Source organism: Hydra vulgaris, chromosome 08 (genome assembly GCF_038396675.1).
Source record: "Hydra vulgaris chromosome 08, alternate assembly HydraT2T_AEP".
In the NCBI taxonomy this organism is placed as follows: domain Eukaryota; kingdom Metazoa; phylum Cnidaria; class Hydrozoa; order Anthoathecata; family Hydridae; genus Hydra; species Hydra vulgaris.
Genome location: NC_088927.1, coordinates 16777838 through 16849926, shown reverse-complemented (window position 1 = coordinate 16849926; position 72089 = coordinate 16777838). Strand labels below are relative to the sequence as shown.

Sequence of the window (72089 nt, the reverse complement as noted above, 5' to 3'; positions counted from 1 at the left end):
CAAAATTTTTGAAATAAATTAACGTTGGAGTTTTAATGTTTGTATGAACAGGAGACTGGGTGCGAAAATTTGTTTATGGTAAGGTTTATTGACAACATGTTTGAAACTTCGCCTAAAGTGGATTTTTTTTTTTATGTTTGAAACTTCATTTAAAGTGGATTTCTTAAAAGCATATTTGAAAATTCTATTAAAATAAATTTATTGAAAACATAACTCAAACTTTGACTAAAGTGGGTTTATTTAAAACATGTTTAAAACTCGCTCAAAGTAAATTTTTTTTAAACATGTATGAAATTTAGCCTAAAAGTGGATTTATTTTAAAGATGTTTGAAACTTCGCCTAAAGTGGATTTATTGAAAACTTTTTTGAAACTTCGTCTAAAGTTTATTTATTAAAAACATGTTTGAAACTCGTCTAAAGTAGATATTTTAAAAACATGTTTGCGACTTAGTATAAAGCGGATTTGCTTAAAAAGATGTTTGAAACTTCGCCTAAAGTGTATTTATTTAAAAGTGTTTGAAACTTTGCTTAAAGTGGATTTATATAAAACATGTGCGAAAGTTTGCTTAAATGGATTTATTAAAAACATGTGAGAATTCGCCTTATTTAAATTTTTTTTAAACATATATGAAACTTAGCTAAAAGTGGATTTATTTAAGAGATTTTTTTTAATTTTATGTTTTTAAAAATTCATTCATTCATCAAATTTGTTTTAATTTTACATGTTTAAAAATTTGTTTAAAGTGGATTTTATTTAAATTATTTTAAAAAATTTGCTTAAGGTAGACTCCTTTAAAACATGATTAAAACTTAGCTTAAAGTGGATTTATTTAAGAGATGTTTGAAACTTCTCTTAAAGTGGATTTATTTAAATATATGTATGAAAACTTTACTTAAATTGGATTTATTGAAATCACGCTTGAAGACTCTTCTTAAAGTAATTTTATTTAAAACATGATTGAATGTAAACTTAAAGTGCATTTACCTAAAACATGTTTAAAAGTTCGCTTAAAAAGGATCATTTTAAAACATGTTTAAAATTTTACTAAAAGTGTATAAGAAAATCAGTGTAAAAAAAAAAGTTTTAGGTTTGTTTAAAATAAGTTGAAAAGTCTTTTTAATAACTCTTTACAGAAAAATGTTTTTTTAATAAAAAATTGATTCTTTTAGCTTTTAATAATCGAATTTGTTATAAGTATTCTACTATTAAATATGTTAAATGTTAAAAAAGTTTTTCCAAAAAATAAGCATCGACGTTCCGTATTTTCTTCATAACGAAAAAGCAAATATAGTACAAACTTCTACATTAATCTTCAAGGTAAATCAAATTTTCTTAAGCTTAATAAAAAGAACATTTTATGCGTTTAAAATCTAATTGTATAAAAAGTTATATTTTCATCAGAGTTGTGTTTTTCTTTTATTAATAAATAAAGTACAAACTTTTATGTCGAAACGGATTTTATTATCTAAGCTTTACATAATAAAAATCGTTTAGATGTAAAAGTTTGTATTTTATTTTCAATTAAAGAAATACCAAACCCTTTTTTTTTAATTTACTTCGTCACTATATATTTTACGTACATTTAACTTTAATATATTTATATGTATTCATTTATAAATAAGATAAGAACTTTGAAAGCTGAGAGATATTAGTATGAAACTTAAAACTTATCGATGAATATAAGTCTAGTTGAGAATAGTACAAAAAATATTTTATTAACTTATTTACTTACTTGTTCGTTACGTTTGGGGTAGAGATGAAATACAAGGGGTTTTTGTTTCCAGCCTCTAATCATCGCATTTTTTTGTAAAGCATCATTATTTGACATAAGAATAAACATACACATGTTTAGAGTTTGTTCCACGTCTGGAAATCTCAAACACCAAAAAATGCTGGATCCGTTACTGCCTTTTATTTAGATACGATTAATAACAATGTTACAATAATTTTTTACGTGATATAAAAATGTTTTTTTTTACCTCTGATGCTTACTAAAACTGATGTTCTTTTTCAGTTGTTTTTGAACTTAACAACAAATCCATTTGGTATAAAGTCGATGTAAAGTAATTTACCACGATAATGTAAAGAATCAAACATTAAATTAAACATAAAAGATAAAATCCATATTAAGAACAATACAGAACAACACCTAAATGTTTTACAAATTAAAGTATCAAAATTCACTTGGGGTTCTGCCTGATAATAAAGTCGCATAAAAGTAGAGTTATCTCAATTATGCGACCGTGGCGCAGTGATTAGAGCGCTTGCTTTATAAGCAGGAGATCTAGGTTCGAAACGAGCTCTGGACATATTTACGCATCACGGTAAGGAAGGAGGCGTGAACTTCATGGTTAAATGCACTTCCGCAGTGCTCTGTGACAAGACCGTTCCCAGACAACACCGAATGGTCGCTCATTATTGGCCCAATAAAGTTTTCCAACGGCTATATTGGGCCTAGGGTTTCTCAAACGGGATCCCGTTTTCCCGGGATCCCGGGTATAAAAGTGGCAGCGGGATTTCCCGGGAAATCACTGTTATATCCCGGAACATAATTTTACATATGATAACTGTTTGAACTAATTCGACCAAAAATAAGAAATATTGCATTTAGTTGCATTTTTATGTGTTCTTATCTTATATTAAAACCTAGCACAACAAGAAATGTTATTGAAACTATCTTAAACTATCTAATTCAAGGAATGTTTTCTTTTTTCCCGTTATTATAAAATATGAGTAAAATATAAAAAAGATTTCTAGTGACGAAAACAGTAAGTTTGATTTTTAAACTTCTAAGTTATTGAAAAGTTAAACTTTTTCTGTATTGAAATATTTAATAATTTTTGTATTTAAAAAACGGCAAACAAATACATATAAAGTGATACGTAAGATATCATACATATGTAAGAAATATTTATAACTTTATCTTTAGTTGTTTTACGATTCAATTTAGTTATACCATGTCAATTGTAAATGGATCGAAAGCATGGCAGTATTTTTGTAAAAAAAAATCTGGCGAATCTGCAATTTGCAAAAAGTGCAATGTAAAGATAATGTGCAAAGGATTTTCGACAAGTGGGCTCCTTCGTCATTTAAAAAATGCACATAAAGATTTGGATTTAAATATGAAGCGTCAACATGAAGATACTGGTTCGGAAATTAAAATATTGCAAAAGAAAATCGCATTATTTGTTAAACAGCAGGCAATCGAGCAAATTTTGTCAAAGCTAGCAACGGTGGATTGCTTCTTAATAAATGCCATAACAAAAAGTGAATTTATTAGAAATCATTTTCTGAAAAAGGCATGCTATTACCAAAAAATCCATCTTATGTTATGAGTATGATAAAAAAACAATATGATTTAGCTAAACAAACTGTGGTTTTAGAGATAACAAAAAAAATATCTAGCGGGTCGCTATTTTCTTTATCCTTAGACGAATATACGTCTTTAAAAAATCGACGTTATTTAAATGTAAATTTACACTTACTAACAAAGTTTTGGAAACTGGGATTGACTCCGATAGCTGGATCACTTCCTGCAGAAAAAATTGTTGATCTGGTTGAAAATAAACTGTCAGATTTCAATTTATCAATTAAAAAACACATCATAGCTAGTGTCACTGACGGATCCGTAATGAAAATGGCATCATCATAGTTGGACGACTAAGAGGTATTGAACATCAGCTGTGTTATGCCCACGGGCTTTATTTGGCAGTATGTGATGTTCTTTGCAAAAAGTCAGACTCTTCAGCAAAAAATATATAGAATCACAGTTGGAAGATTCCGATGAAAGTTTGAGTAATTACGATAAGTTTGGTGATGTATTTGACTGTAATGATGAGTCATGCAGCTCAACAGGCGTTACGTTTATTGATGATTTACAAAATAGCGTAAATATAGCCTTAACAATTCAGAAGGATCGAAAAGTGGTTCGAATGTTCCGTAAATCATCTCTTAAAAGTTGGAATAGAAAGACTTGGTATAAATAATGCTACTCTACTTGACGCGGAAGGTGTAATGATTCATCTTGGATGACTTGGTGGAGAAAAAAATTTGATAGCTCATAAACTGCTTTAATCTGTGCAGCAGAGAATTAAAGAATGCAGAAATGCCAATTTAATTGGACTACTAAAATTTTCAAACAACCCAATTAGTTATAATCAGGAATTAAATATCAACTCCAAACTTACTCTTACAAACATGCATTAAAAGCAACAGCAAAAAAAAATTTATGCCAGGTTGTACATAGAGGATGCTAGCACTAGTTCATCAAATAATGAAATAGTTGAAATGAGTCGTGATAATGAAAGCATGCTTTCTGACCCGTCAATATCTCAACCTGTTGCTCCAAATTTATTAGACAAAAGTATTTTGACACTTGAACAAAAATTGGATGCGACTATTTGTAATGCCAAACAAGTAGAAAAAGCAGCTCTAGAAGACATTAGCAATTTAAAAAACCTCACAAACGAAATCAAACTTTTTGAGTCAACTGGAAAACGTAGCGAAAGTTTAGAAAGAGTATATTCCACATTGATGACCATCAAGCCGACATAAATTGAATCAGAAAGAGCTTTTTCTGCCGCGGGTCTATTTATGGGAAAAATTCGTTCACAATTAAGTGACATATCAATTGATTGCTTATAATTTTTAAAACAATGTTTTATTTTATATAGTAATATAGATTAACGTGCTAAGTCAGTCAAAACCCACTTGTTTTTTTATTAAAAATAATGCCGGGAAATCCCGGGATAAATAAGTTACACACCGGGAATCCTGGGATGCCAAATTTACGGGAAATGAGAAACCAAATTGGGCCATCAAAAGCCATCCCTTCGCAAGGTTTGCGGAGCCTTGGCGTTTGCTTGCTTGCTCTCGCAGCCGATATCGGAGCGTGTAGAGAACGATTTTTTGAATTTAATATGAAAAGGTAGATGTTTTTCATGACACATTAGTTTTACCTTTGCAAAAGGCACTTTATGAAAATATAAAGACTTGGAAGCAAGTTTGAAGTTTTTGAAGTCATCTTTGTACATTTGTATGACTTTCAACTCTACTCCAGAAGTTTTTTCAATAGATGACAGTAACTTGAATAAGGTAGGAGGACTGTAAATCTCAAAATGTCTGAACTATGTACCAGGTTCACTATACTTCTGTTCAATGAGTGGTATTCTGCCTTCATTTTGAAAATTTTTTATTGCCATAGACACAATTGAGTTCTTATTATGGGGAACACATGAATCAGACCACAAAATAATTTTATTAATTGATATATTAGGGCAGTCATAAATAATTAACTTTAATAGTTTATGCAGACAACTTGCAAGTTCATTTGCACCTCTACCAGCCATAGATTCATTCCAAAGTGCACAATAAGTTTTGTTATTCAATGAAATTATAACAATTTAATTTTCTTTTGTTTTTTAATATTGCAAAAAAATATTTCAATATTAAAAAACAAATGGAATGCTTTACTTTTTATTTACAAAAAACAAATGTTTAAAAGTAAACAAGTGAATGAATATACGTATTAATCTAAAGTCACGTGAGCAAATAGAACGCTACTATTGGTCTACGCGAAGTACAACAAATGTAACTCGAGCGTTTCGTATGAAAAGTTCATTTACGACAAATGACCTACTGAAATATATTGGAAAAAATTTTAATTGAGTTATCGGATAATTTTTTTAAAAATAAGTCCACAAAAAATACATAGTTCGCATATATAAGTCATTTTTTTCAAAAATGTCGAATACGACACTTGTATTCCGGGCTGACGATATGCAGACTACATTGGGAAGTGATTGAGCCTATCTTTACATAGACGGGCCAATATATTTGCCAATATTGGCCAATATATTCGCGCCTGCGCAATTCAAATGCCAAATAACCGAAAATGATAATTTGTAACTACAACGACATCGATTTCTAGCTAAATTTTTTTTTTATCTTCTAAAGTAAGTAGATTTAAGTTAGTGTTTAATTATAAAGCACAGCTCATATATTCACGTTATATAAATGTCACTTTAGAGTTTCGTTTTGACTTTAGATCTGTTTATTTAGTCCCATAGGCTCTAATGGCATAAATAAACAGATCTAAAGTAAAAAAAAAACAACAATAAACTAGAGCTCTAGTCTGTTTATTCAGGGTTCCCACCAGTCCTAGAAAGTTCTGGAATTTGAATGTAATCCTAGAAAGTCCTGGAAAGTCCTGGATTTTTCTAACTATTCTGTAAAATCCTGGAAAAGTCCTTTAAAATGGCATAATATTTCTAAATTTATTGTTTTTTTTAAGTAAAAACATAAATATTTATATACATATAAATTATATGTTATATTATATTATAATATATTTAATTAATTTAATTAATATTATATTATAATATACATGTATATATGCATATAAATATAATTATATTTATAATTATATACATATAATATACATATAAAAAAGTTTTTTATATGTATATTATATGTGTATATAGTCATTATATGTATCATTGCTAATATTTTGTGTTATTTTGAGCTATCGAAAAAAAAATCCTAGAAAGTCCTGGAATTTACAACTTTTTTTTTGTAAATCCTTGAAAAGTCCTAAAAATATTAAAGCAAACGTCCTGGAAAAATAGAAAAATAGTCCTGGAAAGTCTTGGAATTTCAAATATTTTTTTCGGTGGGAACCCTGTTACTGTTTTATTTTTTATTTTTTTAATGTATATCTCTTTCATAAGTTTATAAGAAAATCTAAATACAGATCTGTATAAACTGTAAAAGATATAGATCTAGATGTATATTTTTATTTTATAATCATACGTCTGGCACTTCCCTATTGTTTTTATATTATTATATTGACCTTTATTGTTTTAATTTGCTAGAACTGCCAATTCAGTTGCCATAATATGATCAGATTATATAAATTTGTATCGATCTATATTACTAGAATGCATACTGTGCCTTCATACTGGTCAAAGAGAAAAAAAATTATGAAGTCAGTAAATAAAATTATGACTGCTATTGATAAAGAATATGACAGCTGTAATACTAAACCTTTCAACCAACATTTTGAGATATCTATTTTCAATGACAATGGGAATACAGAAACTGGGCATGGGGAAAAAAGTAATTGTGTTGATTCAAAATCTTCTAAAAATCAAAATGTGTTAGATTATGACAAGGAATCTGAATTAAACAATAGTTTAAATGTAATAGTTGAAGAAAGTTATAAAATGTTCAAACTTTATCGAATGATAACGAAATCAATTATGGATATGAATGGGAAAGGTATATGCAGCAGGATGAAATTGAAGGTTGTGATGCTGAATCATTATCAGAGAATGATTCTGTTGAAAGTGAAACTGAGGATCAAGATGAAATTAAAAATAATGAAAAATGTTTAGCATTTGAATTAAAAATGTGGGCATCATCTTTTTCTATTTCTATGGTTGTCATTTCTTCTCTTTTGTCTATACTGAGAATATCTCACCCATCACTTCCAAAAGATCCAAGAACTTTACTGAAGACACCTTGTGTAAGCAATGTCAGAGAAGTTGAAGGTGGTTCTTATTTTCACTTTAGTATTGTAAAGTCATTGCAGCGTCTAAGCCATTTAACAAATTTATTCAGAAATGTTTTCTCGGAAGTTTCTGAGCTTTCTCTGTAGACTAATCAAGATGGAATACCTTTGCAAGTCCACTACACAGCAAACTTGGCCAATACTAGCAAAAGTATCAAAGCAATTAAATAGTATCCTTTTTTGATAGGTTTATTTTGTGGACAGAGTAAACCCCAGTACACATACATAAATATTTTAAAGATTTTGTTGACGAATTAGAGAAAGATCCTGTAAATTTGTATGCAGATGGTAAAACTTACTCTGCTAATATAAATCTGTCCTGTTTTATTTGCGACACCCCTGCAAAAGATATGTGAATAATATGTGAAGCAAATCAAAGGTCATAGTAGATATTATGGGTGTGATAGTGCACACAAAATGGGGAATGGCACAACAAGGTTATATTCCCAAATACTAATGCTCCACTTATAATTACCAAGATTTTAATTAGATTTAAAAAGATTTTGAACATCATATAGGATTTTCTCCTTTAAAAACTTTGTCTATTAGCATGGTGACAGTTTCCACTTGACTACATGCACTTAGTCTGCCTTCGAGTAATGAGGAGGATTTTTATGTTTTACTGAGAAGCCCTGTTGGAGAAGGAATAAGATTAGGGCAAGCATCCATTAATGGCATTTCAAAAAGGCTAATTGAATTTAGAGCTTTTATTCCCCAAGAGTTTTCCAAAAAATGTTGACCTTTAAGTGACATTGAAAGATGGAAAGCAGTTGAATTTAGACAATTTTTATTACATAGTGGATTTGTTGCGCTTAAAAGACATCTGTCAAATACCTTGTATAAAAATTTTCTTTTGTTTTTTGTAGGGATTCACTGTTTAGCTAGTCCAGATCTGTGTGCAAGTCATGCAGATTATGCAGCAACTCTCCTATGTGCTATTGTTGAAAATGCTATGGAAATTTATGGTAGAGGATTTATTAGCTACAATGGCCTGTATGTACATGGCCTCATAATGTACATGGCCTGATACATATAGCAGAAGATGTAAAAAAATTTGGATCACTTGATAACTACATTGCATTTCCATTGGAAAACTTCCTGGGACATTTGATACGCAAACCACAATTACCTCATCATCAGGTTATTAGACGTAGATTAGGAAAAAAAAGGATCATAAGTAAGAAATTCAAAAAAATCTATGGAAGAAGGTATTCCCAGAAACCTACATGACCAAGGCCCTGTTATATTTAGAGAACATTCTAACTGTTTACAGTTTAAAGAAATTTTCGTAAATGGTTTCTTTTACTCTACATCAGACGGAAACAATTGCGTAAAATTAAATAATGAGTTTGATTCAAAATATTTTAAAGTTGGATAGTGATGAAAAACATAGTTTTGTTTATAAACTTTTTTTAACTATTGAGCCCTTTTTCAATTATCCAGCCAATTCTTTGGAAAATTTTGATATTGTGAAGGCATCTAATTTGTCTAGATATTATAAAACTGCAAGAGTGGATGGAATTCAAAAGAAATATGTGATGTTACCATACAAGACTAAATTTATTCTGATTTCTCTAAGTAGCTTGTATCAAATTATAACTATAAATAATATCTTAAAACGACTGTGCTTTCATTTTTTATTTCACTATATCTCATACAGGTCCTATTTTTATGTTTTGGTGTTTTTTAGATGTTATGTAATTGCTTTTTTTACCATATCAAATAATGAATTTGAATTAAAAGGCAGATCTTTTAATTTTTCTGTCTTTTAATTATACTGTAAGTTTATAAAAATTTTTTAGCATAAGCCAGTAAAATAATTCTAATAGAAACCGAGCTAAAAAGTAAACTTGACCGGAAGGTGGATTTGCATTTACCAATTTTGTTAACTTTATATGTGATCTCAAAAGATGTACGGGTACTTGGGTATTTTGATCCTATATATAATATGCCTTTTTACCAGCAAAGCCCTTACAAGTGAGCAAGAATATATTGAGTTTTGGCATATTTTTGGTTATATATACCTCTTTACGTTTTTTCTTACAGCATATCATGTTTCATCTACTAGAATTTCAGGAGGGAGTGGCAGTAGTTCCACAATGTTGGTTATTGCAGGAATCCGCTAGCTGTTGGCCTCAGGGAATAGGTGCTACACAATTGGCAAAAATAGGAAAAACACCAATATTAAATCATAAAGACTGGCCTATCTATCCATATTTGCTCATATTGAAAAGTGGAGGTAAGTAAATTGGTATTAATTGTATAATTATAAGGTGCCATGTATTCTTACATTTTTTAATGGATATGCCAAAAAAGCGAACACATTGGGTAGCATTCTTTTTTACCTCTTTTTTACCATGATTAAAAAAAAATGAATTCTAAAATTTACTTGTCACAGATTATGAAAAGATGAAAAGGGCGGAAGTTAAGTCCTTGGATAACACTGAAATTTCTTCAAGTTGTTCTGAACAAGTAAATGAGCCAGAAAAGAAGAAAGAATGCCTAAACAGCAATGGTATGATATATTGTTGCTATGATATATTGTTGCTCTAATTAACAATTACTTGTAGTGTGCAATTGCGATATTATTATTTTGTGTTTTACTTCACTCGGCTATTTAAAGACAATTTATTTATTTTACAAAAGTAATATAAACATTAGGTATATATGCTATAGGTAAGTAGGCCTGTAAATCGAGCCGAACGAGCCAAGCTTGCCAGGGCTTGGCTTGGCTCGTTTACATATTAAGAGTGTTCAGGCTCGGCTCGAGCTTGTTTCGAACATGAGTTTCTTTGTTCAAGCTCGGCTTGGATTAGTATTGTTTGGGCTCGGCTTGTTTTACATGTTGCTCGAGCTCGACTGATTTAAAACTCGAAATAATTATTGTAACTTGTTAGTTTAAAGCTTGTTTAGTGAAAAAAAATTGTTCATTAAAGGCTCGTCTGTAAATAATGCAAGTCCAAATCAACAAGCAACACAAACAATCCTACAGTCTATTAAACATGCAAATAATCAACATAATGAAATAAGATCCCACAAATCTAATAGTTCAAAATAAAAGTTAAAACTAATAGTTCAATGTTCAAACTTAATGTTCAAAGTTCAAACATTATGTAAACTCTCACAAACATAATAATTCCTATTAAACACTCCACTAATAGTTCAAATTACATTTTCACAAATATAAGTCTTGCTCTCATTGCATTGGATAAATAAATATATATATATATATATTCGAGCTTTAATCGAGCCTATATGAACGAGCCTATGATGTTCAAGCTCAGCTCGTTTAATAAACGAGCCTAATTTTTTGTTCAAGCCCGGCTCATTTACCATTCGAGCCGAACATAACGAGCTCTTGTCGAGCTGATCACCAAGTCGTTCATGAACATGAGCCAGGATTTACAGCCCTATAGGTAAGTATATATAATAAGGTTATTTTGTAAATTTTTAAATTCCCTTTAATTGGTTTCAACAATCAAGGGTAATTTTTTTCAGTGTATTATTTACACACCTGAAATAATTATTTTGTTTCTAATTTTCTAGGGATCCTGAATTTGGATTTGAAATACAATCCAGAAAATTGTTGAAGAGGAGTCGTCAGTGTTTTAGCTCAAGTTCAGAAGAAGAACTACAGCCATCAAAAACTGTGATGCATAAATCACTTCCTCTACCACCATGTCCACGTCTAAATGTACCTCTATCTCCTCAAGTGTTTGGTCAACGTTCTGCTTCCACAACTCGTAAGTTTTACTTTTATAAAACCATCTCAATTTTCCCTGACAAACCCAATCAGATACAATCATTATTCCTAATCTACGTTTAGGATCATCACTTCTTTTCTTGTCTTTTACAGTCACACCACACATTCATCTGATAATCTTCTTTTCTGTCCTTTCATAGCACTGAATATCATCAATCTTTGTTGCCCATGTATCACTTGTCATACATCATAACACTCTGTACCATGGCGTTCTAGAAATAAAGGCCTTGACATCGTGACTGGAGGCCGATTGTATAAGGCTAGATTTTTAAGGATTTGGATTATTTTTGCTTTACAATAGTAATACTCTGCAGCGATTGGCGTAAACACAAATTATGAGTGACTTTGTACAGTTTTTTTTTATCTAATTTGTATTTTTTAACTGAAAACTTAGATGAGCAATATATTAATCAATAAATTTAACAATCATGCCTCAAAAAAGTCTGAAAAAATGCCTTCAGTCAATCTTTACTCCACTATTCGTTTAATTTATTTTTTGACTTCTTTGTATTCACTAAGAGTACATTTTCTACAATTTCTCAAAACCAACAATCTTAAGTGAACCTTGTATACCACTACATCTCTTACGAACCTATTGTTTACAAACTGTACAAACAGTCGAGTTTGCTCAAACTCCCTTCCTACACACTTCACATTGCCACTTCCCAGTATTTTCTGCTTGCTCATTCTTGACTTTACAATGCATAACTTTAGTCTTATTCATGTTTATCCTCAACCGTTTTGCTTCCATTCCATCTTTCCAACAACTCTTTGTATTAGTTTTTCTAATCTGTCACTGCTATCAGACACAAATCAACTGCATAGAATAACTCCCACGGTAAACCAACTCTGAACTCTTTAGAGAGAGCTTCCAAGACAATAATAAAAACCAAGGGACTGAGTACTGAACCCTGATGCACACCAACCTTTACTTCAAAACTATCATTATCCTCATCTTTTGTTTTTATTGATGTTGAACTAACATAGCCATGATAACTGTCACCAGCCATTCTTCAACTCTTAAATAATTCAAAGCCCACCATACTACTTCTTTTGGTTCTATGTTTTAAAATACACACCATTAGCATTTAACATAAATATATTTGTTTTGTCTTTAGTTCCTGATATTGTAAAGCATGCCGTGGCTGAGGCTGTTCGACCATTTTTCCAAAGTGTGTTCAAGCAACTGGAGGAGCTGAAAGCTGAAATTAAAGAGCAGGGACAGAAACAAGCTCCCATTGGACAAACAATGACTGCAAATCTTCCAGAGGCTCTGACCTTTCCACTCCAAGAAATATATGATCTTCTGGAATTTAACCGAATTCTTATGGAAGATTCTGAGCAGAGATCAAAAACAGTCTGCTATTTTTTATTAATTTGCGATATTTTATATCTCCATTTTACTAAATTGTTTCATATTTTTTTATATAATGTCATATATTTTAAGAAATAAAAATTATATATTTTCTTGCTAAAAAGCGTTTATAGAATAACATATAAGTACACAGTTATTGTTTTTAATAAAAAAATTTGCTTGTCTTTTTGTGCGGCTAATGTTTCACAATAAGTTGACCATTAAACTGTTTAAATATTCAATTCTTATGCCTACCTGCCCCCCCCCCCTGTCATAAAGTTATACAAAATCCATGATCTACCTATCCCCTATATGTGTGACGTAATTTGCGAAGGAACCCTAATATTTATTGTAATATAAATGTTGTATGCTTTTTCAGACGGAACTTTTTGTCATTAAGCTAAATAATCCAAGAGTGGAAGTCCATTTATCAGAAACTTAGTAAATAAAAAGGAAAGCCCTAGGGCTTCCCTTTTAGTTATAAATGCTAAAAAATTTCAATCATGCATTTCAGTTGAAATGAATAATTAAAAAATTTTTAACTTTTACTTAATTGTGTTTGGTGGCAGGTTTTCCATTCCATTTGCAGATGATCTATCATAGCGTATATTTTTTTTTCTTAGATAAACTATTTGGCTCGCATTGGTGAGAGTAGCCTGGAAGACTCTATGAAAAAAATATTGAAAAGAATTTTGACAGCGCAACTGTCGATGTTATACAACTTTACAGGAAGAAAAGGAAAGCTAGAGTTTGGTGCCCTAGTTGAGGTGAAAGATATGGTAAGTCTAGAAATTTCATAGAATAGCCATTTGCCCGAAATACTTAGGACATTCCAAAAAATTTTATTATATATATATATATATTGATTTTAAATTTTTTTCTGTTGGTATATTTTTATAGTTAGCTATATTTTACTTAATTATTTAGACAAACAAAAGATTTTTTAATTTTTTGTCATTTGTCAAAGTTTTTATTTAATAAAACAAAAGCTCTAACCAAATTAAAAAATTTAATTTAAACTGAGAGGATACCTGTGTTTATGACAGGACACCTATGTTCTTGTAAAATGGTAGTGGATTGGAGTTTTATTAAGATTTTTTTGTTTTTTTATTTTCTGTTCACCTCTATTGATTCTTGGTATTTTTTATGCAGATGCAGTTAGAAAAAATTATCCCACAGCGACGATTAGTCAACTGGAAAAGATCCTGTCAAAATGGCTGTCAGGTTCAATTGACAGGTATGGCCTCAAAAAAAATCGTGATTTAAACAAACACAAATCACAAATATTTAAATATTAAGTTCTTCTGTTCTTTTTTTTCGTAAGCTCGTCCACTTTACTCGCTCGTTGTTAATTTTGTTTCTTAATGCTTTTTCTCGAATCTTAGTTTGGTTACAGAAGACCTTTATTTCATCATTCTCTAAAATGGAAAACACTTTAAATATATATATGCCATACATTTTATGTACTTTTAAAAGACAATAATTTTGTTTTAATTACTAGGCCATCCAAAGTTTTTATCTCTGATAAATTCTCCAAACATTTCTTCCAATTGTTCTTCTTGTTCTGTTAACCACTGAGTATACATTCTCTCTAAACGAAAAATGCAAAAGCTAATTAAAATCTTTTCAGAAATTTAAAAAGCTTTTATTTTTATTATTATATGTTATTTTACTATTGAGTAAATTTTAATATACCAAAACTGGCTAATGCAAAAAAGAATTACTGTTCTATTTAAAAATCAATTACAATTATAGATCAAACTGTGTTAGGTAATAAATAATTGTATTTTTTTGTTAGTTTAGACGGCTGTCGGATGCGGGGTGAAGAAAGTAGGGAAAAAAGGCCGGTAAAACTATTAAGACTTTTATTAAGTAAAGACAAATTTTTATACAGCTTTTTTGAGGCAAATTAAGACAGTTAGCAGGTTTGGGGTCGTCCATAAATTATGCCACGCTTTAGGAAGGGAAAAGGGGTTTGACGACTCGTAAGGAACTCGCTACTAAAGAGTTACGATGTTGTGAAGAGGTGGGGAGGAGGGGTAAAAAAACGGTCAGGAATTGCGCGACGTAATTTTTGGAAAACCCCTTTGCAAAAATGTCCAAAATTACCTTCTAATTTTTGAGCAGGAGATTTATTCAGTTCAACATTTGAATTTCGAATTTCTTTTGACAGATGCTGACTTTTTAAAGGTTTTTCTAGAAGTAAAGATTTTTAAATTTTAGATATAATCATTATAAGTTTTTAATCAAATAATAACAAATATAAGATTTAATAACATTACTAAAACAGTATATTCCTCTGAAATTAACACTATTTAATAAAGAAAAATCAAACATTACCATGTAAATGATCAGTTGCCTCATTTTCAAATTTGCATCCTTTTTCAGGATCACCTCCATTGGGATCTACTATTTAAAGTTAAATTTAGTTGCAGTTTATTTATTTAAAGTAATAGAAGTTCTATAAATGAATAAATAGAGATTTTAAAATAAATATAAATTCCCACCTGTTTGAATCAAATTTAAACTGGTTTTCATACGTTTGGGATTCTTGGGTCTGCTTCCTGCATCAATTAAAAATAAATTTTTGAAAATAATTGTAGAATATCATTAAGTAAATATTATTTAATGCAAAAGAAATTATTATTGAAAAATATAACTTAAGTCTAATTTAATAAATGAACTTACAAGTCGTTCAAGTGAAGTAAGTAATTATTTCTAAATCAACAAGACTGCGAAGTCTTGTTGATTTAGAGTCGCATGAAAGATTTTTAACCATTTATTCTTAAAATTTTTAATTTAGACTGTTATAATTTGCGCGCAAATAACCTATTTTTTTAATGTAAAAACATAAACTTACTTTTAAAGTATTATATATTAAATTCTATTATAAAGTATATAAATATCTTAAAACTATATCTTATATTTGTTTAGTTATACTAGTATAGAGTATATAGAGTATAGAGTATACTCTAATGTAGAGTATATAGAGTATACTCTAATGATACAAAAACTACTTTATACCTGCATCGATAACAACAACAAGTGTTTTCCTGTAGACAAAATTTGTTGGTGGGCGGCTGGTGCTTGATAAATATTTTCATTTATATTTTTGCTATGACCAGCATTTTTAAAAACTAAACTTTTTTCTAAATCACTAAGGTTTATTGCAGCCATAAGCGTGCTTAATCTATGTCTATTTGTTGTACCAGTTAATCTAGACTTATTTATAAGAGGCAGTTTATCACAAACATTAGTTAAGCTATGCCAGCCTGAACAATGCTTTTCTGAACTTTGACAACTAGGAAACACGTAAACATTTGATTCCAGAACTCCCACATTGCTTCTAACAACTGGATCGGATAAAATTTCCATAGCACGGATAGTATCTTCGGCAATTAAAACAGGGACAAGATGATTTGAACCTTTGCCACTTTGGTAAGTTATTTTCATGTTTGTTTCATTTATCTCTGTTAAATCTTCAGCACGTTGTTTATCTAACCATGCATCCTTTGCTGTTTCAAACCACTCGCGTAACAAAAGACGGGCAGGCTCACCGCCTCGTCTACCATTAAATAAAACAAGCCTTGTACATGCAGCATCACGCAGTTCAACGTAAGCGTGAAGATCCCATAAGACAAAGTTATCCTCTTTGTACTTTTTTATAATAGATATGGAATAATCACGTATCATTTGAACATCTGATTCAATTGGTAATTTTGATGGTTTCTTTAAACTAATGTTTCTGCGTTCATTTAAATCATATGTTGCATCCCCAAATATTTCTTCTTTACGAAGTTGTAGAAGTACTAAAAAATCAGATATTGATTTAGCTGAATCATCATTATCTTGAGCCAAAAAGTTTCCGATACATTTTTTTGCACTGCTAGAAATTAAATAATATAAGGCAGCTTTTAACCCTGATTTTTGATTTTCAGAATACGTATCTGTATATACTTCAATTGCAAGCTTCAAAGAACTAAAATTTTGTCGAAGAAACATATCGGCTGCATTGCAATAAATTGGTTTTACATCGTAATTTTTAAAATGCGAGTATAGATGGCTTAATCGTCTCATATCATTTCGAACAGAATTTTGAATGAAACTTTTCTGCTTTTTCATTTTAAGCAGCGTGTCTTTTTCTGTGATAACTTTAACAAACAAAAACACAACTTATTAAAAAATAAATATATTTTAATCTATATTATTAATTATATCTAGTTATTACTTCTTTGTTTTACAAAATCGCGTACTAATTTTATTTTGCTGTTTTTTAAAAGAGTAATCAAGTAACTTAAAAATATATAAGCATTTACTTTCTTTGATGAATCCAAATTTTCAGACTAATTTCAAATAAAACTTAAATAGAATTTAAAAATACCCAACACATATGAGTTAACTTTCTTTAAATAAAAAAAAATTGTTCCATACTATTTTGTTACTCATTTTAACCTTGTTATTGAAAAAAATTGTTTTGTTAATTATATATATATATTTTTTTATTAAATGCAAATTTTCCAGTAAGCACGGGTTCTAAAAAATACGTTTATTGAGCGTTCAAAAAACGTCTGAAACGTTCAACAGACTTTTAAAACATGTTTAAAAGAAATCTTTTTTACGTCCCGTGCTCACTGGGTATTGCTTCTAGTTAATAATAAAAGATAAGGAAGTAGTCAAAGTTTTAATATTGCAAACGTTTAAAGTTCTATAGTTTATGCTAATGTCATTTTATTTTGAAATAAAACTCCCTTTTTTTTTGAATCAAGTTGGGCTATGAATTCCAGTTAAAAAAAATGAAATCTTTTTTTAATTCCAGTTAAAAAGGAATACTTTTCTTTATTACAGTTTTGTTCCAAGAATGAAGTCTTATTTTTAAATAATAATTAAATTTTTTTAAACATTATTTTCGTGAATTCAAGTTTAAATATTTCCAAAAATATTGCTCATGAAAGAATATGATGGTTAAAATAGCTGTTTTACTAATATTACTTTTTTTTCATACCTGCCTACGTTCGTTGAGTGGATAGTTTTTTGCTTCTTGTTTTGGTTTTATTGCTTGTTTGCTTCTTCTATCTTTATTTAGGGTTTTTAAAATCTGAAAAAAAAAAGTTATTTTATTTTCATCTTTAAATGTTAAATCTATTGAAATTTTGATATTACTTGATACTCGACTTACCTTATCAATATCTTTTCTGACTTCTGGATTTTTGTCCCAGGCATTGCAAATCATTTTAAAAACCCAAGTTTCATCATTAAATGGGTAAAACTGGTTTAAGTCATTTATATTAGGTCGTTTATCTTGACTCAGAGCTATTAGGAGAGAATCATTGAGTATAGGTATTATTATTTAATTTCTATTAGGAGAGAATCATTGAGTATAGGTATTATTTTTACCCAAGGGCTTTCATATCCAGAAAGAACTTCGTAAGCTGGCATTGACCAGGAATAAATGTCTGACTTAAAAGATGGAGATTTAACTTCTTGTTTGCAGATTTCAGGTGCTGTATAAGCTAAAGTCATTCCTAATAAAAAAGGTTTATTTGTCAGGGTGGCATGAATAGTTTCTTGTATTAAAGATAGGTCATCAAAACCAGTTAATTTGACGCATAGTTTGTTTAAAGTTCCAGTGACCAAAAGATTAGATGGTTTAAAGTCTCTGTGTACAATTCCAAAATGATGTAAAGTTTTTAAACCTAAGGTAGCTTGTTTGATAATGTCTAATCTCTCGTTTAATACATAATGATCATTGTCATTAAAAATTTTTATCATTTGGGATACATTGTTTACACATTCATCTCCAACATTTACTCCGCAGAAGTCAAATATTAAAGCTGATGGTCGCAATGAGTATCCTCTAAACACTACGAGGTGAGGGCAAACTAGTTTGCGTAGTTTATCTGCAACCTGAAGTGTTTTCTTCTTAGATAAAGAATGTTTAAAGATTTTTACAGCCACCGGATCACCTTTTAGCTCATATTTACAAATAGATGCAGATGTCCCTTCACCTATTTTTGTACAAAAAATCAGTGGAATATCTATTGAAAAATCTTTTACTTTATTTTCTAGTTCTGACAATGATTTTAAAGAGAACGTAGCCATTACCTATAATTGAAATAATACTAATAAAATTTTTATCTCTTTAATTATTTTCCTAATCTCATACTAACTTCCTTATTACGAAATATATTTGGCAACTTTTATAATTATTTATTTCTTAAAATATAATAGAGTTAATTGACATATGAACTTTATTAGATGTTTAAACTCTGAATAAAACAACAAGTTCGCTTCAATACTCTAGTTTGAAAGCCAACATTTTTTTATATTTATTTATACTTATTTATATATTTTTAAAATAACTACAAGTTTAAACAATCAAGATATTTTTGTAAATTATCTGATCTGCATGATAATTAATAAAACCAAACGAATCTTTTTACATTCGCTTTCTAAAAAAGCTATTTATCCCAAAATTTGCCTAAAAATATTTATTGACAAAGTTAAAATCAAAAAAGATTTTGTTACTAAATTTTTAGGAGTGGTTCTCGATGAGAACTTTACATGAAAACCACATATTGACTATATTTGCTCAAAAATATCTAAAAGTAATGGAGTCTTATATAAATCCAGATTATATTTAAACAAAAAGAACCCTAACCCAACTTTATTACTCATTTTTTCACACTCACATAAATTATGCTAATTTAGCACCAAAAAAAATATTTTACAATGCCTTTATTGCCGTCAGAAGCAGTGGGGAAACTAACATATCGTAAAACCCGCAATGCGAGGGAGCCCTAAGCTGTAGGAGATCCAAAATTTTATATATTATTCATTATCCATTTTAAATTTTTGAGCACGCCCATGGAACTGTTAAATTTTTAATCTATTAAATTCAGAATGAATTTATTCATTGTATTGCTACACGTTTAAAGACAATGCTAACCAACTGTATTAACAATGACTTTTTTTATACATTGATACCACGCTAGAAAAAAAAGACTAACTAAATCAAGTACTTAGATATATTGAAATAACAAAAAATGAAAAAGATGAACCAACAATAATTGAAATTAGGGAAGTTTTTTTGGGTTTTGCAAAAGTGCACAACTACACAGCTCTTGGATTATATAAAGCAGGGATGTGGAGTCCCAAAAAGACTCCGGCTTTATATATCTACTTTTTCCAACTCTGTAGTGTCTAGAGGCTCTAAACATGTTTGCTGACTTATGATCTGCTATAAGAAAAAAATTCATGAGATTTAATGGTTTAAAACTTGTTGTTTTTAAGCCCGGAGTCGATGCTGCCATTATACCTAAGGACTCCAGGTTCACAAAATGATTGTTCCTCTAACCTGAAAGTCTTAATTTTTTTTCTATTAGTAGTTCATAAACTTATTTATATTTTTATAGCTACTGGATACCAAAAATAAAAATGAAGTAATCTTTTTGTGACTTTCATATCCGGAGTCCTTTTTGGGACTCCGCATCCCTGATTTAATGGTTCTTTATATTATAAAGAAATATTAAATCTGCTTGAAAAGAATATCAAGACATTAAACAAATGTAGAGGACAAGATAATAAAAAATTATTTACGCAGTTCTACAGACAAAGAACATTTGCATAACCTATCTATATTAGAAATCGAAGCAAAAACAGCCAACACCATGGAAATCAAATACGTGATTACAGATTTTGCCAATTTAAAATCAAGGAGCATTGATTTGCAATTTTAAATAAACTGCAATTTATTTGTTTAATTTCAGTTGTGTAACAGTTTTTACAATAAATAAATTTAGATAAAAATTATTACTTTTTTTTGTGGTGTAAATAGTATTTTGCGAGGGGGTCCAAAATTTGAAATTCCGCCACTGGTCAGAAGCATGCTATCCGCTTTATTAATTTTACGGTTTGTTTTACTCATTCCAAATTGTTATTTATGGAGATAAACTTATTTAATATTTACGAGCACAATGTTTATAACGTTTTATGCTTTACTTACATGTGGAAAAACAATTTAACTTTATCTATCTTTAAAATTTTATTTCTCTAAACCCAGTATACTTAGAAACAAAAATTGTGTATATGAACCAATTTGTAGAACAAAGTTTAACTATTTTTGCACTACATTTCGAGCACCATATAACTATTTTTGATATATCCAATACTTTTTTCCCGATCTTTAAAAACAAACTTAAAAGTTTTATTCTATTTATTGATGACGTATTTAAATTCTTTTTATAATAACCGCGTGTGCGTCTTTTTTACTTTTCTTATGATGTGGAAAACATTTTAAATTTGATCGAAAAAAACATGTTTTTTTAGATATTTATAGTTTAAGCACTTTGTAAAAGTTCTAGCTTTTTGATATATTATCACGTCTAAATAAAGGACGTTTTTTAATTTTAGTTAAAACAATTCGATTGAGCAAAATCCTAAAGAAGTTCAAAATGTTACTCCTAAATTCTGTATAAATAAAAAAAAGCTCGAAGAAATTTTAATTTAAAATCCAATAAGAAGAAGAGTTGTATTAAATCTAGTTGTATAAAGCAAAGATAAGTTTTTATTTATTTCATTTCATTTAAAACATAAATTACAGATCGTCAAATATAAGGTTTTTACAATTTTTATCAAGTTTTTACAAATTTTTCAGTTTTTTAATTCGACGTAAGAATCGTCTATAAACTACGTCATGCACTAATGGAGTGGGGAGGGGCGAAGGTTTTCAAAAAATCAAAAGTTTTTTCTCCCAGAGATTTAAGGTAAATAAAAAATCAAAATAGCGTTTAATTTAATATAAATTGCCTTGTAAAAGAGCTTAAGTGCTCTTCTTTTTTTCAAACAAATTTAGCATTGCGTAATTTATGAACGGTTTCTTAACTAAAGTTCAACATTTACCGTTTCTTAACGTCATTTTTATGTCATTCTGTAAAATAGATTTTTTCTAAACAGTGCACAATCTGGCTTGATTATATAGCCTTATGTTAAATTTACGACAAGGAGCGAGTAGTATCAGTAGACGTATCTGACTTGATCTTTTGAATCGTTCGCATTCTGATTGTTTTAGTTTTGCTTATAGCAAAGGTTCGTATCTGTTATTATATTTTTGAACTATAAAGTTAATCAGTTACTTAATTAACTATTTTAATATTTGTTTTTAATCGCTAAGTTGTCGAGAAGTTAATTGCAATACTTATTTGCCGTTATTACTTTTTGCAGTTTGTTTTTTTATATAGTTGTAAAAGTTATTATATATTATGATTATAACTTAATAGGATTGAATATTAAGATTATTAAAGGGTTAACAACTTAAAATCAAGTGATTATATATTGTTATAGTTACATTGTTATATTTATATTGTTATAGTAAACATACGTTGGCTTTTCTTAAAAATTTATAACATCAATTGAAACAAATTAGATGTAACAGGTCAATTAGATTTTAGTAAGCAATGCCTTTATACCTTTTTAAATTGATTATAACTTTTTTAAACCATAGTTTTTCGGATTATATATTTATACATAAGTAATTACTACTTAAATTTCAAGCATAATATTTTAGTAAGAAATAAACAATATAAATACCGATTCAGGTATTTATATTATTTATTTCAGATTCAGATAAATACCGATTCATCATTATTATTCAGTTAAATTATTGTAAATTTTAGTAATTTAGTAATAGTTAAGCATTAAAGTAATATTTTTTATTCTTGGTTATTTAATTTAAAGTGTTTTTATTATCATTTTAGAGGATCAATTTAAGCGGAATGTCTGCCTTATTAGAGAATTTATTAAAGAATTAGAGAATGTTAACAAAAAAATTTAGATATTCAGAAAATCATTGTAAATTGCTCTAACAAAGTAACTTGTACATATTGTCTATTCTATTAGGATTGAAAACCATTGTTGTAACTTTATTTGTTTGACTTTTTTTTTTAATCCTTCTGATACAGCGTCTTTGCCAGATTATTTTAAAATCAAGGAAGAGTTAAGGAAATTGAATTAAATTTTAAAAAAATTAGGGAATATGGCACTCCATTGAACTTACATAACTTAATTAAGTTGTAAGTCATACACAAATTGTTTTATGAACTTCTCTTGACTTACATTTGACTACATAAGTTGTAATTGAAAAGCATTTTTCTAAAGGAATTGAAGTATGATTTTTTCTAAAGTTGAGTTTTGATAACTTAAATTTAAATCAGGTGATCAGGGAAGCACACCTTAAAATATTGTCTAACATCCCCTAATTAAAGTTTTAGTAAGTTTAATTAGGGAGATCTTGTAAATGATAAAAAAAATCATTTTTAGGTATCAGCAAACACTCTGAGATTTTGTCAATATTTTTGTTATTAAGCATTTAAAAAGATTTGACTTTTTAGTACTGTAAATAAAGTTACTAGTGCTTCAGTATTTTTGTTACAAAATTTTTTAGACTTCTTAGAACTAATGGCAGATCTGTATTTCAAGCTCTTAATAGTAAGTCTGTAAAGAGGTCTTTAACAAAACAAATAATAAAACCCTGCCCCTTAGAGTTAGGCTCAGGGTTTAGTCTGGGTGTGGCTTTCAATTTAAAAAAAATTTCTTTGTTGGGTTCAGGGTTGTGAAGTTGTAAATAAAAGTTTTTTTTTTGATTTAAATTTTTTTTTTTTTAATGTTTATAATGAAACAACTTTTTACTCAAAGGGTATCATAATAAGTTATCAAAACTTGCCATAACAATATTGATATATATTTGTCTCATATATAAGTATAAGCTGTATAGAAAAACTATAAACAGCTGTAAGAATAATCTATTCATATTTCTGCACTGGTTTTTTAACGAGTGTCTTTTTTGTTTTATTGTGTTTACCTAAATTTTGTGTTTGCCTTATATTATTACATTTATGTCGCAAAAAAGTGTCGTAATTAAGCAAAATTACTTTTAAGTTACTTCATTTTTAAAGTTGGGGTTTAAAGTTACTTAATTATTATTAAGCAAAAGAACTTTTTTGTGTTATTTATAAACTTTATAAATATTCAATTTTTTATGCAGTACATACAATTTATTTTGTAACTTATAATAAATAAGAAAAAGAAAAGTCATTAAATAAAATGTACTTAATGCATATTGATATTAGTAATGTTAGAAAGTATTAGTAATAATAAAAAAGATGTTTATATAAATTAAAGATATGTAACAATGTAAGGAGTGCTTTGTAATTATTGCTCCTAAAATAATAAGATTATTATAAGGCTTAGAAAAGTAATAGCTAATATGTTATGTTTAATTAAAAGAATTAGAATTTGAAAATGTTTTTTATTTATTTAGGTTTGGCTGTTTTTGGGCGCACTTTGTCATGGTGTCTGCTATTAATTCTAACGCTATTACCTACATATAAAAGCACAAATAAACAAAATTACATTAGCTTCTTTTGTATTATATATTCCACAATTTATTTGTTATTCATCAATTACTAATCATTTGAAACAGATAGCCACTACAGTTAATTATGTTATTAATGTTCTCCCAGACTTATATGCAAAATTAATAACATTTCATCACAAAGATTTTTATTATTATTGTTAATATTTATTAGAAATGAAATTGAGTTCAAACTAATTTTTTTTTGTAAAATTAAACCTGAATTAAATTAAAGTTGCCTTGTTAAACTCAGGGACCTATGACATTTTATACAAACGCTTTTTCGCTAAAGCCGCATGCTGTTTAGCCAAAATTATTTTTTGCTTGACTAATTGATAAATAAACTTGTAAGATTATTTGATAAATTAACTTGTAAAATTCGCTTGTAAGAGCGTTTGTAATAAATTTCCGTCTAAAATCCAAGGTCAAAAATTTATATCAAACTGCTTTTCACCGTGTAACTCCAGCTGTATAAAATAGCCGCATGAGTTATAATTTTATCGAAGGTAAAATTGTAAATAGGTTATAATTTTAATAGTTAAAATTGTAATAGTTTATAATTTTATCAAAGATTAAATTATAAACTTGGATTTACGTAGTTGAGTCGTTCTCTGAAGCGTATTGAAAAAAAATCATAAGATTGTGGAGTCGTAAATAATTTCTAAAGATATTAAAATAATATGTATAACCAAATGTATACTGCAAACAATTTTTACCTTGCGATGAAGAGTGATTCTTTTCTTTAAATGAATGAACTTTTAATTCTTGACTTTAAATGAAGTTTTCGCACAAGCAACTATTTATCTAGAACGGCGCAAAATCTTCGAAGTTCGAATTTTTCTTATAATATTATCTAGAAGTTTCCTTGTCGTATTTATAATGTCATATTCGCCACATTCTTCTTTAAAGGAATATCTAGAAGTTTCCTTTTAAAATTCATGACGTCATCGCTCTTTATTCTTAAAAGTAATATCTAGAAGTTTTAAATTTATGTCAGTAAAACGAGTGCTTACTTAAGTCTTATTATTCCAGCTTACAACTAATTTGTTTTATCTGTGGATAATAGATCTTTTAAAAAAATCTATACGCTTCTCGGAAATTCTTTCTAGAAACTATATTTATAATTTATCTAATCTCTTGCCTGCAATAAAATTCTGTGCTACTGCTAAAATGAAACCGAAGTAAACATGCAGACTCTTTATAACGACTTTTATTGTTAAAATAAATTTTTTTTGAAAAAAAGTTTTTCAAGAGTTCCTTTTTAAATAATGATGTCATTGAAGCGGTCCATCTCCTTTTTTTTTCGAATTTTATGTAATGTTCATAATTTAAACATTTTGAGCTTTAATATTTAGTTATATGATTATTTATCGATCTTGTTGTGGAACATTGTTATGTGGAAGACTAAGATAAACTATATTCAACAGATACTTTATAACATTCAACAGATAAACTATATTCAATCAAAAATCGCCAGAACTGTAATGTATCGAGTCCGCCAATATATGTGAATATTTCAAGTCTCAAATTGACATGTTTTGGGCTGATTCACTGTTTTATTAACTATGCTAATATATCATGGGCAAGTACACATAAAACGAAACTTGAAAAAATTTATAAGCTACAAAAACACGCTTGCCGAATCATATACTCTAAACATAAACGTGAACATGCAAAACCTCTTATTAAAGATATGAAAATGATGGATATATTTGAAATAAATATCTTCCAACATCAAATTTTTATGTATAGATACTACAACAATTTTTTACCATTAAATTTAGATGATAAGTTCGAAATAAAGCTAAATGAATAGTATTATCTAAGATTAAATAGAAACATTAACTATAAATTGCCTCGGAAATGTAACAAACTCTCAGAATATTGTATATCTTATCGAGGACCTAAATTGGAATGAATGTGAAAAGGATTTTAAGTTTACGGTGAAGTCTTTAAGTTCATTTAAGTTTCAAGCATGAAAAATTTTTTTTTTAATGTAATGTTCTGAATAATAAAAAAATTATTTTTATTTAAACTAATTAATTTTTTGTTTTTTTGACTATTATAATAGTCACATTTTAACGTAAAACCAAAAATTTTTGTTATCGGCGGATTTTATACTCACTCTTTAATTTTTTAACAAACGACTACACTAATTTTTTAATTTTTATAAACTACATTTTAATGTTTTCAAATCAAAATGTGTTCTAAATTCTTTTCTGATGCAGATTGTTAACTAAAATTTAGTTGATAATTTTTTGAAAACTAGACTTTTAAAAGCAAATTAAAGACAGACAAACTGAGTTCTTAATTTTTCAAAAATTAAATTTTTTTTTAAACTAATACAGCTCAAAATTTGATGCAGGTTTCTAATTTGCATTAATAATAAGTTTCTTAAAAAGTTTTTGCATAATATTTTCATTTTGAAACAGTTTTAAAAAAATGTTCATAGCAACGGGTGTAGCAATATCGAGTATGTACATTTTGTGTTGTTTTTCAGAATTACTGTTTCAAGATTAGGATTTATATACTAATTGCCACCTAATATTGTGTTTCTTTTATATGCAGACATACGATTTTTTTGTAATTTATTAAATCTTTATTATAGAGCAACGTAAATAAAAATGTGAAAAATCATATTTGAGTGTTTATTGAAACCGCATTATTTATATTGGTATGAAGCCTGTAGTTTAAATTTATTAAAAACTTAAAATGGCACCAGATCATTTTACTTTAGCTGGTTTTAATTATAAACAAGAAATTAGTAAATAATACAAAATAGATAAAAAGATATCACTATTTAAGACATAAAAGTTTTAGGGTTTTTTCGATTTCAACATTTATCAAAAGGCGGTAATTTAAATTTACACATTTGGAACAGTTTTGCAAAGTTACATTACTTCTTTGCTCATTCAAAAACTACAACTTCAAACACCTTTATCGTCTTTTCTTATTCCTAAAGAAAAATCAATTTAAAAAAATTATGAGAACAACTTTGTCCCAACTTATAGGCATGATTTTTACCTAATAGTTAAAATATACTCTTATTTTTTTATTTATGATGACTACAACTATTAATAATAGTTGTATTATCATTAACTTCTTGCTTGTTAATTTTTCATTAATATCATCAAAGTAGGATTATAATAAAAAATAAACAAGCAAAAAGCTGTTTTCATTTGTTACCATAGCTACCATTTTACATATCTCTTTATTGTTAATGTCAGTTATAACATTTACGATTTAGTTTTTTATTTTGGTTATATGTGTTATTTCTGTTATATGTGTTATTTTAGTATTTAAGCGTAGTTGTCCCTTTAAAAATAACTTTACGGTAGATTATTTCTTTTTTTCGCATTTTTTTGTTAATAAGTTATCTTATATATATATCTTTACTCGTAATTATTTATACTATTATATTTTAGCTTTAAAGTTTTGATGAAAAATTAAAAAAATGTTTTAAAATGTAATGAAGAACAAACGAACAAACAAGCAACAAAAAATAAAATATTATACTAAATATAAAAAATATTATACAATATATAATTATAAGAATGTAATACCAACATAGATAAACTAAAACATTATGTCGAATGTAATTACTTATTCAGTATAAGTTTATTAGCAACTTCAAATTAGTAGTCATATTTTTAATCTCTTTTTCATGAAATCATTAGGAGAGCAGTTTAAGAGTTTTCTGACAAATTATGTAGAATCAAATCAAACGTAGAAATTACAAACTAATATCATCTAAATTAAAAACTAACAAGTATAAGGTATAATCAGTGGCCTGGCAACAAAGGAGTGATTGGGCGGCTCTATTTTAAAGGCAGCACATTTTTTTTAAATATTTTAAAACATATTTGTTTCGCATCCCGACCCGAAAACCACAACTCAGTATTTGAAATTTTGTTTTAAAAAGCATCAAACTAGTTAATATAAAGCGAAATATAAATCTTCAATTTACTTTTTAAACTGCAACTACTTTGCAAATTGCATTTGTCTTTTTATCTAACCGAAATTAAACACAAAGTTAAAATTTGTATAAGTAAAAAAAGAGAATAGAACATACCGTAAAATTGGGACTTTGGCCCAAGTTGAATATTTTGTTTCAATAATATACTTAGTACCCTAAGGTATTTTGGTTATTTAGTCTTATTTATAACTTATAATTCTTCATGATATTCTTATAAACAGCACTTTGTTACGACTACCTAAAATTCGTATTATTCTAGTCGTGCAAACATTTACGCCCCTATTAATACCTAGTAAAGGTATTTCAAAAGTATTCAAAAAATTAATTTTTAATTATGAGTCTTTATTCTATCATGTTTTGGAAGCTTCAAGGCTTTTACTATTTTTGTAACTGGAGCTCAAAATAAATAGGATGCTTTTGGCCTACTACCTGGGCTAACTTTTCCCAGGCCTAAAATACCAAATGTAGTATTAAAAAAATGTTATATAATAATTTTAATGATTATTTGTAAAGATTAGGATAGTTTATGTTTTGTCATAATAAAAATTCATATTTCGTATTAGAAGCTCAATACTAAATCCGTATAATTGTAAAAATTATATCAGTTCTTAGTTTGAATATGCCAAGAATTTAATAAAAAAAATCAGGTAAGCAGAAAGTCTGTAACCTGTACTTTATAACAGGTACACCATAACGCATTGAAAATTAAAAAACTTTTTATTAAATCAAAAACAACCAGCTTCAAAATACAAAATATCCATATTAGTATCAAAGATAAGGTTAAACACGCATATCTCAAAAAGCATGATGGATAGCCATTTATATCTACAAAAAAAAAATGTTTTTCTTTTGATATAAATAATTCCACGGCTTTTCTGTGGAATCATACGACTTTAGACGTATAGCAAAATACTATTTAGACAAAATGAACTTGTTGAATTTGTAAAAACTTACATAAAAATTATAAAAAAAATTTATAATTTTATGTAAGTTTTGTCTCAAAATCATTCTTAAAACCTTTTAGTTAACTTTTGAATTTACTAAAGTTTTGAAAATGTACAAAATTTTGAATTTTTTTTTTTTACCTTAGCAATACTATTTTTATAGATTCAATGCATCGTTTAGTTCCTTTTTACTGGGTTAAGGCAAAGTCACATTAACACGCGAGGTGAGTTTTGCCCACCATTTAAACCCTCTAAAAAAATACTTATAGTGGTTAATTTTCAGTTATGATACAGATAGTTTTAATTATCATATCTATGCACTTCTAACGGTGCTCGGTGTTTGAGGAAATAACTTTTGTGGTTTTTATGCACTCGACGTTAATGTGTAAAATCAGCCAAAGCCACCCTAGTTTACGTTGACTTATTAATTTACAAGAGTCTGAAAGTTAAATATCAAAAATTATATAAACTTCATCAGGTGCTGTGAATTCTGTTACATTTGTTTGGAATTATAGAGCAGTTTCACTTATTTTTTTTTCATTAATCCATGCTAGGAAGTTTTGACTTAATCATAATCGAAACATGATATAGTGCAAATAGTGTTGTGAAAAAAAAAATTACTCAAAAATCCAATAGCTAAGGAGCATTTAATGAAAAAAAAACAGATGTACTAGGTCAAATGTTAAGGTACGTTGGTTGTTTTGTAATTATTTTAGTTTTTGGGTTTTCTCGGGTTGTTGAAGTCAGGACGACTCCCACAACCCGAGAAAACGCAATCAGAAAACAAATGTACTAGGTCAAATGCTGAGGTACCTTAGTTGCATTGCAATCATTTTAGTTTTTGCATTTTCTTGGGTTGTAAGAGTCAGAATCGGTCCTTCGGCAAATAAATAATACACACACCTAACTCAAATAAAAGAATTGATGCGATATCAAGCTAGATGCTCTAAAATTATTTTCAACAGAGAATAGGTATCAATTGGTTAATAAAGCAGTCTTTTATACAAAAGATTCGTATTACTTGTTACAAATAAAATCTTCAAGAAAATCGACTCATAAAGCACACACGTCAAAACTTATCTAAAATTTATCGATTATTCATTCACTGTTACACTACCTATTATAATATTAGTTAAGTAAGCACATGCCCTAAAGAATATACATAATATAAAAGCAAGTGTGTGGTATAGTATACAATTTTGATAATAAATACGCCACACCTTTATTCATGCAAGTTGAAGTGTTTGATGCTCATTTATTAAACCACTTTCAAAACTTAGGATTAATGCAAAAAAATAGCACGCTCCTAAAATATTTTGAAAAGCAAATTTTTGTAATTGATCACAAATATTCAACTAAATACAATTTTAAAATTAAGATGATTTTATATTAAAAATATGATTTTTCTATCTTATACAAAAAACCGCACCTATGGAATTAAATTCCAAAGAGAAAAATAAAACGTATGACATCAATACATAAAACCATTACTAATGATGAAGTAATTAAAAACTTTCTGTAATGCAACTATGTTACCGTTGTACGGAACAATTCTAGTACAATCTAGAATTAATTTTAACTTGAAATTAATTGATTTACGCTCTCATTTAAGTTAATAGTATTAATTCAAATAAAAATAATTGATTTCATTTTTATACCATAATTAACAAAAATAATTAGTACTAATAAGACTAATAGCTTCTTTATATACGTTTTACGATCACATTTACAAGACGATCATTTTGATAGTTAAAGTAAATATGAAATCGTAAATATAAGATCGTAATGTAAATGTGAAAGTAAATTAATTATATGCTCATATTTTATATTTATATTTTATTTTATTTATATAATTTTTCTGAACTTCTTGTTTATATTAGTTTTATTTACTTTATTTCAGGTAATCGCGTTTTAATAGCGAATCACTAATTTTTCAAAACACCGGTCATTTGCAACGCTATGCGTTTTGGAATATTCATCTTTTTAACTATATTGAATAAATACAATTCTGAATGAAAAATATAAAATTTTCATTATAACGGTTTCTTTTCTACATAAAAATGATTGTTATATACTTAGACACCCTTATTCCGTGGAGTAGCATCAAAACTTTGGCGATTCAGTAGAATTGTAACTGTAAATGTAACTAAGGGCTATCAAATATATTTCGTTAATAAAAATAAAACAGTTTTTTTACTTCTTCATTTCAGTTTCATAAATACTTACAAATAAATAAACCTAAAGAATTTAATCAACAGATATATAAGAAATTAAAATTCTTTGTCGTTTTTAGTTTATTGAAATTAAGATTTTTTTTTTATGTAACACTAGTAATTTGTAACACAGTCAAAATGTCTGAAATAAATGATTTTAAATGAAATAAATGATTATGAATTTTTCGGAAATGAGGCAATTCTGATTTGATGAAAACTTATATCCAGATAATATTATTTCAATGGCATTACTACGGATTGTGTATATTACTAACCAAACAAATAAAAAAAATTGTTTTATAAAAATGCGAAAAACAATAATTGTGTCAACTGAGAATTCTTCATATATATATCAGAAACTTAAACTTAGTAATTTAGAAAATCTTCTTAATTTTTTAGAAGAAACTAATATTTTTTTAATATCATTTGTTTAACTAAATAACTGAAAAAGATTTAAATATTCGTATTTAAATCTTACTTACTTTGATTTAATTTCTCAAGAGAGATTCTCAAGAGATCAATAAACGCGGGAGTTCTAATTTATGCAAAAAAAAGTATTGCGCGTAATATTAAGAATGATTCAAGTATTTCTGACGTCGACAAATAAATTTCAATTCTTGAATTTCTAAACAATCAATGGCCAAAAATATTTTTTTTTTTTCATATTTGTTGGTTGTTGTACAGCTTTATATAACCAATAATAAAAATAATAATATAAACTTACAATGATAGAAAATATAACAAATATAAACAGGGTAGATGAAAGATGATCGCGAGGGTCTTGTCGTCAGAACCTTAAATAATCATTTAACAAGGAAAATAAACAAAAAATAAATAAACTTTTACAAAATTGCAAGATAAATAGTCTATGTATCTGAAACAAGATCAAGAAGACCTTCTCATCAGAATTTTATACAGGAGTATTATAAATATAAATTTATAAATTTATAACTTATAAACTTATAAATTAAACTTAAAATTTTTAACTTATAAATTAAAAAGTATAAGAACAATAAATAAAAAAAGCAGGAATAAACTTCTATAAACGTAAACAGATATATAAACAATAAAAAAGTAGACCAAAATATATTTTTAATTTTTATAACTAATAATAACTCAATCTATTATCTAATGAAAGAATGAGGTTTTTCAGTTTTTTTTTAAAAAGGCAAAAAGTAATAGGTACTTCAAAATTAAAATTTGGCAAAATAGTTTTATTCCAAAAGTGCTCGATAGGTAATACGAAATTGATTAAGGTTTGTTTGACAAAAAGGTTCATTTAAAAAGTTAATATTTCTCAAAATGTATTTACTGATTTAAAAGTAAAAAGAAATTTGAAAACGGCTAGGGATAAGTTATTTATCCATATATATACAAAGCATAAAATATTAAATACATTTAACTCATATATAATTAGAATTCTCATTTCAATAAAATAATGCTTTGATTCGAAGCCAGGAATATGAGGATGTATTTTGAACAAAACCTTTTTGAAAAGGCATCCTTGAAAAGAAAAAGAATTTTATTGTAGGAGACTTTAATATGAATTGCCTCCGCTGTTCTACGGTTTGTAAAGTTTAAAAAATTTTGTAAGTGAATTTTTGAAATGGAAGCCATCCCTTTGATAAATTGCCCTACCAAAATCAGCTACTCTAATTAATAACATCCTAACAACTAATATTTTTTAACATTGACTTAAAGAAAGGTACCTTAAAAACATACTTATCTGACCATTTCTCCCCCTTTTTTTACCCTAAACTTTTATTTTAAAAGTATGACTAAAACAAACATAAAAATAACATAAATGGTTTAAATGAACAAGTTAACATTAAATGCAAGCAAAACAAAATGAATTCTTTTACAACTGGTCTCCAAAAAACTTCTTTTTCTTTTTTCATTTTGCCGTTTGTTAAAAATTACAAAAAAGAAATTACAATAATAGAAAACCCTGGCCGGAGCAAGAAGAAGACAGACTTGTCTTATCATCGAGCCTTGTTACAAATATTATCCTTCAAGCATGTTTTTGTTTGCAATAAATTTTTTTGAGTTTGGTGTGTTAACCTTTTTACAAAATCATAAATACTGTATTATTTTTTTCTACAATATGCGTGAACTGGTTTATTTGCGTCGAAAAAATTGGCATAAGTGCGCTAAAAGAAATTCTTTCGGTGCACTTATGCCAATTAGCACTTATGCCAGTATGCACCTATGCCTGTTTTTAAAACTGCTCTGCGCTTATGAAAGTTCACACTTATGCCAATATTTGCAAATTTTATTGGAGCACTTAGGCTATTTCGCACTAATGCGGATTCGCACTTAGGAAAGTTTTCGCAACTGTTTCGCACTTATGTTAGAACTGCTGCTGTGCGCTTGCGCGCTCGACAGTGAAAATAAATAATTAAATTCAAAAAGTCTCGAAATTGTTCAGCAAACTGTCTTGGGTAGATAAGATAGAGTCTTATAATACACTTTTATAACTCAGTTTGCAACCTATAGTTCAGCGTATGAAAGAATTTAAAATAGTAAAAAAAAATATTTTTTTTCAAACTCTTGCGACTAAGTTTAAGTTAGCATATCAAATATATACGTATAACATACATATACTTCCATTCTACTTTTATCATATTTTCTAAACAGTTTACAGTCAGTTTTTACACTTTGCCCCATCTATGATCTTTAGCATTTTCCCCCAATTTTATTAATGCTTTTTTCTATTTTTATTAAACAAATACTCTTGAATAAGACAGGAAAAATAAAATAGTTTTAAAAATATAATAATTTTTAAAAAAACCCATTGCAAAACCTATTGTTATCTAAATTAAACTTAAATAATTATTTTAAATTTTGCAATGCAGTGTTATTTTATTCAAAAAATATCTGTTCTTATTATGCTGATTCATTTTATTTAATTTAACATTTGTTAGTATTTTAAAAAATCTGTGGATCAGGGAAAAATTTAAAAAGTAGATTATGTTTGTTTTGTTATATTTTGAGATTTAATCTTAAAATGTAATATAACATCCGAAAATGTTAAATTACTTGAAATAAAACTCAACAACAAACTTTTTTTCAAAGAGCATATGAACACTTTATGCAAATATGCCAGCAGAAAAGTAAACGCACTTTCAAGAATCACATCATATATGTCTTTCGACCAATGTAAACTTATACTTTCTGCATTTATAACTTTAAATTCTTCATACTCCCCATTTATACGGATGTTTAACAGTAAGATACTAAATAAGCGCATAAATCGAATCCATAAGAGAGCTTTAAGAATTATCTACAGAGAATTTGAGTAATTCTCTGTTACTTATCTTAAAAGAAAAATGTTTTTACATAATTTGACTTTTTCATTTCTATTTTTAAATAAATTAAAAAAATTTCAAACAAATGTCTAAAACAAAAAGAGCAATTATAATTTGATAAAAAAACAAAAGAAAAAAGTAAAAAACGAAGTCTTATTTAATTTTGTTCTTTACAACTTGTGCGATTCACTATTGTGAGTTTTTAAACAAGCAGGACGAAATAGTATTTAGTTAAATAATTTAAACAATTTAGCATTTCTTTAAAAAGTAAAAATAAAATGAAACGCACACGCAAATCATATTGCAAAAATCAGTGGCGAAGCGAGGATTATTAAGACTTGCGACCAAAATAGAAAAAAGGCATTTTTATATAGTAAAATATATTTTTTTGATTAGAAAATAAGCCATTTAAAAAAAAAACGAGTTTTTTTTTTGCTCTTTCTTTTTATGACGCTCCATAAATTGTTTGCGGCCTGGGTAGAAGTTCTTTTGACCCCAATCTCAATACGCAACTGTTATCAATTACATACTTTAATTGTTTTTTTATAGTCAATTTTTTTTTTTTTTGCGTGCGTTTTTTGTGTTTTTTTAATACAATTAATTAATTTGATGTTGTTTGATACATATAATTTGCCAATTATTGGTGATTTCTAGATATAAATCAATAAATCAATCAATCGATATATTCTAAATTACATGATTTTACAATTCAAGGATGTTTACAAATAGTATAATTACTAATGATGCGTAAACACCTAATAATAATGAAAAATAACATAATAATAAAATAATAACAACTCTAAAAATCATAACGATAACAATAATAACATTAATAATAACTATAATAATAAAAATGGTATTAATAACAATAAAAATAATGGTATTAATAAAAATAATGGTATTAATAAAAATAATGGTATTATTAAAAATAATGATATTAATAAAAATAAAGGTATTAATAATAATAACCTTAAATATAACATTGATAATTATAACAATGGTATATTTAAATATATATATATACTTATACATGCACACATACATACATACATACATACATACATTTTTTTATATATACATACATACATACATTTATATACATACATACATGCATACATACATACATACATTTTTTACATACATACATACATACATACATACATACATAGAGGAGAGTGGGGAGTAGTGGGACGGGGGAAAAGTGGGACAACCTGAAATTTCTAATTAGGAGTTGTGCCTAAATACTGTTATTTAATGTGAACAATTAAATTTCTTCCCCTCTATTTAGCAGAAATTGCTTTGTTTACCTGCGTGTGCTAGAAGACCTAATTTTGAAATGTACCTTTAAAAAGTGTTTATATCGGGGTAAAGTAGGGCAGAAAAAAGGAATATTTATGTTGCTTCTTCCCGTCGTCATTTAATTATTTCGATGGGTCAAAGCTCTTGAACATTTTTATGTCGATTAGATGATTTTATGATATTATCAGTTTCTATTTAATATTTGCGTCAAAGTGTTGTTTTAAATTTATTTGTTCCACTTATACTCACACTTGTCCCACTTTACCCCAATGGCACGGTTTCTCTAAAAGCAAAAGTTTATATACTTAGTTATAATTGGCTGGAAACCTAAGGGGATTGAATCGGTGCCTTAAAGAAAGGTTTGTTCTTAAAAACCTGTTTGGTTCAGTTTATACATCGAATAAAAAAGATACTGCAAATACCCTAAAAAAAATTAACGTGTCCCACTTCTTTCCAATCTCATCAGTTTTAAAAGAATAAGGAAGATTGTTCCATGTATTGGTGCATGATGTTTAATAGATTCGCTGCCAAATTTTAGTGTCCTAGTATGTTCTACAAAGATCTTGTCGCATGAAGTAGATCTTAGGAAGTGAGAATGTTTGTTACATATTTGAAGGAAAAAGTTTTGAAGAAATTCGGATGTTTATCATGAGGATAATACTATACAAATAAATAATTTACAAAAAGTAATATTGTCGTTCAGCCTAAGAACTTTTGATAATTTATACAGCAGAGAAACATTGTCAAATAGGAAATTTTAAAAGTGAATAATTTTAAGGGCTTTGTTTCAGAGAAAGAAGAAAATCAGGATATACTGTGTCGAATGTTTTTTGCAGGTTATTTCTTAAAGTTTCTGTAAAATCAATTAGTGCATTTGTAGTAGAATGGTTACGTCTAAATCCGTAATGTAATTATGAAAGCAATTAAAGGTATCAAAAAAGTTTTCAGTCTTTTGTGTTGTATAGTTTTTTCAAATATTTTTCCAATGTTGGATAACAAAGAAGTAGTTCTGTATTTAGATGGTTCAAGCTTCGACCCATTTTTGTGAATTGAAATAATGTTAGCAATCTTAAAAATGTAACAAAAAATTCATTTTTTAAATGAGTTATTAACCATTGTTGAGATTGGTTCAGATATAATTTTTGAAGATAGTTTAAGAAATGAAGTCGGAACACTATTAGGACCAATGCTTTATTACTCATTGCGGAAATAATTGTTTCAATTTCTACTTTAGTTACAGGTGAAAGGAAAAATGAGTTAAAGTTTGGGATTTTAAAAAAATCGTTAAATTTATTATTTGAAGGTTCAATTTTTTCGGAAATATTCACTGATTTTATATTTAAAAACAATCATTAAATGAATTAGCAAGAGTTTTATTATCGATAATTAGGTTGTTATTGATCATAAGTTTAATAGACTGATTTTGTGTGAAACTATAGTTAATATTAATTATTTAATTCCTTTTTAAAATTAATATTTAATTCCTTTCCATGTATTTTTCATACTGTGTAAATTGTTTTTAATTGTAAATGCTTTTTTTTATTTCTATGTATGCTTTAAATAAATTAAATGTACTTTTATTTATTATAGTTGACGAATGAGAAATTTTGTGTACAGTTTATCTTTTATTTTAATTGACTTCTAAAAAGCATCATTGTTGAACCTATTGATAACACCTTCTGTATATCTGTTGTATATTTGGAGTAAAAACTTGGGTTTTGTACAAATTGTGCTAAATAATCTGAGATGGAAATTATTAGGTTACCTGATATAATGTTGTTAGATTGAAAACTAATGAAAATGTTATCTTATAAAAGTTTTTGAATTTACATTGACTCTCGTTGGCATTGAAATGTAAGGAAAAAAAGTATTTGAGCACATATTACTAATGAAAAATGATATTTCAATCGAGTTTTCATAATTAAGAAGATTAATGTTGAAGTCACCCATAAGCATAATATTTTTATTTTCATTTGTAAGTTTTTCCAATAAATTAAAAGGAAAATTTTTATTAAGATACCATTTGCAGTAACGTTTGTTTTTAAATTTTCTCACTACAATCTCTCTGTTTAAGATTTAATAACACCTCTACGAATTGGTACTTTCCTTTATTTATTTAGAAAAAGCCTTAAAATTCGCAATTGTTTATAGTAAAAAAATTTTAATTTTAGTACTAGATAAAACGTTAATGAAACCTTTGCATTGTTCGTTCTTTTTGTTCAAATTCAAATACTTAAAAGCACAAGACTCGAGTTACAAAATAGTTGTTTTAATAACATTTCTTGTTGAACTAAATTTTCAATAGGGTTTTAGTAAAACTTTAAGCAACGTTTTTGGAATACTTTTACACACAAAAAAAAAGTTATATGTTTAGAGCTTTTTTAAGGCTGTTAAAAGCAGTTTTCTAAAACATGTTTAAAACTTCACTTTAAGTAGATTTTAGTTGAAAAAATCTACCTAAAGTGAAAATATATATTAAATGTTTGAAAGTTTGCTTAAAACATGTTTAAAAATAAACTAGTAGTTGATTTATTTAAAAAACGTTTGAAAGTTTGCCTAAAGTGGATTTATTTAAAATATGTTTGAAACTTCGCTTAAAGTGGATTTATATAAAACATGTTTAAAACTTCGCTTAAAGTGGATTTATACAAAACATGTTGAAAAGTTTGCGTTAAATGGACTTGAAAATAAGTGTAAAAAGTCGTATAAGGATTGCTTTAAATTTAAGTTTACAAATTATTTTATAACTTTCTTACAGCAAAATAACTTTTACATTACCTTGATAAACAATATCAAATGATTTAAAACTTATAATTAAATTTTTATTTTTGATCAAAATCTGTGCATTTGCGACCTCATTAATTGCATTTTTTATGCTATATCATTAGAAAGAAAGATTTTACATTTCATTTTAGTTTTATTAGTATTAGGTGTATGATGTCTTATGGAACAGAAAAACTCGATTAAATATTGTAAAGATTTATACACAAAACCTAATCTCAAAATGTAGATCCACTTTAGGTGCTGTTTTGTACGGTGACGAAATATACATGATCAAAATAACAATCACTTAAACTGAAAATTATGTTTTTAAATCAAAACTCTCTATCCGCCAACCTTTATAGAAGCAAAAGTCTGATTAGAAAAACTTGCTATTGCCTTCTTAACAGCTATAACTTAGTCTAAAAACTAATCGAAAACGTAAAGTGGACTCAAAAAAGTCCACTTTAAGTGAAACTCCGCTTTAAGTTAAGTTTTTACGAATGAAAAGGCCACTTTAAGTCGATCTAACGAAATATATATATATATATGTATATATATATATATATATATATATATATATATATATACATAAATATATGTATATATATTGTATGTATATATATATATATATATATATATATATATATATATATATATATATATATATATATATATATATATATTGTAGCTGGAAAGAACATTAGGAAGACAAAAGAGCAAATTAACATCATCAATACTATTGCAAATGAAACAGAACGAATGAAAAAATAAAATAAAATACTAATTTACAAAATAACCCAATGTAATAATGATGATATTTTAGTGTAAAAAGAGTTTGACCATAATGAAACAAAAACAACTATGTTCAAAATTAATACAGAAAATATAAAGATAAAAAATTGACACGTTTAAGATCTAAATTAGAAGGTAAATCAGCGCCAATAATTCTTGAATTAGAAAGTAAAGCCTGTAGAAATTTAATGTTGAAAAAATAGTATTAATGAGTGCTATAAAATATTCCTAAATATCTATAATGAATTATGCAACAAATAAATTCCTAAATACATACTTTAATAACAAATTACAGCCCAAACCTTGGATTGATAGAGAAGCAAAAAAAGCAATAAGAAACAAAATAAGTTTATGCCACAAACTATTATCTAATGGTTTTAAATGTGACAAGCTATATATGTCCAATATTTTTTTATCAACAAAACAATAAAAAATTTAGTTAAATCAAAAAGAATAAATTATGAAAAAAAATAGCTGAGTCATCAAAATAAAATCCAAAACTATTTTATGCATATGTTAATTCAAACAGAAAAATAAAATTAGGTATTAATATAATAACAGATAAAAATGGTTCTTTACAAACAAATCCTGATGATATTGCTAATATCCTCAATGAAAACTTTTCTTCAGTATTTGTTATAGAAGGTCCAACAAATTTTCCTAACATTACAGTAAAAACTAGCAAAACCTAAGAACTAGATATAGACTCAGTAATAACTCAAGATATTGTTAGAATTAAACTAAGTTAACTAAATGTCAATAGACCATTAGGAGTAGAGAGTGTAAGTTCATATATGTTAAAAAATGTCAAAATAGTTTTTGCAAACCTCTTGAGTTACTAATCAAAAAATCCTTAAAGAAGAACAAACTCCACTCATATGGAAAATGGCAAATGTAACATAACTATACAAGAATGGAGATAAAAATGATCCTGCAAACTATGGACCAATTTTATTAACGTCAATACCATGCAAAATTCTAGAATCAATCTTAGGTGACAAAATAATGGATTACATGTTAACAAACAATTTATTAAATAGTAACCAACATGGTTTTCAAAAGAACAAAAGCTGTAGTACTAATCTACTAGAAACACAAGATATTTTATTTGATGCTGTTGAGAATGGCTGGTGTGTTGATATGTTGTATACAGATTTCTCAAAAGCTTTTGATAAATTACCTCATATGCAATTGATGTTAAAGTTAAAATTATATAGTATTTTTGGAGTAATTCTAAAGTGGATAGAAGCCTATTTACATAATAGAAAGCAACGAGTAATTTTAGGGGATTGTGTATCAAAAGTGTAACAGTTGAGAGTGTAGTTCCATAAGGTTCTGTCCTTGGGCTGCTTTCTTATTTATATAAGCGATCTGCCAGACACATTAAAAAATAATATTAAATTATAAGCAGATGATAGCAAAATTATAAATATTTTTAAATCAGATGAAGATATTCGCATAAACAAATTACAACAAGATATTGATAATATTATGAAATGGTCGTCATTATGGTTAATGAAATTTAACTATGAAAAGTGTAAAACTATGCACATTGGCTTTCCATGTATAACTTATTCAATGATAAATCCATGTATAACTTATTTAATGTAAAACCATGTAAATCCATGTATAACTTATTAAATGTTCGACGCTAAAACTCAACAGAATAATATCTAGCAACATCAAAAGTAGAACAAGATTTAGGAGTAATGATGCAATCTAATTAAAAATGGACCAGTCATATCAATAAAGATGTCGGAAAATCAAATCAGAATGCATGCAATGCATTTAAATATTTTGACTCGAATATGGCAAAAAAATTATATACGACTTTTGTAAGACCCCATCTTGAGTTTGCAATCCAAGTATGGTGTCCTTATCTGAAGCAAGACATCTTAAAATTAGAAAAAGTACAGAGCAGGGCAACAAAACTCGTACCAGCGTTTAAAAAAATGCCATATGAAAAAAGACTACAGTTATTGAAACTAACAACTCTAGAAGAGCGTCGTTTAAAAGGAGATCTTATTTTTCAATATAAAATACAGAACGGTTAAGAGGAAATAAATTAGATAAACGACTTAACATCTAAAGTTCAATTAAAACCTTACAATTTTTGTAGTCATAACCAAAAGTTAACAAAGGCATACTGTAAGAGTAATGCTAGATATATTTCCTTTTTGTGTAGAGTTGTAAATGCTTGGAATGATTTACCACCACATATTGTCGAATTAATAACAATTGACCAATTCAAAAATAAACTTGATAAATCAGATTATTGCAAAAATTATTTATTAAATACTAAATAATATTTATATACATTCAAAAGTAAACAATGCTATTTTTAAAACATTTACAGCTGTTAAAGCACCTCATCTTCTGTTATTGTGCTCCACAATTGATTTTGTCAATTGTCAGTCTACATTATTATATATATATATATATATATATATATATATATATATATATATATATATATATATATATATATATACATATATATATATATATATAAATTAGTACAAACACTTTTTTAATAATTTATATATTAATTTTTGGTTTTCTTTAACAGCTTGTTTCTCCATCAGTAGGTTCATCAGGAAGCTAATGTATTTGTGTGTGTGTGTGTGTATATATATATATATATATATATATATATATATATATATATATATATATATATATATATATATATATATATATATATATATATATATATATAATTATATATATATATGTATATACATATATATATATATATATATATACATATATATATATATATATATATATATATATATATATATACATATATATATATACATATATATATATATATATATATATATATATATATATATTTATATATATGTAAATATATATAGAGACGGGTTTAAATATTTACATTATTTTGCGCATGCGTATTTTGCTTGCAGTATAGAAAAAACAAAATATCGTATTTCACACACAAACTAAAGCTACTTAAACTACAATAAACTAAGAAATATGCCAGATAATTGTTGCGCTGATGGTTGTAGTAATGTTAGAACAAATTATAATGATATCAAAAGAAGCTTCTACAGAATACCAGATAAAAAACATGTCAAGAAACGCAAATTATGGCTATTAGCAATTCGAAGAAAAAACTGGTCTGAAAAATCCATAGAATGTGCTAGACTTTGTAGTGATTATTTTATTTCTGGTAAATATTTACAAATTTTTTTATTTTGTTTTTAATATCCTTTTTTTATATATACTTTGAATAAGCATTGGATTTAGAGCATAAATCGAATATTCTTTTTGTTAAATTGTCCTCTTATTTTAGATTTGGATTATTATAGGAAAAAAGTTTGACAATCCTTTAAATCTTGGCTATGTACCAAGCATATGTACATAGTCAAGATTTAAAGGATTGTCAACATTGACAAACGATCTTTTTTTTTGGCTTAAAACATTGAAAATGTTTTAAGCCAAAAAAAAGATCGTTTTAAACGTGCTCAGAAAAGAAAAACCCAAGTTTTTACTAGCTTAGATTCTCCAGTAAAAAACAACATGGAACTATTAACTTTTTAAAAAGGTAAATACCTTTATAATTAAATTTGTTTTATTTGCATACAGTTAATCATGATAATCTTTTGTTATATATACAAACAATATGGAACCATTAACTTTTGAAAAAGGTACATATCTTTTAATTCAATTTTTGCATTTGCTTTTATTTGATCTTAATAATAACTTGTTATATTCACATCTCTAATTACTTTTATATTTTATGTAACAAAAAGTAAATAACGCAAATTTAAACAATGCAGCATATAAAATATAATTAAATGATATTTTATTACCTGCATTATTTACTTTTTGTAGCTTTTGTAGCTTATAAGCTACTTGTTGTGCTTTATTAAAGTATTTACAAAGATGTATAAGTATTTACAAAGATTATATCAATAAATAAAAATAAGATAAATAAGACTACTGTTTACGATTAAATTAAAATAATTATTATAAGAACAATTTTCTTAACAATAAACTTATTATTTACTTGATTTCTAATTTCCACTGATTTCAAAGTTATTTTTTATGTAACTTTATCTACGGTAACATTCATCTTTAGGTACAAAGATTGAATGTAATCAAATTTCAATCCAGTTTGAAAGCCTACAAAAAGAACTTAGAAAATTACAAAATTGGAGTCACACAAGTTTTCATACAAAAATATTTCAAAAAACAAGGCAAATGTTCGATTTTACACTGGTATAAGTGCAGAAAACTTTATCTGGCTATTTAAAAGATATAAAAACCATGTCAAAAGCTTTTCAAAAAAAATATCTTTAGAAGACCATTTATTGTTGGTTTTAATGCGATTACGTAGAGGATTATTTATAAAAGATCTTGCTTTCAGGTTTTCATTAAATTATGGTTTGACATCAAAAATATATAGATGTTGGATTGTTGTTATAGCATCTAGACTTAAATTTTTCAATAAACCGGCCTGACCGAATTACAATGAGAAAAGCTTTACCTCGTTATTTTTATAATTTCAGAAGTTGTATTTCAATTATTGATTGCTTTGAAATATTTATACAAAGATCCCTAGGACTAAACTCTAGGGCTCAGTCTTGGTCATCGTATAAAAAATAGTAATACAATTAAATATCTTATAAGTATCACCCCAACAGGTTCTGTAAGTTTCTGCTCTGAAGGCTGGGGTGGCCGTGTTTCTGATAAACAGATTACATTACAGTCAGGTTTTCTCAACATGCTTGAACCTGGTGATCTTATTCTAGCAGACCGAGGTTTCTGAATTAAACAAGAAGTCGCAAACAAAAGGTGCAATATTAAAAGTACCAGCTTTCACAAAAGGAAAAAGTCAGCTCTCTGCTAAAGAAGTAGATAAATCTAGGCAGCTTGGTAATGTAAGAATTCACGTAGAACGAGTTATTGGCCGTTTGAAAAAATTTTAAATTTCAAATGTTAAATTACCTATAAGTCAAGTTGATTTATTAGATAACATAGTTTTTACTATTTTTGGACTTGTAAATATGAGTAATAGTGTTGTTGTTTAACTGAAAACCTGGAATAAAGTTTATTTTATTTTTATTTTTGATTCTTGTTTTGTATCCTTGCAAGTTCGGCAAACCCATAATTTTTTGGGTGCATGTTTTACACTGACACACGTGAAGTGGTACCTTTCAATTTTGCAGTTTAAACTATCACATGCAATCATTGGTTTCTGGCAAAGACAGTATTTTTTCTCTTCTAACTCATTTTTTGGATATTTCTTTCTGCATAATAGTTCTGGAAGTATCACTTTTATGAAAACGCTTTTCAATTTTTCCAGAAATGTTTTACAAAAAATGTCATTTCTTTCGACTCTCAATAAAAATATATCTCCTTTTTTAAGTCCATTACTCCATACAAAAAAGTCACAATAAGTTCTACCTGTTACAAACATCTGATGCTGCATTTGATAGTAATATTTATGTTTTTTTAACATGTTGCCATAAATATCAATTGGACTTCCTTTATCCTCTTCCCATCCATCAAGACCATTCCTAAATTTAAATGGGCATTTAATTTCTAAACCTCCAGCGCCATGGCATATACCTTCAACAAAGCCATCAGGACTTGCTCCTAAAAATGGATTTTCAATATTAATGTACAATCCAGCACCTGTCAAGTGAAAATCTTTGTGCTCTGTTGCTAATAAAGTGTTGTAGCACTTCCTGGCGTGTTTCTCATTTTTTTTTACCGTAGGTTAAAGAAGGTAAGTTTGGTATTTATTTAAACTGCATTATTTCATAAATAAAGTTTAATGATGGGTTTTCAATATCAGTGCAAAATGCTTGTTTTGATATTGAAGCTGTAATGCGACCTGCTCTATGTAAGTGCCAAATTTTATTACTATTTTGTGTCTTAGTAACTAGAGCAAGTTGTTCAAATTGTTATTGATAACTAAACTTTTTATACTCACTAAAACGCTGTTGAAATATTTTTAACTTCATCTAAAGACTTATTAACAATTGATGGATTGTATAAATAGATTGAGGGCTCTGGCAAACTTGTGCGGTCATCTTCATCAGCTGAATCCGTTTCACTATTATAACTAGTGCTTGATAACCAGCTTATACATGTAAACACTGCTGCTTTTGGTGAAATCTTTAAAAGAGATTAAAAACCTTTTTTTTCTTCTTGTGAAATCAGGGCACCGTGGTGTGTTGTGAATCCTTTTAGCATGTAGTTACCAGGTGGCTCTATACATGGCACTTTTGCATTATGCTTTGGCCGCTTGAGGTTCATATACTTCAATGGGACTGGTTCAGCCTTAGTTCTTGATTTGTTCCAATAGCACAGCTTACTTGTGCATGCTGTTTCCTCATTTAGGTCCAGTTGAACACAAGCTTGTAATTTGAACAATAGAGCAGCAAGATGACTACAGGCTGAACCAAGTCCGGCCATACAGGAGCAATTACCGGTCAAAATCCAGCCCTTTTTATGCAGTGCAACCCAAACGCTGAAGTCCTCGTGTTTTTGTTCTTGCCGCTGACTTGGTAGAACCTATGAACAACCATAACTTAAAACAAAAATGTAAATAGTTACTAAATAATTTCTTTAATACATTACCTTAGTTTTTAAGTAGTCAGTGTTTATGATTTTATGATAAAAACATCATAAACATCCCAGAAACAAAGAAGTTGTATGCTTCTAAAATCTTATACGCTCTTATATTCTCGCTGGTGAATGAACTAGGTGTGTCAATAAGGTAGAGTTGTATATCACCAAATGATATATTAGGGAGCAATGTCACATTGCTATGCGAGTCATCAATTGATAATGGATCTGGCAAGACCGATCCGTTTCCAAAAGTTAATTTTTCTTTGTATTTTACTTGCTCTTCATTATTAAGAGTTGGAAAATATTTTGATTTATTCCACATAATAAATTTATTTGAAGCTATTTAAATAATATATATAAAATTTATTATAGTATAAAAAATTATTATACAAAGTAATATATAAAATATACTAAATTTAAATTTTATATTAGCAGAATGAAACTTTTGTTATGCTTGTTTATTTTCTATACTGCCGAAACCGCGTGGGACTGAGAAAAAAAAAAAAACGCGTCATCACGCAACCCGTCTATATATATATATACACACACATATGTTTATATATATATATATATATATATATATATATATATATATATATATATATATATATATATATATATATATAAATATATATATATGAACGCATATATATATATATATATAAACGTATATATATAAATATATATATATATATTCATATATATTTACATACAAATATTTATATGTACACATATATATATATATATATATATATATATATATATATATATATATATATATATATATATACATATATATATATATATATATATATATATATATATATATTCATATATATTTACATACAAATATTTATATGTAAATATATATATATATATATATATATATATATATATATATATATATATATATATATATATATATATATAGTGCCGTAACTAGGCAGGTGCAACAGGTGCACTTGCACAGGGCCCGTAGATTAGGCGGCCGTGAAATGGAACTTTAAACTGACGAAAAATTATTTGTTTTATTAATGAATACTTTAATTAATTTTTTTTAATTTAAAAATTTTTTTTTTCCTATTAAGTAGCACTGTATTGTATTTCAATACAGTGCTACTTAATTCTATACTGCAATTTAAAATTTCTATATTCATTTCCAATTCCAAATTGAAATATTTTGGCGCGAATTCAATCAACGATATCTGGTGGGCAATAGAATAAAACGTATTGTGTGTGTAGTAATGTGGTGAATTTAAAAAATGTGTGAAGCAATTTTCATTATTAATCAAAGCAACATAAAAAAACTTATTGTCATTATTAATGACACATTATTACAATTTATAATTTCCAATTAGAATTTAAAATATACTCGTTTATAAAAACATCGTAAGTTTCTTTTATTTAAATATAGATTGGTTAAAAATAGCTATAAAAAAACTAATTATTAAACCACATCAAGCCAATTATTCTATTAATTACAGTAAACTAAATTATCAGGTAAGCTTTCTAAAATAATAAAAACTTAATAAAACACTTGAATCGTAAGATAGCGTAAGATAGCGTTGGCAAGCACATATTTCAATTTACCGATAAATTTTTTTTTACAATTTTTTATTTTCGATATATCTGGTAATCTAGTAGCTCCAGAGATATATTATAAATTTATATTTAATATTATTATTTTTATCTAGTCAAACAATGTCAAAACTATTATCGGGCGCTCAAAAAATAAAAATTAACAAGCAAAAACAAGAAGAATGCAAATCAATGTCGCAGCAATTTACTAAATGGCTTCAAAAAAATCCACAAATTGAAGAAACTAATATATCTAAACCTAGTTCTGATTTACAAGATGAAAATGCTGTGCTACAATTGCAACCTATAAGTTTAATTGATCATAATGATATTATTACAAATGTCGAAACTACAAATGTCGAAAAAATATGTACTACTAATGTTGAATTTGAAAATATTGTTATAAATTTGCCATCTATTACACCAAACGTCAATATTATTCCACAAGAAATAATGCTAAATTACAACGACCCAAATTCTTGGCCTGCTATTTCAAATAATGTAATTTATTCCCTTGTCAAGCATGGTCCAGAACAAGGCAATAATGTAAATGTTAATACCATTTTATCAGTAGACAATACAGGGCGAAAATTTACAAAGGATTGGTTTTATGTGAAACATATTAATGGAGAAATGGTTATAAGAAAATGGCTGTTATATTCTATTAATCAAAACACAATATTTTGTTTCCCTTGTATTCTTTTTGGCCACAAATCTCATAATATTACAGACCCCCATAAAGGACTCCGTGATTGGCGACACCTGTTATTCCACTACATGAAAATTCATCTGATCACAGAAACAATTTAGTAAAATGGAAAGTGATGGAGAAAAATATAAGATCAGGGAACACACTAGATGATTATTTAATTAATTCAATTAATGAAGAAAAAATGGTATGGCGTGAAATATTAAAAATCGTTGTAGATGCTATTCTATTCTGCGCCAAAAATAATATTGCTCTTAGAGGTTTAAATGAAAAAATTGGAGATCCAAATTGTGGAATTTTTTTAAATTTGATAGAATTTGCTAGCCATTATAATAGAACTTTAAAAGAACGTATTGAAAAACATAAAAAAGGTTCCGTTTTATATTTTTCACCCATGATTCAAAATGAAATAATAAAATTATTTGGTGATATAACTAGAAACGAAATCATATCTAGAATTAAAAAATCAAAATACTACACAATTTTATTCGACTGCACTCCTGATATATCAAAGAAAGAACAAATGAGTCAGATGATACAATACGTCCATGTTGATTCTAATGGTAAAGTAATGATCGAAGAAGGCTTCATCAACTTCATTCACTCACATGAAAAAACAGGAGAAGGTTTAACGACTGAAATTTTAAATAAACTAGAATGTGATAAACTGGATATTAATGATGACAGAGGACAAGGATATGACAACGGTGCTAATATGGCGGGAAAATACAAAGGAGTCAGAGCGCGTATTTTGGAAATTAATAGTTTGGCAATATTTATACCGTGTGCAGCTCATAACTTAAATTTAGCTGGTGTCCAAGCTGGCTCTACATCACCAGAAATGATAACTTTTTTTGGTACTGTTCAAAGATTATTCAATTTTTCTCGTCATCAACAACACGATGGGAAATTTTAATGAAGTCTTTAAAATTGACACTTAAAAGTTTTTTGGACACAAAATGGTCATCAAAAGCCAATGCAATAACATCACTAAGTTTACATCTATCAGAAGTAAAAAAAGGATTGGAATCAATTTCAAATGATTTATCAAATCCAGAAGCTGTATCAAATGCAAAAAGTTTATTGTTACTAATTAAATATAGATTTATCTGTACCCTTTCTATGTGGAATAAAATTCTACAATGCATTGACAAAACAAATAAGGCATTACAACGAAAAGATATATCGATAGACCATGCAGCAAAATTATTTGATGCACTACGTTGTACATTACAAGGACTACGAGATGCAGATTTTGAACAAAATTTTCAGGAAGCAAAGAATTTAGCTGAAACAATGAATTTACAGGCTGGATTTAATGATAAACGCAAGAAAAAAGTTAAGAAAATGGCAAATTATGAGGCAGCAGATGAAGGAAGTAATATGACTCCAGAACATTTGTTCAAAATGCAAATTTACAAGATTTTTGATACTTTATTGTCTTAACTAGATTGGCGTTATGAGCAACTGCAAACTATCTGCAATGATTTTTCCTTTCTGTATGGTATGTCTTTGGAATCGACCAGCGTTTTGGATTTAAAAAAGTCGGCTGCAGATTTAGCAATTAAGTATAGCAAAGATTTAAATATGTACCAGTTCACCTGTGAGATACAAAGCTTTAAATTTGAAGCATCGACAATAATACCTAATATTAAAACTGCAACTCCACTAGATATTTTCCAAGCACTTCATGACTTTGGCTTAATTGAGTATTATCCGAATATTAATATTGCTATCCGGATATTTCTCACTCTTCCAGTTACTACTGCGTTGTGTGAGAGAAGTTTTAGTAAATTGAAATTGATTAAAAATTGTTTAAGATCTACTATAGGAAAAGAAAGATTATCTAATCTTTCAATAAAGTCTATTGAATATAACATTGTTAAAGATATTAATTATGACGACGTTATAAATGAATTTTCGCAAATGAAAGCGAGAAAAGTGCAATTTTAATAAAGAAATTTTTAAAAATAATAAATTAAAATATATTTTTTATTTACAATTTTTCCAAAAAAAAATAGACTTAGGGGGCCGAAAAATGAAACTTAGCACATGGCACTAGAAAAGCTAGTTACGGCGCTGTTATATATATATATAAATTAGTAAAAACACTTTTTTACTTATTTACATTTATTAACTTTTAGTTTTCATTACAACTACGTCATTCTAATGATATTTTCATTTTATTAAATATCATTAGAATGACTCCGTTGTTCAGAAACAAGTGTCATAAAAGTTTGAAAATTAATAATGGTTTAGAAATAAAGTAGGCGTAGGGTTTGCAGATGTAGGAATTCCAATCTGTATAAAACATACCCTATCACTATCTCTTGGCTGCCATAATGTCTTATTTAAAGATTCTCTTATTAAAGCATTAAACCATAACTGTCTTTCTTTACATCGCTGCTGGAAATATAATAAAAACGGCCTTTCACGTAAAGAACATTTCTTTCTGCTTAACTTCTGTTTATGTTCATTGCATACCTCTTTTTATCATTTATTTAATTTATATATACTATTTGTACAACCTAATACGGCGCAATTACCTTTTGGCATATTAAGAGTTCCTAAATGGCTCATTGCATTGCTTAATCGGTGTAATAAAACTAATTATTAATTATCAGCAAGCTTGGAATAAGGTTGAGCAATATTAAACAAACATAAGACCCAAAAATGTTTATTCTAAATTAAACACCCAAAATTATCCTACTTTATTAAAAAAGATTTTTGAATCAAACCCGACTATATTAATTTATATTACTTACAATACATCTGCTAATGGACGCATTCAACATAGCTCGTAAAACTGAAGTAATTTATCGTGTATACCGCCAAGCCATAGTTGCCTAAATTTGCAGCTTATTTAACTTATTTAACTTTGTATATTTAACTAGAAAAAAGCAACTCTTAATACGGGTTATGATCAAATAACATCTTCTCCTTCGCATAGAATGTTTGCGAGCAAATGACTATTTCTAATTAATCTCTATGTTAGTAAATATAAAATTTATTTTTATGTTCAATCATCTTGATTAATGTTATTTGGTGTACCGATTCGTTTTATTCGCTCAATTTAAACTTTGATTTTTATTTGGTTTTGAACAACATTTTTTTTCATATTTATGCAGTTCTTTTTTTAAAATAATTTACTTTTAAAATAATTTACTTTAAAATAATTTACTTTTTTGTTAGTTGGTTCATTATCAACTTTTTCAAATTTTTTTTTATCCGGCTTTATTTTGTTACCTGATATTTTTATTTAAAAAATGTGTGTGTCACTCTGACACTACGTTACTTAACCTTGCTAATTGCTTTTTCTGAGTAGGCCTTCTTGTTATTTTTAACCTATATCTTTTATTTATTTACAATCGCGATTGAAGCTCACTTAGTTTAATCTTGAACCTTACTTAACCTGAAACTTTTAAAAGCTTCACTTTCTGACCTTTTTTTCTTTCCAAGTTTTGTTGACAGACGCCCTAGGTCTAGCGACCTTGGTTTTCATTGGACTATACAACATATAACATTAAAACATTGACTAATGTGAAATGTAAATGCAATTGATTTTAAAATGCACTAATTTTTACGAAAATTAAATAAAACGTATATAATAATTTTTAAAATAGCGGACTCTTAATATTATATACATTTTTTTTATAATATGAGTTTGTCTTGATTTAGCTCCTTTGTCAGCTCAAATTTGAAAAAAATGGAAATTTTTTTTTTACAATTTTTCTACGCCTACATGCATACATCAATACGAAACTGAATTATTAAACCGTTTATAACATATTTAAATTGCAAGCTGAATTTTGGCTATAATTGAATATAAAATATTCCAACTGTTATTCAAAATGCTTTCAAACTGTTCAATGCATTCAAACTGTTATTCAAAATGCCTAATTTTATATCTACTGGTAGTACCACCAACTTTTATTTTTATTTTTGTTTATCACTGTTTTCCTTTTTTAGAGTCTTTAAAAAATGTTAAAGAGAATTATTTTTTGTTATTTTTGCAAGAAGCCAATTCAAGAAGATTAACTGAATGTCCATCATTAGACGTGCTGTTTTTTGTAGATTACAAATGTTTCATATGTAATCAATAGGTAAAAGTCGAAGAATGTCATTGCGCAAATGATATGCAACTTGAGATTTCAAAAAATGCTCGGGTCTTGAAAACGCCAAAAAATAATGTGTTTACTTTGTGAAACAAATTTTTTAAAAATTCATATTACGCGAACATAACGATACATGTAGAGAAAATTTTATAGAAGAACAAAATACAAGAATGGATCAGTTTTAAGAGTTAATGATATTTAAACTTTAACTTTCAATAACGATCACAACAGCATCTAGATCAATAACGATAAAGTAGCCGAGTTATCAAACAATATCAACAAGATCGAAAATACGCAAAATATGATGGATAGTACAGACGTTTTAATGAAAGTCTTAATGATATATCAATTTTTCTATGCGGATATGCTAAATGGTTTGGAAAAGTTTGCAAAAGAAACAGTCGCTAAAGAAAATAAAATCACAACTAATTATGATATTTTGAGAAACAAATTCAAATTGTCCCCATTGCTTAAATAGATTTAATATAGCATTCCAACTAGCCTTTTTTGACCGAACCTGCTTTTAACAAGATTGGTTGCAAGTATCGAATTCAAGTATACGGACACAAATAAAGAAAAGTATTCTGCAGCTTATTTTCAATTGTGTCTAACTCCTCATGATCATATTATAAAATTGCCACTTAAAAAAGTACATTTTATTATTAGAAACGCCTTGCAAGAAGTTCACGAGTTATTAACTTATCGTCCTTGCAACAGTACTTTTGATAAACCCGTTTCGGTTTCAATAAATAGATCTAGTTTTTCTCAGTAAAAACCCTTAAAGCAGCCTGGTTACTATTAATTATTCGCGTATTGAATATATACGTTCTGTTTTCCCCCTCAAACTCGTTTTCACGTTGTTTACCGAACGCTCTAAATGGCATAGTTTTTTATGAGAAGTTTATAGTTTTTTAAGTACTGTTTTAAAATGTTTTACTTTTAAAAACATTAGCTATGTATTAAATATATATTTTTCAACGTTTTTTTTTATTAAGCTAAGATTTTTTGTTTATATTTTTAGATTATGTATGGGATGACCAAAAAGATACTCCTATGTTAAGAGAAATAGCTGGAAATAGAATTCTTTAACACAGTCAAGGAAGTGGAGAGCGTGGACAAAGGGTGGTTTTCTGTTGCAGATGTGATTAATACTCTTGATATTTTTCCATGTGTCGCAACACCTCGAGGTGTACGTAAAAGATTTATGATATCGTTTAAAAAGTTTAAAGCAAAAGCTAGCAAAGCCAAATTAGATTATCAAGACTTGGAGGTAACAATCCTACCGAATCAAAAGGTTTGTATAATATTATTACAGACACCAATATAAAAATGAAGATGAGTCTCAACCGAAGAAACGTATAAATAAAATTGAAACAAATAAGGCAGTAGAAATGCAAACAAAGGCCATAGAAAGATTTGGCGAGACTCGAAAACAAAACGATGAAAATAATATAATAATAATAACTCTATATTTAAGAAGCGGTTCAAACACTTGTGTATCTGATTAAAAAGTTGAAATACGATAATGAAGATCAATAGCTAGAGAGAGCATATCAAGCTATATGAGCTAATTGCTCATGGACAACAACTTTTAAAGCAACAGTTTGATATGCTAAAACAGCAATACAACGCGATGTTGCAACAGTTGCTTGCCATGATGATGGCTCAACGGAATTTTAACTCAATGCGTTTTTGACGCGCTAAGTAAATTTTCCTACGCACCGTTTATATAATTATTTTAAAGTGTTCGAAATACACACTGTTTATATTAGTTTTTATATCTTAAAAAGCTGTTTCTGTTAAGCTAATATATTATCAATTTTTGTTAAGACGTTCGAAATAAAAACTGCAATAAGTTGATTTATCAAGTAAAGTATTCTTGCAATTTTAGAGGTTGACAATCAAAATATTCCGATACTCTACTTCCACACAGACGTGTATAAGGATTTTGTAACAATGCACATGTTATACATTTTCCTAACTGCGCTTAAACCAACTTTCTGCATTTTTTGAGAATCTGCAAATTTAAAGTAGTTAGAAATAAGTCCTAATAGTTATCTAACTGAAACACAAACTTCACTCATAGCTTTATTATAAGCATGCTGACCTGGTGTTATGTTTGCACCACAAAATGGTGCTTGCAAATGTACAATGAATGGATAGGCTGGGTCTCCATCAATGACGTAGAATTATAACCAGGTGCGTAACTTTCCGTGTTTTCCATTTAAAAAAATTAAATATTAGGCCCTTACATTGTAAGGCCTAACGCATTTGCCACAATGATATCTGCTGTTGCTCAGGTTTACTGTAACAAGGAACACTAACGCCTACTTGTACATATTAAACTCTTATTATCTAAAATAATAAAAATCTACAGTAGCGTGCAAAAGTAACCGGACAAGAGCATAACTTGAGATAACTTTTGAATGAAAAGTCCAATTTCCTTTAAATTTTTACTGAAATGTCAAAAAATTGATTACAAATCTAAAGACAAACTAATTTTTACTAAATCTAAGCAATCTAATCTTAAAAGTTCACTTGGTTAAAAATTTGTTTTTTTTTCACTAATTTTGATTTTTCGCCATTCTTTTTTCAGAATATTTAATAAATCAAAGTTACTTGCTGATTTTCAACCTGAAATTCGTCAATCTATGTGTTTCCATAGATGTTCAATAGAATTAAATTAAACTTTGCTCTGTCCATTCCGTTAATTGAATTTTTTTGTTTTTTGAAAAAGTCTTTTATAAGGGTTAAAGTGTCTTTTGAGTCATTACTCTGCCGAAATATACATCCTGAACTAGGCTAACTTGAATTAATTGTATCGGTCCTATCCATTTGATTAATGGCCTAATGGACTAAAATATGTACAAATATATAGTTAAGAGTGTTACGCTACCATGATTTTATGCCGATGATAAAATGCCTCAAGGAAGGATGGTTTAGAAGGACAATGACCCAAAGCACACTTCAACCCTTGTGAAAAACTTTCAAAATCAAAGTAATTTGATTAATCGAATAGCCTTAGCAAAGTTCTGACCTTAATTCTGTTGAAAGTTTACGTAAGCTCACTGATCGACTAATTTCAGGTCGAAAACTAACAAGTAACGTGAATTATTAAATACTCTAAAAAAGAATGGGAAAAACAAAATTATTGTGATTATGAACGTTGCGATTCAAGATCTGAGATTTTCGTTTGACTAATTTGTGCCGGATTTTCTCTTTTCTTGTTAAATCTAAGTTAAAAAATTCTGAAAAATGATTTTAAATTCTTGGCAGCTGATACTAATCGATTTATTTTGGATATAGAAAATAGGTTTAGTGGCTAATGATAAATAAGTTTGTGACTGCTCTATAGTCGTACGATATAGTTTGATTTATAATTTTGTTGAACTCAATGTATAAAAAATGTTTTAAATCATTACAAAAATTAGCTTACCAAGTTCAATGCTTGCAGGCTCTATCGTAGTTGCATTTAGAGAACTTGGTGTTTCATTTAATGAAGACGGCACCGGATAAATATCTTTTTTTTTTTTTGCTAGGTGGTGAAAAGGCATTACCCAGAATGACATAATTGATCCTTTTGATTTTGTTGCTTTCACTTTTAACTCGTTTACTTTTTTTTCATACAAGGATTGATCGTTTTTTACTACATTCCACAACTCCTGTGCGTGCTGATATTGCTTTTGTTTTTCAAGCGTTGAATAAGCTTTTTTATTCATCTCAATAAATTGAAGATATTTTTTGTCATTCTCTACAAATCCGTGCGGCTTTTTGGTAATAGTAAATACATTTTGTTTTCTTTCTACTTTGGTGTTTTCAGTTTACTAAAAGTTTTTATTGTTATCGTTTTGCTGTTAACTCAATTCCTCTTGCTTGCATAATAAAAAGTATTGGTTTCTATCTGTATCAAATTAACTATTTTTTACAATTATAAATATCGTTGTTTTAAGAGAAAAGTATTTTCGCATTAAAACCCTTTTTTAAATTCTTAAAATTCATTTAATAGGGGGGCTTTAAAATCATTTAATGAACTGAAAACCCCAATCTTAAAAGCTTTTTGGTAATTTTCTTCCCCCCATTCCTGCGTACGTATTTATGGATGGCCCTTAACTTGTGTGTAAGTAATTTTTGACTTGCCATATTTTTTAAACAGTTTATTCAATGATTAATGTAGTACGATTTTTGAAAATGAAATACAAAGTTATTTATTTTGATGTCAATGAATAAAAAGAATCAAATACTTAGATTTCTTGAAAATATTGTTTAACTCAATTTGAATTATGTTTAAGATGCAAGTCAAAGTTTTACTCTGTAAGTAAAATTTGACTTTTTTCTTAAATACTTAAAAGTATTAAATACTTAATACTAAAAGTATTAAATCTTAAATACTTAAAAGTATTAAAAAAAAATGAAATTACAAGATATTAAAATATCTTGTAATTTCATTTTTTTTTAATACAAAAGCAATTGTTTTAATACAAAAGCAAATGTCAATTTGTTTTCATTTATTGTTTTCTTTACATATTCTGCAAATTTGACATTCTTCCTTCATTTGTTTAAAGGGAATCGATTTTTTAAATATTTTACTTAACTAAGTAAAATGATTATACATGTTGATTTGTTCTGTAACAGTATTTTAATTTTTCGGCTTCCTCGCTTCGGAATAAAATTTTTTAGTTAATGTAGCTACATTTGGTACTAAACAAGACATTTTTTTAATAATGGTTATTACATATATCTTAAAATTAACACTTAAAATGATAAAAATATTCGAAGTTATATATTAAAAGTTTCTAATTTCATTATGAAATATTGTTAAAAATATTATTAAAAGCTTCTAATGAAATTAAAAGCTAATAATATCATTACAAAAAATAATATTAATAGCTTCTAATTTTATTATGAAACTATAATAGTATAAAATCAGTTGCAGGTGCAGCAACCTCTACAAAAATCTTTTAACTCTAAAATAAAAACGGCCAATGTTCCCACGTCTGTTATCTTTGAACTCACAAGCACAGCAGCCTTTACGAAAATATGTTATGTTGAGATTTGGTTGTATGAAGGCTGCGTCCATTTCGTTGAAGTAACGTATTGGTTTTATACAACAAATGAAAAAACGTTGTTAAAAAATAACTTTTTGAAAAACTCATGCAAACATTAAATTTTTATACCATTGATTTTGTATGTTTGTTTGTTTTTGCGTAACCATATTTTTTTCCCTTTGTGTTATTTTTTTTATTTTACGTGTTTGTTTTTTTTTTGAATTCATTGTGAAAATTTAAATATAGTATTTAAATAAAACTTCAAAATTGCATTGTTTTGTTATCCTATTTATATATGTGATAAATATATTTTAAAAAATTCAACAATATTTGAATATTCTGCATAATTATCAATATTACAACTATATAATAAACAAAATCAAGTCGAATTAAAGGCGAAATACATTCTCAACAAGATCCGAATAAATTATTGCCTCTCGATACTATGCTTGTTGGTGATTTGGCTACTTCAGCTAATCAGATCAAGAAAAATGTCTTGACTTCTTTTTTAGAAAGCGAACCTTTAACAGATAAAAGTTTTTCAGGAGATGGAGCCTTTGAACTTTTATCGGAAACTAAAGATATTGTCAACTAATGGCTAATACAATACAGAGAAATGTTTAGAGGAAACAAAATTGAAATTTTAAAAGAATCAATTTTAAGCAACACTTATTTATTGACTGACAAAAATATTTATAATCGAATAATAAACAATTATGACGAAAACGCAGTAGAAAGCAGACCGATCGGCGAAACTATGGTTTACCATGCCTTCAAAACTTTTTTTCCGACGTCCCATCTTTTCCTTTTAAAGACCTAGGAGAGGTTGCAGTTTTAAAAGAAAACGTAAACCAAGTTTACGAAAGCATTGAATCTAATTCTAATTAATTTTTTAAAACCGAGGTTTTAAACAAAAAACATCGATGGAAATTATGGTATGAAAATGTGTATATTTTTTGCCCCTCGCCTCGCGGTAAGTTTTTCCAATGTAAACAGCTCAATGGCGCCCATCTTATTATCTTCCATAATACCACGCTGACTAAATTAATACTCTAATAAAAACAACTTAATCTTTAAATATAGATATAGAAATGGTGTTATTACATCATCAGTATTCCATGAGGTAATTCAGAAAGTTAGTGAAGGCAAACAATTACTAATCAACCATCCTCTTTTAATTTATGTGTAAAGATTTGTGAACAAATTGAAACTATTTCCAGTAGTGCGCTATAACAGGGACGAAGCAATGAAGAATTTGCTATTAAACGTTATGTTAAAAAAAATAAAAATTTACTTAAAAAATTTTAGTTGTGATATTAGCAGGCTTAAAAATATGTTCTGAGTATCCATTTCTGGGTGCAAGTCCAGATAGAATTATAAATTGTGCTTGTTGTGGATTTGGTTTATTAGAATGTAAACGTCCTTGTTCAGCTAGAGATAAAACCATTTCAGAATACCTTTCAATGCCTTCTTGTTCTATAGTAAAAAGTATCGAAAGTTTTGCAATCAAACTTAATCACCCTTATTACAGCCAAGGTCAGCACCAACTACTTGTTACAGGTGCCAGTTATTGTGATTTTAAAATTTATTTACCCAGAGAATCTTGGAGCATTCGTATTGCTAATGATTCAATTTTTTTTTTAAGTGCCTACCAAAATTAGTTACATATTTTAACGATGTTATGCTTCCATATTTATACCATATAGATTTTATCAGAACCACTTACACCTGCAGTAATGTCATCCAAAGCCTTGCTTCCCAAATTGAAAAGGTAGAAAAGCAAAAAACAACAGCATTAAAATTAAAATAATTACCAGATAATTACCAAATGGAAAACTGTAAAAAACTATATAAAATCAGTGAATAAATATATATATATATAGATATATATATATATATATATATATATATATATATATATATATATATATATATATATATATACATATATATATGTATATATATATATATATATATATATATATATGTATATATATGTATATATAATAAAAAAATAAAAACAAAATAAGTAAATGAAAAATAAATAAATTAAAAGAATAAAGTTATAAATAAAAAGAATAAAAAAAATAAAATGAAAACATAAAGTAAATAAAATAGAAAATAGTGTATATATAAATATATATATATATATATATATATATATATATATATATATATATATATATATATATATATATATATATATATATATATATATATTAAAACAATAAAAACAAAATAAGTAAATGAAAAATAAATAAATTAAAAGAATAAAGTTATAAATAAAAAGAATAAAAAAAATAAAATGAAAACATAAAGTAAATAAAATAGAAAATAGTGTATATATAAATATATATATATATAATAAAAAAATAAAAACAAAGTAAATAAATGAAAAATAAATAAATTAAAAGAATAAAGTTATAAATAAAAAGAATAAAAAAAATATAATGAAAACATAAAGAAAATAAAATAGAAAATAGTGTATATATAAATATATATATATAAATATATATACATATATATATATATATATATATATATATATATATATATATATATATATATATATATATATATATACATAAATTATGTTAGTCTATTCTACAAATAAAGTGCTCAATGTCCTTAAAAACAATAGTTAAACAGGAATAATAAATTAGAAAAAAACACATCTAATTTTTTTTCGTTAACAATTTTTTTCAATCAGTAGGTTCGTCAGGTAGTATATATATATATATATATATATATATATATATATATATATATATATATATATATATATATATATATATATATATATATATATATATATATTTCATACAATAAACAGAATAGAAATTAAGTAAATAAAAAAAATATAAAAAATTAATTATACAAAATGAAATATAAAAGTTAAAGAAAAATGAAAAAAGTAAATTATAATTTAAACTTAATAACCAAAAGTTATACATTTTCATGTTTGATTTTTTAAAATCTATTTCACTACCAACAACGATGTAAGCAACCACTATATCAGTTAAGAGTTACAGAAAACAGAGAGTTAAGTTAAAAGCAAGAAACTAGACTAATAAAAACTTTTAGAGCATAAAAGAATAGATACAGTAAAATTATGTTTATTGAAACGCATACTGATGCTGCAATAAAATTTTTTAATATTTAAACCAATTGACTTTGCTGAATTACAAGTCACGCCTAATTAAAAAAAGATTTGGTTCATGGAACAATAGTTTTGAAAAAAGAAAAAGAGATGCAATAATACGACCATGCGACACAGGGTTAAGCTTATAAGCTAAAACTGGTCCAACTATATTTACAATAAGTTTTGTGATTTAAGAAGAGAAAGCGCATCATTGGAAGAACTAGCCCAATTGTGACAACAGTATTCTATTCAGGGACAATTAGGAAATTTGTTGGAATCAGTAGGTAAAAAATGGGTGGGCATTTAATTTATTAATGACAATCTTCGTCGAGGCTGTCTTTGGAATTGTTTGTTTATAAAGGTTTCCACTAGAGGTGGTTACAAAAAAGTAAACCAAGAAGACGTCAAGTAGAAGTCTTAGTAGCAGCGATACTATTTATCAATATAGGAATATCAACAGCATAGTGATAATTATTAGCAGTACACTACTATGTATAATTTTTTATTTATTTTTAATGTCAGTTTATATCTGTGATTATTTACTAAGTTTGACTTTCTTTATTTTATAAATATCTTTATTTCGTTTTTTTTGTTTTTTTAATACAAACTTTGACATTGTTAAACTTTTATATACCCACGCACTTTATGACAATTTATTGTAATAATATATAAAATAATAATATCACATGCAGGGATTAGGGAAACGTCAGGGAACTCAGATGTCTGCAAAAAAAAGTACTATCAGGGAATAGAGGTGAACTTCAGCTTTCGCAAGATTTAGTTATTGGGATAAATAGTGACGGATCCATGGTAAATGCGGCTGGGGGCCGACGACACGGGTTTTGAAGGTGGGGCGGGGTCATGATCATCAATTTGTAAAAAAAGTCCTCAATATCTAAATTTTTTAAATAGAATAAAAAAGTCCTTAAGCCAAAGGTAGGGTCACGTGCCCACCCCGCCTCCTTTTCCCTGTCGTCGGCTCTGACATAAGTCCTTAAGTAACTAAGATAATTGTGCCTTTTTATGAAAATTTAATTTTTGTGATCAACATAATCACCCACCAAAACTTCCTGCATCCGTCACTAGGAATAAATATAAGTTTTTGATCCTAACTTTGTTGTTAGCATCTACTTTCATTAGATAATTGATCATAATAGATCTGTATTACTTTAATGGCGCTAGTAGAGCGATATTACACAAAATTAGATTTTATTTCTTTTACGATAATGTTTATTTCTAGAATTGTTTCCCGTTATATTAAAAGAACGGCAATGTATTTATGCTTAATCATTTCTTGCAATGATTATGCCTTGTATTTTTTTTTTTTTTTAATTAGTTTTTATCATAAATTTAAAATTAGTCTATTTCACGAAGACCGTGTAACCAGATTTAAGCCTACTAGTGGCTATTTGTATATTAGTAGCACTATCATCACACCAAAGAATTTCGCTTTTTTTAATTAGCAACTGTCTCTACAAATTTTTTAAAATTAGGTAACCGAATGATAACTTTTATTAAATTATGTAGAATACACATATGAAGAACTAGATACATTCGCGAAAGTTTAGAGAAAGAACGTCAATGCTATTTGACGACAAATGTTTTAAATGGTTACTTCTTTTAAATCCATCATAAATTACACTTTTTTTATTACCAAGTTTGACCTATTTTAAAAAAAATTTACGGGGTAACAAAATGTAGCTAAACACATATATTTTCTGATTAAAATTACTTTCTTTTAGATGATATTCACAATAAATTAAAAAACCGTACATAAAACCATATTTAAACAAATGATGAAAGTTGACACACCCTAATAACCCTAAAAATCAATTAGCAAATTAAACAAAAAGTATTGTTTGTTAAAAATATTTATATAAAGTAATTAAATTGTGCATTGTATTGATGTGAAATCCTATTAATGTCAAATGTTAAATTTGGCATTTGAGATCAGGTGTCAAATGGTAGATAAGTGAGAACAAGAGCGAAATTAGGTGTCAAATGCGGCATTAGATATTTGGCATTCATCTTCTGATTTTGTTCTTGCTCCCGCCATCTGGAATTTGACTGCTGATTTTGTCCTCATCACTGGGGATTTTTAAACCGCACCCCTTATAGCAAAATGTGTGGGGTGTATTCTATCATGTCCTACGCGCTTGCAATGATACACTTCAGAGGAGAACTCCCCTGGGCATTTGACACCTTGTTATGCTTGCATACCTGTAATGACCATAGTAGATGTATAAATAAATCAATGTGACAATATATCCTGAAGATTAAACCTTATTTCTCCTACAAAACTGCAGTTTTTCAAAATAAATAATAGTTAATTGTGCAAGCAAAAATATTAGAATGCGAATATAAATAAAAAATAATTCAAACACATAACATTGCACAATAGCAACAAAAAATTCTAGAGCAAAATCCAGGTCAGAACTCGGCACCTCCGGACCGTTTTTGAGACCCGCCTAAGGGTGCAACCAATCACTGTTCTTTTTTTAGAAATAAATTAACAGTGGTTGGGTGCCTCTCTCAAACAGGTCTCTGGTAAGGTCTAGAGGTGCCGAATTATGACCAGGATTTCGCATGCCGAATTGATATTAAAATGCCAATATAAATAAATAATTAACCAAATTTTATTAAGTAGGACAATAATAACCAAAGATTTAAGAGCAAACACAACAGTCTGCGAAATTCAGGTCAGAACTTGACTCCCCAGACCGTTTTTAGAACCGGCCCGAGGGGAGCAACTTATCACTGTTCCTTTTTGAGAAAAAATGAACAGTGGTTGGTTGCCTCTCTCAAAAGAGTCTTGAAAAGAATATGGGGAGTGCCGAATGGTTGACCAGAATTTTGCAGGCTGCAAAGATATTAAAATGCAAATGTAACAAAAATTAACCTAATTACATAAAATAGCACAATAATAACCAAAAATTAAAGAGCAAACACAGCATTCAAAATCCAGGTCAGAATCGACACCCCCGGACGGTTTTTGTGACCCGCTTGAGGTTGGCAACTGACAACTGTTCTTTTTTCAGAAAAAATGAACAGTTGTTGGTTGTTACTCTCGAACGGGTCTTGGAAAGGGTCCGGGAAGCGCCAAGTAACAACCAGGACTCTGCAGGCTGCACACGGTACAACTAGTTCTAAAACTATTATTAGAGGTGGTTGCAGGTTAACAATGGCAGCAGCAATTATCAATATATCATGTATTAGAGGGACTAATGTAATAGGCAGAGTGTTCTTTAGAAGTCGAAATTCTTTCAGCCTTCCAATGACACGTTTAATGTGGTATTCTTGCACGTGCTATGCGCCTGCAATGATACACTTCAGAGGGTCGCTTACTTCGTAAAAATGGTGGAGTAACAGGTTTTACCTGCATTGATAGAAATAAATCTTAAACATTGAAACCTTTATCAAAAAGTGCAATAAAATTGGGAGTGAATCTTCTTGCAACATTGCAGTGTTCAGTAATATAACGATCTGAGAAAGATCCAGAGTAACCTTTAGAAACAAAAGAGATAAAACTGCCTTTAGTACAAAGTATAAGTTTTTTTAATGTGCTTCTACTTTTATAAGAACTATATGCTTGTTATTGAGCTTTAGCGTTGGCAAAGTTTTGAATAGTTCGTTCAGTACAGTCACCAATACCAACATAAACAAAATCTCCAATAAAATGAGGTAATGTACAAAATTTAATGTTTCTTTTGGAGTAGGCTAATATAATAATGGTTCAAGTTCTCGGGCTAATAAAGTTATAAATGTAGTTAAAATCGTAGACGCGTGGCTTACTGAAATTTTTAAGCGAAATGCAAAATCTTGTAATGGTGAGTCAAGTCGAATACGCAATAAAGTAAGTAACACTTCATCTTCAACAAAAAGCTGTCGTGCTGGACCAAATTTCTTTCTACTTGAAGGTTTACTTGCAGGACTAAATTGATATTGCTTTCGTTTGAATGAACGTTTTTGTTCCATAAAGTAAAAAACTTTTTTTTTTGAAAATCTTGAACATGGCTAACAATATGAAAAGAACGCACTGCCTCCCATGTTAATTTTTTATGACCACTTTGTTTATAAAGTGTTGCTGGTGTTAGAAAAGTTCCTGGTGTGTTAGTAATTAAATTGAGTTGTTGTGGAGAAAGTTGCTGATCAGATGCTGTTGATGACAGGCATGGAGGATATTGACAGAGAGGACTGTTGAGGAATCTTGTCGTTATTGTCACTGCTTCTAGTAGTGGTACAGGTACTTGAAAAATGTGTATTTGTATTTTAGAAACTTTAACAGGTGTATATCGAGGCATATGTAATTTTCTTTTATATTTAGGAGATACTTCGTACTCTTTCAAATATAACCTTGGATGAGCTCAGTTGGCTCCCAATATTCAAAATGATTTGCACATTGCTTTCTTTTTTTGTTAAAGGGTCAACTATTTCTCTGTTAATAGTTTTACTCCATGTGGAAAAAATATTTTTCTTTACAAGTAAAAAATTTTAATTCGATGAAACTAAATATCTTCCAAATATGATCTTTCAAAGCATACTTTTCTTTGCATCAGTAATCGTTGTTGCAATTAAAAACTGCACAATAGTCACTCTTACCCATTAAAAAAAAAGTGTTGCGAATAAATGAAAAAGTAGTTGTAAACCAAATCCAATTAGTCAACTTTTAAAAATTTAATTGTCAACTTTTAAAAAACTAATTGAAAACAGCCGGATATCTGCAAATTTAACTTTTGTTTGCTCCTAGGCAATTCCAAAATGCAATGCGTAGTTATAATGACGTCATTATCTTACTAAAAGTTTATTGCAAAACACGTTTCCAATACAACTTTTACTATTTAAAATAGCCTTGTGCAGAGACTCCACTAACAGTTATCATATTTACTTGAATATTTTGAAAATGTTCAATTTAAAAATGACAATGCATTTATCGACAAAAAAGAAAAATCAAAAATTTTTTTCACGGAAAATTATCAAACTGGTTTCTGTAGTTTAGAGTGTTTTCAATTTCTGATTTACGGAATCACATATTGAAAAAAAGAAATAATGAAAATGATGATAACTACGAAGTAGAATTTTTTTTTTGTGTGTTAAGATTAATGCGCTGTAGAAAAGAATAGTAATCTTAACGAAAATAATTTTTTTTTCGCGTTCTAGACGTTTTCTTATCGCGTCCTAGACGTGATAAGAAAACGTCTAGAACGCGAAAAAAAAAATTTTCTACCACGTTCTAGACGTTCTATCACGTTCCACGAACGCGAAAAAAAAATTTTCCTACCACGTTCTAGACGTTGTGTCATCACGTTACAGACAAGTTCTAGACATCACGTGACAAAAAAAGCTAGTTTAAAGGTTTGTCATGTGACCTTGTCACGTGCTTACATTAACAATACTTTCAACCAATTAAAGTTAAGTCACGTGACCGTGAAAGGTATTTTGATCACGATTATGAAACGTAATAATAACTTTACCAACAGATTACCTACCCAAAGCATTAAATTTTTTTGATTTAAGCAGCCCAGTTTTTATAATTTATATTAAAACGTTGCAATCAATTATTAATGTATATTTCATTATTAGTTTTATTACTTTTCCGATGGTTCTAATAAACTTCAATCAAATATTTTAGTTTTAAACCCCCTGTTAAATTTATTTTATAAAAACTTTAACGAAATAGTTATTTTAATGCTTATAATATTTTTTATTTCACTATTAAATAAATTAACAAATTATTTCTTATGATTGTTTACAATAAACCAGAGTTATTAGCAAGGTTAAGGTTGCAAGGCCTTTATTTTTGGTGTTAAGGCAAGGCCGAGGCCAAGGACTAACAACTCTACAACAAAACCATTTTTATTTATTTATAGTATTATGCGATATTAAACTTCTTTTTTAAAAATCTATTAAGTATACAAGTTTTTTCTCTGCCAGTAGACCAGTTTCTGATTCAAATAAGATTCAGTCAACCTAAAAGTAACAAAATTAGGGATAGGAATCCCTGATTTTGTTTTTTGGCTCAATGAATTGGTCAGAGATTTAGATTTAGATCTCCAAAGGGTCTCCAAAGATCTCCAAAGGAGGCAGCCAAGTTGTTAGGTTAGAGATCTGAGAAAAATTTTTTTGAGGCTGTCTCAAAGAACAAAATTTTTATTTTATAGAAGTCGAAAAAATACAATTCCTTACAATCCAACCATCCTTCACCGACCAACCACGCCCTACTATGAGATCTCATAGTTGGGCGTGGTTGGTCGGTGAAGGATGGTTGGATTGTAAGGAATTTGTAAATGTTTCGTATTATTTATGGGTCGGAATAATAGGATTAGTTATATATATATAGAATCGATAAATTAATCCTCTCAAAATGTTTTTGATGTTGTTAGCGTTACTACACGTTGTGCATTGCGATTGGTGCGGTAAAACAGCATGCCATTCTTTGTATAATGAATGTATTAATCATAATCTTTTTGCTTGTGATATTTGAAATATCTGTATGTGCGAAAATACATATAAAAATAGTGATGGAGGACCAAACACCATCTGTAGGAAAAGCCAACACAGCTCAGTTTAGAGTAAATAAAATAAATCCAAAAAAATCGCTACAAATAGCACCTAGTTGGAATAAACAAATATTTGGGGTAAACGAGAAAAACTTTAAAAAACCTGACCAAGCTAGAATAGCAGAATCTATTGTTACAGGGTTAACGGGAGCATTGAATCCTAAAAGTGTCATTAATGTCGCAAATGCTATAAAAAATATTCCAACTGCAACTAAAAATGTTGCTTCCATGTTACCAAAATTAACCACGTTAACAGATGTTAGAAAAACTTTAAAGAATAATTTATTACCGAAAAATAAGGTATACGCAAGCGATTATATAGCCATGCAACAATTAGGTAAAACGAGATGCGCAAAATATCGGCGCATATAAACCGATGGATTATTTTAAAATACCAAAGGAGGGTCCCCATTTACCTAAAAGGTACATTACTATTGGTTCATTCAAGAAAATGCCTCAGGGGATGAGAGTGTATAGAGTCTATATTAAATAAATTATATGGTAGTGACCCATTTGAAGCAGTAGCAGCCAATGATCACGACAGGAAAATTAAATAAATTATATGGTAGTGACCCATTTGAAGCAGTAGCAGCCAATGATCACGACAGGAAAAAGAAAATACTATCATCCAAAAGGAAGAAACGGTTGGTCTCAAAGAGGTACTCACCCTATAAATAATGGCAGAGCAACCACCGAATATAGTAGAGCCTTATGATATAGATTTCACTATAGGAGACAACGGGTATGAATATAGTAAAGGTTATTATCACGAATTTACAATACAAAAGACATTATACTGTGGAATTAATTTAACTGCAGACACTGTTAATAAAATATACTATTTCCCTTGGGAATTTCCCAATTTATGGTCTGACCCAGAACAATATCATCCTTGTGTAACAGATTTGTTTTACACAGATATGGGTTGCTCCATAAGAATGAGTGATGTAAGAGTAGAAAATCAACTAAAAACCACACAGACATCGTTAGAAATGTCCAATATAGGTATAAGATTGTTTAACACTGAACATGATCAAACCGTTACTGACAGAATGTATCCACTTGCTAAATCGTCAGATTGGGCAATAATTAAAGATTTGAAAAACAATTCCACTACTAAATTACCTAAACCGTTGCCTACCATCGAATTATTAGAAAATTCTTTGTTTTTTGACGATCCTACTGGCAAACCCGTTAACGTAAGATTTGCAAGTGCTGTTAATACAAAGGATCCGAGATTTCAAGAGAAAAATAATTGCGCTGAAAAGACTATGTTCGAATTATCTTGGAAAAACGATATTGCATTACGGAAACCAATAAAGTTATTATTAAATAATCCTGAAATTACCGTATCTTTAACAACAGTTGACGCTGTGAATACAACAACAGACAACAGAGGCGCGGGATCGATTATAGCTAAGTTTGATGCTACAAAACCAAATTTAGAAAAAGTAGGATTTTTAACTAAAAGTTACAATGTTTTAAATACTTATAGAGGAGATTATTTCTATGGTCATGTAACTACTCCTCACTATTGTATTAGTAATTTAGTTGCGCGAGCAAATATAGCCGACCCAACGCATGCTGATGCTCAACTACCTGTAATTAATTCCGAATATAACGAAATGATATTAGATAGCAAAATAGTAGCAGGTAGAAAGGTTCATATATATGCTCCTTTGAATCCTTACACTTCTGAAAATATACCAACAGACTATAAAAATAGTTTTGATATGTATTGGAGTCCTTATACAGAATTTGATCAAAATGCAACCGTGTTTAAAAACAGAGACAACTATGACCACATAACTGTCGGCACAACGCCACCTATAGCACCTGAATGGAATTATTTACCTAATACTACACCTTTTACAGGAAATAAAACAATAAGACCCTTTTATGTATGTTTCGATCCAGCTTATCTAGGCGCTGAGGTTATGCCTACATTTGTTAGATTTAAATTACACTTAACCCATAACATAAGAACTTATGGCAAAGAATGGTTTTACGATATTGCAAATGTATCCCCCGTACAACCCAATTTTAGTAAAACTAATCCTATTCAATGTCAATTTTCAAAAGATTGTACATATACAACTGTAAGCATGTTTAACCCGTTTAGCAAGAAAGGTGGTAATATATTGTTTCTTAACAGTTATCAAAAACTTGTGCTTTGCTACTATGTTTTTGGGAGAAGCGCCTGCTATGGAGGAAGAAGAGCCATTTAAAAAACGTTACAAAAATAAATTATAATTGTACATAATTTTTAAATTTTTCTAATACATTTGTATCATTTACATTATTAGTTGTTTTTTCCAAACTTAATATGTATAACAGTTCGTTGCCACATTCGCTAACTGCCAGTAATTCTTCTGGATTAAATATATTTAGAAGAGGGCATCCAAACCACAAAATAGTGCATCTGTTTTCGAAAGCCTAAAACTCTGATGGGTGCCATTTAAGTATATCATATTTAGACGAACTATTCATTTTAATCAGGGTGGGATGTGGATCAATTGATAGAGAGTCTTTATATTTTACATCGGTAGTTAAAGTTTTACTACCCTCTAACAATTGTTTCATTTGTTTTATAACTCCCAGGTGTTCAAATACCATTTCATCACATCTTTAGACTAGCGCGTTAGATAAAGATTGCAACATAAAAGCTGAAGGAGAAGGTCCAGTTGGACAGTTAAAATAGCCAATTTTATGAGGTTTGAAGTTACTAAATAATAAATTCGCAAAGAAAGTCTTCTCAGAATCAGAAGGCCCGCATAAAATTAATCCCCGTTTTTTATGGTTTAAGTTAAATAAGAAAGACGATAACAATTTTTTTAATCTGGTAACTGAAATGGTATTTTGGGTAGCTATATGTCCAAATAAGAACATTACTGCACCTAATTTAGACGTATCGCTACATTCAACTATCCTGGGGGTTAACACATCCACATTCCTAATTTTTAAATAGTTCTGTCTAAATATGGTCTTTTTAGCGCTTTCTAGGCATCTCACATCAATTTGATACTCAAGTTCTCTCAGTTTATCGTCTGTCTCCAACAAATTATGATAATGACGAGAATTAATTACACAATTTTAATTAGGTAACTACAAAATGTATCTTTGCGCTCATTTTTAACACTCGGTCGTCCAGTAACTATAGTATGTTCTTCATCATTGTCAACTCCCTCAAAATTAATAAATATACGCGCTTGTAAAAAGTTAATTAATGTTACCCATGTAGACAAACAGATTCCTGAAGTATTTTGCCGAGTTAACGTACTTAACTTGCACGTTGAGCATTGCGTTCCGTATCGTTCACTATGTCTTCTTTGGCATCCCATACATTTGAATCGCCGTATACTGAAAAATTTTCGTCGGATGTTGAGGAGGTCGGAATCTCTCTTGCATCGGCCATAGCTGTGCATGGCATATAATTCATGGATGTGGTATTGTCCGTCAAATTCTGAAGATTTGCCGTCGAAATATTTACAGATTGTGTGCGACTTAGTTTGTATGGGAATATAAGGGATTTTTGACTTTTTTTCGTCGTACCACATATACGGTTGTGCACTCCCTGTATAAATCACATAGAATAGTTCAAATCCGTGTTTAAGGTTGTCATTAAATACAAACATTTCCTAAATAAATATTATTTACATAAATAATAATTTACACAGTTAGAATCATGACAAACATTACAACAATAACATTTACCGTGTTTACAATTACTTACAGAGTTATCTACTTCAATTATTGGACAATCGATTCCTCGAATTGGGCCATTGTCGCAACAAGGTTCTTTTTGCACTTCTGCAGGGCTTTTAGGTGGTCCTGCGACTTCACCTTCCATATCCGATTCGCTGTCAATCTCGATAATGTTGTTTGTAACAACCTCATTTCTTGTTCCTTCGTCTTTATTAGACGTTTTAATGTTTTTTTGGTCTCCAATCTCATTTGCTTGAACGACTTTACTATTACATCCTGGGTGTTGTCCATTTCCGGTAACATGTATCGGTTCTGAAGATCGATTTTCTCCCCCAGCAACATTTCCAATTTCTTCTCCGTTTTCGCCATTTACGACATCCACTTGGTTATCTCTGATAACGTCTTCATTTTCGTCAGCCGGATACGGTCTAAATTCTGTTTTTTTTGTTTCAAAGTACAAAATGGCTCTGATGTCTTCAACGTCGTTGGAATTGCATCCATTTCATATGATATCGTAGTATTGCTTTTCAAGGTTTGCGACGTATTCGTCGTCTCGTCGTTTGGCATTGCTTTCTTTTTCATCTCTAGTAAGCTTTCGTTTACTTGATCTTGTTGTTGAAACTGCTCTTTCATATTTTGACATTTTTCACACTTATTTCCTTCACAATCGCATAATAATTGACTCAAGTAGTTGTCGTTGTAAAAATTCATTATGAATGAGAAAGGAATTAAACATGCATTTATATAGATTAAAAGGATTAACACACCTCCACATTGCCATGGTAATAATAATTGAGAAAAAAACAAAAAGATTATCCGTTACTATATATACATCTAATCCTATTGTTCCGACCCATAAATAATACGAAACATTTACAAATTCCTTACAATCCAACCATCCTTCACCGACCAACCACGCCCTACTATGAGATCTCATAGTTGGGCGTGGTAACCGTTTCGTTATAACCTGAAAAATACAATAATTGCGATTAGCTGTCATGAACTGTAAGATACGGTTCTTGGTAAATTTATTCTTCACCGACCTTTTTTATACTTATTCCTTACCTCAATATGTTTTATGAGGCTGTATCAAAATAATTATATATATATAAAAACTAAACTTATTGTTTACTTTTAAAAGCTATAAAATAAATTTTCTATTATAACAAGCTTTAATAAACTAAACGTACGTTGCGCGAATCGCTATTTGTCAACGAATTGAACATAAGTACCAGC

The 72089-nt window shown here is 28.1% G+C and overlaps 3 protein-coding genes and 1 long non-coding RNA gene across 4 annotated transcripts; 2 read left to right on the top strand and 2 right to left on the bottom strand.

The window, feature by feature from the left end:
* Window positions 1-14178: 14178 nt before the first annotated feature.
* LOC136083069 (uncharacterized) lies at window positions 14179-17918 on the bottom strand. The gene is made up of 8 exons (XM_065802476.1): window positions 17865-17918; window positions 17691-17783; window positions 16917-17031; window positions 15713-16860; window positions 15518-15572; window positions 15029-15097; window positions 14798-14884; window positions 14179-14279 (listed from the first exon to the last, which is right to left on the bottom strand). The coding sequence occupies exons 1-8, from the start codon at window positions 17916-17918 to the stop codon at window positions 14179-14181; spliced, it is 1722 nt and encodes a 573-aa protein (XP_065658548.1).
* Window positions 17919-18031: 113 nt separating this feature from the next.
* Window positions 18032-18787, bottom strand: LOC136083068 (probable serine/threonine-protein kinase DDB_G0272254). The gene has a single exon (XM_065802475.1). The coding sequence runs from the start codon at window positions 18785-18787 to the stop codon at window positions 18032-18034; it is 756 nt and encodes a 251-aa protein (XP_065658547.1).
* A 2934-nt stretch (window positions 18788-21721) lies between these two features.
* LOC136084203 (uncharacterized) lies at window positions 21722-24098 on the top strand. The gene is made up of 2 exons (XR_010640390.1): window positions 21722-21772; window positions 24003-24098. It is a non-coding gene; the product is annotated as an uncharacterized LOC136084203 (long non-coding RNA).
* Window positions 24099-48404: 24306 nt separating this feature from the next.
* LOC136083067 (zinc finger MYM-type protein 1-like) lies at window positions 48405-49205 on the top strand. The gene has a single exon (XM_065802474.1). The coding sequence runs from the start codon at window positions 48405-48407 to the stop codon at window positions 49203-49205; it is 801 nt and encodes a 266-aa protein (XP_065658546.1).
* Window positions 49206-72089: the final 22884 nt, after the last annotated feature.

Coding starts and splice junctions, on each gene's coding strand:
- LOC136083069 (XM_065802476.1), bottom strand. CDS start 17,918: ATGATTTGCAATGCCTGGGACAAAAATCCAGAAGTCAGAAAAGATATT. Junction 17,032..17,690: donor CACTCAACGAACGTAGGCAG/GTATGAAAAAAA, acceptor ATTTGAAATTAG/TCTGAAAATTTGGATTCATC. Junction 15,573..15,712: donor TGTTGTTGTTATCGATGCAG/GTATAAAGTAGT, acceptor ACTTTATAATAG/AATTTAATATATAATACTTT.
- LOC136083068 (XM_065802475.1), bottom strand. CDS start 18,787: ATGGCTACGTTCTCTTTAAAATCATTGTCAGAACTAGAAAATAAAGTA.
- LOC136083067 (XM_065802474.1), top strand. CDS start 48,405: ATGGAGAAAAATATAAGATCAGGGAACACACTAGATGATTATTTAATT.